General features: G+C 37.0%; 1 pseudogene; it reads left to right on the top strand.

The window, feature by feature from the left end:
• The first annotated feature begins 27,922 nt into the window (after positions 1-27,922).
• Positions 27,923-67,164, top strand: LOC134372722 (protein VAC14 homolog; annotated as a pseudogene).
• The last annotated feature ends 4,925 nt before the right edge of the window (positions 67,165-72,089 follow it).

Here is a 72,089-nt window from a genome sequence, read left to right as displayed (position 1 = left end):
GGGCTCACAATCTGTCCATGGAGATCAAAAAAGGAAAATGGCAGACTTTCTGTTCGTCTGAGTGGCCCACATTCGGCGTAGGTTGGCCGCCAGAGGGAACCTTTGACCTTTCTGTCATTTTTGCAGTTAAAAAGATTGTTTTCCAGGAGATCGGAGGACACCCGGACCAGGTTGCATATGTCGTGGTATGGCAAGACCTCGCCCAGAATCCCCCTCCCTGGGTGCCACCCTCCAGCAAAGTCGCTGTCGTTTCGGGACCAGAAAATACTCAAGGGCCACCTACAAGGAAGCCTTCTGCCCCTCCCCAACCCCCCGTCCTCCCGACACCAGATGACCTATTTTCCCTCTCTGAACCCCCACCTTACCCGGCGGCTCCGCTGCCCCCTCTGGCCCCTCAACCAAACAGATCGGCACCAGGACGAACACCCAGTGACCCCAACCCTGAAGGACCGGCTGCAGGGACTAGGAGCCGCCAACCTCGCAGTCCGAAAGGCGACTCGGGTCCTGACTCCACCGTAGCTTTGCCCCTCCGAGCCATAGGGCCCCCAGCCGAGCCAAGTGGCTTGGTCCCTTTGCAGTATTGGCCTTTTTCCTCAGCAGATCTTTACAATTGGAAGTCTAACCATCCTTCTTTTTCTGAAAAACCAGCAGGACTCACGGGACTTCTTGAGTCCCTTATGTTCTCTCACCAGCCCACTTGGGACGATTGCCAACAGCTACTCCAGATCCTCTTCACCACTGAAGAGCGAGAAAGGATTCTTCTGGAGGCCCGCAAGAACGTTCTCGGGGACAACGGGGCCCCTACACAACTCGAGAACCTCATTAATGAGGCTTTCCCCCTCAATCGACCTCAGTGGGATTACAACACAGCTGCAGGTAGGGAGCGTCTTCTGGTCTACCGCCGGACTCTAGTGGCAGGTCTCAAAGGGGCAGCCCGGCGCCCCACCAATTTGGCTAAGGTAAGAGAGGTCTTGCAGGGACCGGCAGAACCCCCTTCGGTTTTCTTAGAACGCCTGATGGAGGCATATAGGAGATACACTCCGTTTGACCCCTCTTCTGAGGGACAGCAGGCGGCAGTTGCCATGGCCTTTATCGGCCAGTCAGCCCCAGATATCAAGAAAAAGTTACAAAGACTAGAGGGGCTCCAAGACTTTTCCTTACAAGACTTAGTAAAGGAGGCAGAAAAGGTGTACCACAAGAGAGAAACAGAAGAAGAAAGACAGGAAAGAGAAAAAAAAGAGACAGAAGAGAGAGAGAGACGGCGTGATAAACGCCAAGAAAAAAACTTGACTAGGATTTTGGCCGCAGTGGTAGGTGAAAGAGGGTCTAGAGATAGGCAGACAGGGAACCTGAGCAACCGGGCAAAGAAAACACCTAGGGATGGAAGACCCCCTCTAGACAAAGACCAATGCGCGTACTGTAAAGAGAAGGGTCACTGGGCAAGAGAATGTCCCCGGAAAAAGAACATCAGAGAAGCCAAGGTTCTATCCCTAGATGACTAGGGGAGTCGGGGTTCGGACCCCCTCCCCGAACCTAGGGTAACACTGACAGTGGAGGGGACCCCCATCGAGTTTCTGGTCGATACCGGGGCTGAACATTCGGTACTGACCCAACCCATGGGGAAGGTAGGGTCCAGGCGGACAGTCGTAGTAGGAGCGACCGGCAGCAAAGTCTACCCCTGGACCACTCAGAGACTTTTAAGGGTCGGACATAGGCAAGTGACCCATTCCTTTTTGGTCATACCTGAGTGCCCTGCTCCTCTGTTGGGCCGGGACATCCTGACCAAACTAAAGGCTCAAATCCAGTTTTCCACAGAGGGCCCACAAGTAACATGGGGAGATCACTCTACCATGTGCCTGGTCCTAAACCTAGAAGAAGAATACCGGCTGTATGAAAAGCCGGCCTCTCCCTCCATCGACCCATCCTGGCTCCAACTTTTTCCCACCGTATGGGCAGAAAAGACAGGTATGGGACTGGCCAATAACGTCCCACCAGTAGTAGTAGAGCTGAAATCAGGTGCCTCACCGGTGGCCGTCCGACAGTATCCAATGACTAAAGAAGCCCGGGAAGGCATCAGACCCCACATCCAAAGGTTCTTAGACCTAGGGGTCTTAGTGCCCTGCCAATCGCCCTGGAACACCCCTCTGCTACCAGTAAAAAAGCCAGGGACCAATGACTATCGGCCAGTCCAAGACTTGAGAGAAATTAACAAAAGGGGGAAAAAGATGGCTGACCCCGGCCCGGAAAGCTACAGTTATGAAGATCCCTACTCCCACAACCCCCAGGCAGGTCCGCGAATTTCTGGGTACTGCCGGATTCTGCAGGCTCTGGATTCCTGGGTTTGCTTCCCTGGCTGCACCCTTGTACCCCCTGACAAGGGAAAACATTCCTTTTACCTGGACTGAGGAGCCAATCGAACCCGCCCAGACAAAGGCCAAGCTAGGAGAACTCACCCCTGACCAGGGAAAAGAATTCATTCAACGGCTACACCGGCTGACACACTTGGGACCAGCAAAACTTCTCCAATTGATAAACCGCACCAGCCTCCTCATCCCAAACCTCTCGTCTGCAGTTCGCGAAGTCGCCAGTCAGTGTCAGGCTTGTGCCATGACTAATGCGGTCGCAACCTACCGAGAGACCGGGAGGAGACAACGGGGAGATCGACCCGGCGTATACTGGGAAGTAGACTTTACAGAGGTAAAGCCTGGCCGGTATGGGAACAGGTATCTGCTAGTATTTGTAGATACTTTCTCTGGATGGGTAGAAGCTTTTCCTACCAAAACGGAAACGGCCCTGACTGTATGTAAAAAGATACTAGAAGAAATCCTGCCCCGTTTCGGGATCCCTAAGGTGATCGGGTCAGATAATGGCCCAGCCTTTGTTGCTCAGGTAAGCCAGGGACTGGCCACACAACTGGGGATAAATTGGAAGTTACATTGTGCGTATAGGCCCCAGAGCTCAGGTCAAGTAGAGAGAATGAATAGAACCATCAAAGAGACCTTAACTAAATTGGCCTTAGAGACCGGTGGAAAAGACTGGGTGGCCCTCCTTCCCTTAGCGCTGTTCAGAGCCAGGAATACCCCTGGCCAGTACGGTCTAACTCCCTATGAAATCCTCTACGGGGGACCCCCCCCCATACTTGAGTTGGGAGAAACACTGGGTCCCGATGATAATTTTCTCCCTGTCTTATTTACCCATTTAAAGGCTCTAGAAGTTGTGAAGACCCAGATTTGGGACCAGATCAAAGAGGCATATCAGCCCGGTACCATAGCTGTCCCCCACCCGTTCCAGGTCGGAGACCGAGTGCTGGTCAGACGCCATCGACCCAGCAACCTTGAGCCTCGGTGGAAAGGCCCGTATCTGGTATTGCTGACCACCCCGACCGCAGTAAAAGTTGATGGCATCGCTGCCTGGGTCCATGCTTCCCATCTCAAGCCTGCACCACCCCCGGCACCAAACGAGACCTGGGAGCTGGAAAGGACTGATCATCCTCTTAAGCTGCGTATTCGGCGGCGGAAAAATGAGTCCACCGGGTAAGAACCCCCACCGGCCTGTGATCCTCACCTGGAAGGTACTGTCCCAAACTGGAGAAGTTGTCTGGACCAAACAGGCTACCCAGCCGCCTTGGACTTGGTGGCCCGATCTTAAACCTGATGTATGTGCCCTGGCGGCGGGTATTGAGACCTGGGATATCCCGGGATACATAGCATCGGGCTCGGCCCAGATCAGACCCCCTGATTCAGACTATACAAAAGCTTATAATCAGATCACCTGGGGGGTCCCAGGGTGCAGCTATCCCCGAGCTAGAAACAGGCTTGCCGCTTCCCCCTTCTACGTGTGCCCCCGGGATGGCCGGACCCTTTCAGAAGCTAGAAGGTGCGGAGGGCTGGAATCCCTATATTGCAAAGAATGGGGTTGTGAAACCACGGGGACAGTCTACTGGGGACCTAGTTCCTCATGGGACCTCATAACTGTAGAACGTAACGGTAGCAGTAAAAGCTGTGACAACTCCGGCTGGTGTAACCCCCTTAAAATAAAATTCACAGAGAAAGGAAAAAATTCCAGAGATTGGGCACAAGGAAGAACCTGGGGACTAAGGTTCTATTTGACGGGAAACGATCCAGGTGTACTGTTCACCATTCGCCTAGATATCACCAATATGCCAACTGTGGCAGTGGGCCCCGACCCCGTCCTTGCAGAACAGGGACCTCCTAGCAACAAGCTGTTCCCAATGACTAGCAGGCAACCCCCCGCGGCACAAAGGAGCACTGCTACACAGAGCCTCCTATCACCAGGCACTCTACCCCCCACCACGGGTGACAGGCTCTTTGGTCTTGTACAGGGGGCCTTCCTAGCTCTAAATGCCACCAACCCGAACGCCACAGAGCATTGCTGGCTCTGTCTGGCCATAAGCCCCCCCTACTATGAAGGAATAGCCTTTTTGGGAGAGGCCAATTATACCAGCGCCGAGAGTTGCCGTTGGGGGACCCAGGGAAAGCTTACTCTCACAGAGGTCACAGGACAAGGGTTATGTATAGGAACAATACCTTCTACCCATCAACATCTTTGCAACCAGACCCTATCCATCAATTCCTCCGGGGACCATCAGTACCTTCTCCCCTCCAACCATAGCTGGTGGGCTTGCAGCACCGGTCTCACCCCTTGCGTTTCCCTCTCAGTTTTTAATCAGTCTAAGGATTTCTGTGTCCAGGTTCAGCTGATTCCTCGCATCTATTACCATCCTGAAGAAACTTTGTTGCAGGCCTATGACAACCCTCATCCCAGGTTTAAGAGAGAACCTCTCACACTTACCCTAGCTGTCCTACTGGGAATTGTGGCAGGTATAGGTACCGGCTCGGCTGCTCTGATTAAAGGACCTATAGACCTCCAGCGGGGCCTAACCGAGCTCCAGACTGCCATGGACACTGACCTCCGGGCCCTCCAGGATTCAGTCAGCAAGTTAGAGGACTCATTGACTTCTCTATCTGAGGTAGTACTCCAAAATAGGCGAGGCCTTGACTTACTGTTTTTAAGAGAGGGAGGCCTCTGCGCGGCCCTCAGAGAGGAGTGCTGTTTTTATGTAGACCATTCAGGTGTGATACGAGACACCATGGCCAAACTCAAACAAAGACTAGATAAAAGACAGTTAGAGCGCCAAAAAGATCAAAACTGGTTTGAAGGTTGGTTCAATAGCTCCCCTTGGTTCACTACCCTACTATCAACCATCGCCGGGCCCCTAGTACTCCTTCTTCTGTTGCTCATTCTGGGGCCCTGTGTCATCAACAGGTTAGTCCAATTCATCAATGATAGAATAAGTACAATTAAAGTCCTGGTTCTTAGACAAAAATATCAGACTATAGATAATGAAAATAACTTTTAACTCCGCTCTAAGATTAGAGCTATCCACAAAAGAAATGGGGGAATGAAGAAAGAACTTTTTAAGCTAGCTGTAGCAACGCCATTTTACAAGAGTATAGGGAAAGTACAGCCAAAAAGTCAAGTTAAGAAACAAGGGGAACAGAGCCAAACAGGATATCTGTGGTTATGCACCTGGGCCCCGGCCCGAGGCAAAGGGCGGATAGTTCCCAGAAATAGACAAGTCAGTTAAAGTTTCAAGAGTGCCCCTCAGCTGTTTCAAGGACTCCCACCAGTTTCCAGGGTGCCCCTCAGCTGTTTCAAGGACTCCCACCAGTTTCCAGGGTGCCCCTCAGCTGTTTCAAGGACTCCCACCAGTTTCCAGGGTGCCCCTCAGCTGTTTCAAGGACTCCCACTTGACCGAAGTTCACCCCTGGCTTGATTTAAACTAACCAATTACCTTGCTTCTCGCTTCTGTACCCGCGCTTTTTGCTATAAAAAGGACCCAGGAGCTCTACTCGGCGCGCCAGTCTTCCAAAAGACTGAGTCGCCCGGGTACCCGTGTGATCAATAAACCTCTTGCTGTTTGCATCCGTCCTCGTGGTCTCGCTGTTCCTTGGGAGGGTCTCCAAACCAATTGACCGCCTGCTCCAGGGGTCTTTCAACATAAAATAATTTAATAAACAACCAGCATGATATTTTGATGATGTAATCTTGGGAAAAGTAATTTTGGTAGGAAGAAGATACTCAAAACAAAGCTTAGGTCTTATAAACTTACTAAAAGCTTATATTCAAACTTTCATTTATGAAATTGGAATTCTACCATAACATTGAGCAAGTGAATATATAGATATGCAAGGAAGAAATTAAGCAGAAAACTTAAATTTAGCTCTTGAAATTAAATATTCATTTAATTCAAATATTTTCTTAGGGTCTGCTCTACATCAGACAGCATGCTGGCCTTGAAGCTAAAAAACTCAGTAAGTCATGAATTACTCAGCATTTAGTAAGAGAGAAAGACAAAGAAAAAATAAGTATAATTTAAGTTTCTGTTTAGATTCCTGTTTACTTTTGTTTCTTATGTTTATACTTACTTGTTCATGCAATATATACTATAGTACACTGTAAAAGTAAACTACTAGATATGTATGAAGTAACAGTGTAGAAATTACAAAGATAGGCTTCAACTGCTAACAGCCTGGACTTAACTCCCAGCTCCATTCATAATCACTTTTAAGTTGCTTTAGGTTTCTCATCTGTAAAATAGTATAATACCTACCTCACAGAGTTGTTGTAATGAAGAAAAATTTACTAATGCATTCAACCACATATTAAAGTACATCTGGCATTTAATAATCACTTGATAAATCTTGGTTAGATAATTGTCATTATTTGTAGTAGAGGTAACAGTTACAAATATGAGAAAACCATTAACACTTTGACTGAGGCAGAGAAAACCTTACAGAGGAGATAATGTTTAAACTATATTACAAAGGATGAGTAGGAACTTGCCAGATTATGGAATTGTTACTTGTGGAGAAAATAGGATAATTTAGTCAGGCTTCCTTGGCTCAGGTCTGGTTGGTGGGTGGAGGAACACATTTCTTGTAAACAAGTTGTGTGTGGGTGGAGTTAGTGTGCATGTACACCAATGTATCTTTTTAGTTAATTGCTATTGTGTGTTCTTCAGTTTGTGAAGCAGAGCTGGCCAGCAGAGATCTGGTCTAAAAATAGAGCATGATTACTCTGCTGGCAGCTGCTTAGTTTCAGTTTTTCTTTGGACTTTGCCAGTAGCTGTGGAGTTTAGGAGTTTCTCTTTGTACTGTCTAGCTCCTAGACTTGTGTGTGCTGAATAAAGACTATTCCTTCTTCAACCAAGGCTCCAAAGAACTTTCTGTTGGTTACCTAGCTCATAGACCTGCATGTGAAGGGTTTGTGAATGGGCTCCAGGGGTCTGTGAGCTCCAGACCCAGCCCTAGCTCTACATTACTTTAGAAGATATAGATGTAAAAAGAAAAAGTATTTTGACTGTAGTGATATTGTTGCTAGCCTTTAAAAACTGGAGTTCCTCGGGATCAAATTCTGGATCCTCTCATCTTTCTATATACTTTTTCGAGGATACCTCAATTATTCCCTCAGTCATAAATGCCATCTAAATGCTAATTATTATTAATTTCTATCTCTAATCAGATCCTCTCTTTTGTACTCCAGGATCAAATATATAAATTTCAATCATTCATTTCATTAGCTAGCATCGGTATTCACCCAGGAGCTCATGGAACCAGCCCAAATGTCCATCATCAGGTGAGTGGATATGGAAAATGTGGTATATCTACACAATGGAATACTATTCTGTTATAAAAAAGAATGAAATATTACTATTTGCAGCAATATGGATGGACATAGAAAAAGTTATACTAAATGAAATAAGTCAGGCACAGAAAGAGAAATGCCACATGTTCTCACTTATTTGTGGGAGCTAAAAATAAATAAATAAACAAACAAATGGGGGTGGGGAAGAAGACACAACAATCACAATTCCTTGAACTTGTTAAGACAAGTGAACAGATATGATGTTGATGGGCGGGAGGGGGCAGAGGAGGAGATTCGGTAAAGGGACACGAAAATCAACTACATTGTATATTGATAAAATTAAGTTAAATTAAAAAAAGGCGAGACTTGACAATTGTCTTTTCCGTATTCTCCATGGCCATATATCAGCAAGTCATCCTGAAACCTCATTTTATCTCCAAAATATACCACCACTGCTACTATCCTCTTTCCTGGCCTACTTCAATAACTTCCTTGTTTCCATGCTTTTTTCCTTCAAGTTCTTCCACAAAGAATCCAGTCCTTATGTTTTACAAACTTAAATTGGATTGTGTCATGCCCTGGCTATGGTCTTATTGTAGCCAGTGAAAAATCAGCAACAGTTACCATACTAAAGAACAGAAAAAGGTCTGTTCCCTGACTACTTCTCCAAACTTATTTCTCTCCCTTACAAAGCTTGAGGCACATTTGCCATGTTAAGTTTTGAAAACAAGCAAGACCTTTCCTATTCCAGAGATCCTCTGCCTGGAATTCTTCACACACAGTGTTCACCCCCATAGGTCTTTCTCAGCCTGCAAGCTCTGTTTAAGATATACCTATTCAAGACAGCCCAGAAATAAACCCATGCATTTACAACTAACTGATTTTTTGCCAAGGTGCCAAAAACATACAACGGGGAAAGGACAGATTCTTCAATAAATGGTGTTGTGAAAACTGGATATCCATATGTGTAAGAATAAAATTAGACCCCTATCTCACACCATGTACAAAAATCAACTCAAAATGGATTAAAGACTTAAATGTAAGAGCCAAAACTATGAAGTTACTATAAGAAAACATATGGAAAAGCTCCATGACATCGGTCTGGGCAAAGGTTTTTGGGCTATGTCTCCAAAAGAACAGACAACAAAAACAAAACTAAAGAAGTGGAATTACATCAAGCTAAAAAGCTTCTGGACAGAAAAGAAAGCAATCAACAGAGTGAAGAGATGATCTATGGAATGGGAGAAAATAATGTGCAAACTGTATCTGACAAGGAGTCAATATCCCAAATATAAAAGGAATACAAACAATATAATAGCAAGAAAAAAATAATCCAATAATCCAATTTAAAAATTCACAAAGGACATGAATAGACATTGCTAAATAGAAGACTTAAAATTGGCCAACAGGTTTATTTTAAAAAATGCTCAACATAAAGGAAATTCAATTTAAAACCACAATGAGATATCACCTCACACCTGTTAGAATGGATGTTATCAAAAAGATAAGAAATGTTGGAGAGGATGTGAAGAAAAGGGAACTCTTGCACACTGTTGATGTAAATGTAAATTAGCACAGCCATTATGGAAAACAGTATGAAAGTTCCTCAAAAAATTAAAAATAGAACTACCGTATGATCCAGCAATATGACTACTGGGAATATATCCAGTGTAAATAAAATGGGTATGTCAAAGAGATATTTTTCACTTCCATGTTTTTTGCAGCATTATTCACAACAACCAAGATATGTAATCAATTTAAGTGCCCATCAACAATATTATCCAGTCATAAAAATAAGGAAATTCTGTCATTTGCAACAACATAAATGAATCTGTAGAATGTTATGTGAAGAGAGATAAACCAGACACAGAAAGACCAATACCACATGATCTCACTCATATGTGTAATCTAAGAAAAGGTGATCTCACAGAAGTAGAGAGTAGAATGGTAGTTACCAGGCGCTAGTTTGGTGGTGGGATGGGGTGAGATGGGCAGATGTTGGTCAAAGGATACAAAATTTCAGTTAGGAGGAATAAATTCAAATGCTTTTTCCACATCTATTGAGATAATCTTATGGTTTTTGTCCTTTCTTGATGTGACTTATCACATTTATTCTCTTGCGTATCTTGAACCATCCTTGCATCTCTGGGATGAATCCCACTTGATCGTGGTGTATAATGTTTTGATGTGTTGCTGTATTCTAATCACTAATACTTTGTTGAGGATTTTTACATCTATGTTCATCAAAGATATTGCCTGTAGTTTTCCTTTTCTGTTATATCTTTGGTTTTGGTATGAGGGTGATGGTGGCCTCATAGAAGGAGTTTGGAAGAATGGCCTTTGTTTTAACTTTTCAGAATACTTTGAAAAGAATTGGCATTAATTCTTCTTTAAATGTTTGGTAGAATTCAGTAGTAAAGCCATGTGGTCTTGGGATTTTCTTTGTTGGGAGAATGCTGATTATTGCTTCAATCCCATTGCTTGTTATTGGCCTGTTCAGATTTTCCATGTCTTCTTGGTTCAGTATTGGTATTTTGCATATGTCCAGAAATTTAACCATTTCCTCCAGGTTTTCAAGTTTGTTGGCATATGGATGTTTATAACAGTCTCTAATGATTCTCTGTGTTTCTGTGGTATCAGTTGTGATGTCTCCTCTTTCATTTCTGATTTTTGTGTTATTTGGGTCTTCTATCTTCTTTTTTCAGTTAGCTTAGCTAATGGTCTGTCTATTTTGTTTATCTTCCCCCAAAACCAACTTTTTCTTTCGTTCATGTTTTACATTGTTTCTTGGGTTTCTATTTAATTTAGTTCTGCTATGATCTTATTTATTTCTTTCCATCTACTAATTTTGGCATTGGACTGTTCTTGTTTTTCTAGTTCTTTTAGGTATAGCATTAGGATGTTTATTTGAAATCTTTCTGTTCTTTTGATGTAAGTATTTAGTGCAATGAACTTCCCTCTTAGCATTGCTTTTGTTGTATCTCACAGGTTTTGGTATGATGGGTCTTTATTTTCACTAGTGTCAAGAAATTTTTTGATTTCCTGTTTAATTTCTTCTTGGACCCATGGGTCATTCAAGAACATGTTGTTTAATTTCCATGTGTTTGTATAGTTTCCAGAGTTTTGCTTGTTACTGATTTCTAGTTTTAATCTCTTGTGGTCTGAAAAGACAGTTGAAAAGAATGCAGTTTTAAAAATTTGTTGAGATTTGCTTTGTAACCTAAAGTGTGGTCTATTCTGGAGAATGTTCCATGTGATGCTGAGAAGACTGTATCTTCTGTAGTTGTTGGATGAACTGTTCTGTATCAAGGGGATACCTGCACTCCCAGGTTTATCACAGCTCTATCTATAGTAGCCCAGAGTAAGAAAGAAAGGAAGAAAATCACAATAGTACTCTAAATGTTCAAAGAAAGGGGAACAGAACTGTGGTTATTAGTGGTGAGAAACGGGGAGAGGGAGGGGTTTAGTGAGAAATTGGTTAAAGGTCACAAAGATTGATTATATTTTGTAAACATAGTATACTAATTATCTTGATTTGATCATCACATATTTTACACAGGTATTGTTATTTGAATCTGTACCCATAAATATATTTAATCAATTATGTTTCAATTAAAAAAAATCAGAAAGAAAGAAAGAAGGAAGTTCAAGAGGTCTATTGTACAACATGGTGACTCTAGTTAATAACAATGTATAGCATTGTTGAAAAATACTGAGAGTACATATTAAGTGCTCTCACAACAAAAATAAATTTGTGAAGTAATGCATACATTAATTAGCTACATTTAGTTATTCCACAATGCATTTACACTTCAAAACATCATGTTGCACATGATACATACATACAATTTTACCTGTCAATTTAAAAATAAATAAGATATACCTATTCAGGGTAGACATTTTTAGTAATCTTGCTTTAAGTATCTACCACTTCCTATTTAGTCTCTCATATTATTCTGTTCTTTTGATTCACAGTAAGCTCTTAAACTTAAGATGATATCTACTTTTTTAAAACCACTAAGATTTTATGACACCCAATTAATAACACATTAATTAATTAGTTAATTAAACATACATTTATTGATTGGCTACCATGTGCTCAGCGTGAAATTACATAATATAGTCCATGTTTCAGAATGACTATTACAGCTCACAGATAGAAAGATGAATTGAAAAATGACAAGAGTAAATGTAGAAGGAATTGTTAGTATATAATTCAAGGTAGAAAGTGATGGTCACTTTCACTGGGCTGCTAACAATAGAAATTTAGAGAAATTGATGGGCATTAGCTATTTGCTAGGGATAGAAAAGTAGCAATTGTTGATGGATTGAATGTGGAAGTAAGAAAAGATAAAGAAGGAAGAGTTATTCCAAAGTATTTTATTGGAGCAACTGAATCAATTCTGGTGTCAAAATAGGAAGGATAATTAGTTGGAAGGGAAGATATCAAGATTTCCATCTTGTACATGTAAAGTTTGTTATGACATTCAGAAATACAAGTGCAAATACCAAATTAATGGTTAAAATATTTGTTTGAAACCTATGTGCAATATTTAGATTGAATATAAATTTGGTTGTTATCAGCATAGACATACAGGTTGAGCATCTCTAATCCAAAAATCAAAAATCCCAAATATTTCAGAATCTGAAACTTTGTAAGTGCTGACATGAAGTCATGTGTGGAAAATTCCACACTTGACCTCATGTGACAGGTTGTAGTCAAAATTCAGGCACAAAACACATAGTTTATTCAGAATCCTCAAAGTAAAAAAAGACCCTCCCAGCCTCCATCAGTTGCAATATATCTTTTCCATGCATGCTCAGATTTCTCCATGCAAGCACACTCACATAGGGTAATAAAATGTCAAGTGTGCAGGCTGGACCCACCAACGATAAGTTCCCCATGTTGCCCCACATGAGGCCATGACCTTTGTGCATTATTTGCTGTGTTTTTTTCCTTATTCTCTGCTCTGTGTTGTAAAGATGTTATTGCAAATGTCAAGAAGACCTGCAGATAGTTCTATAGGTAACAGTGATAAGAAAAAGAGAAAGCATTTTATGTTTATATATAGGATAGAAAGTCAAGCTGTTGGAAAAACTGGACAGCAGTGTAAGTGTGAAATGTCTTAAAGGAGATTATGATATTGGAATGACCATTACATATGACCTTAAAAAACAGAAGGATAAACTATTGAAGTTTTATACTGAAACTGATCAACAGAAGCTAATGAAATAGAAAAACACTGCATAATGCTAAAAATGGAGATCTTGATCATGTATTGAGAGAGTGGATCCATCAACAGCTCAGTAAACACATGCCACCTAATGGTGTGTTGATCATTAAAGAAGCAAAGATCTATCATGATGAACTGAAAATTGAAGGAAATTGTGAATATTTAACAGGCCGGTTGCAGAAATTTGAGGACATGGCATTAAAGTTTTTAATATGTGTGGTGGTAAAGCATCTGCTGATCACAAAGATGTGGAGAAATTCATTGATTAGTTTGCCAAGTTTATCACAGATGAAAATCTCACACCAGAACAGGTCTATAATGCTGATGAAACATCACTGTTTAGGCATTATTGCCCGGGAAAGACACTGACAACAGCTGATAAGACAGCTCCAAAAGGAATTAAGGATGCCACAAACAGAGTAACTGTGCTGGGATGTCTTAATGTAGCAGGCACACGTAAGTATGAACATGCTGTGATAGGCAAACGCTTGGGTCCTCACTGTTTTCAAGGAGTGAATTTATTACCAGTCCATTATTATGCTAAGAAAAAGGCCTGGATCACTAGGGAAATCTTTTCTGATAAGTTTTTCTAATTTTTTCTGGTACAAACATTTTGTACCTGCGGCTCATATTCACTGCAAGAAAGATGGACTGGATGGCAACTGCAAGATCTTGTTATTCCTTGAGAACTGTTGTGCTCATTATCCAGCTGAAATTATCATTAAAAAAAAGTCTATGCCATGTACTTTTCTCCAAATGTAACTTTATTAATTCAGCCATGTGACCAGGGTATGCTTAGACCAATAAACAGTAAATATATAAACACTTTCTTGAATAGCGTGCCAGCAGCTGTGCACAGAGATGTGAATGTGAAAAGTTTTCAAGAGGAGTTTAGCAAGAAGGATGCCATATATGTTGTTGCCAATGTTTGGAATACAGTGACTAAAATACAGTTGTGCATGTCTGGCATAACCTCTGGCCTATGACTGTTCAGTTTTGATGACAATATAAGGTGGTAACTTTAAAGGATTTCATATGTCATGTGAGGAAAAAATGATGTCTGACCTCCTTACATATGCAAAAAAATATACCTTCAGAGTCCATCAGTGAGCTGGAAGAAGTTGCTATCAAAGAAGTTTTTAACATCGGTAATGAGGCTCCAGTTGTTCATCCATTGAGTGATGGTGAAAGAGCTAAAATGGTTCTGAATCAAGGTGATTGTTATAATAGCGACAATGAAGATGATGTTATTAACACTGTAGAAAAAGTGCCTGTAGACGACATGGTGAAAATGTGTGATGGGCTTACTGAAGGACTAAGGCTAGGTGCATTCATAACAGAACAAGAAATCATGTCAGTTTGTAAAATTAAAGAGAGACGTCCAAGACAAAAATCACTGTGAATGAGGCAGATGAATCTGGAAGAAACTTTTAAAAAAGCCATTCAGCACAATTCTTCCTCGTCTGGAGAGGACCCAATTCCTGGTCTCTAAACTGCTCCTGGTGTTTCTTCTCACCTAAAAATATAAAATACAGTGCACAGTAACCTTATAATCAAAATACATCAACACAGGTTGTATTAGTCCGTTTTGTATTGCTGTAATAGAATACTTGAGACTGGGTAATATAGCAAGAACAAAGGTTTATTTGGCTCACAATTCCAGGACAGCCGCGTCCGGCACAGGCCTCAGGCTGCTTCTACTCAAGGGGGAACGCGGCAGGCATCCAGCGAGTACAAGCAGATCTCATGGCGAGAGGAAGCAAAAGAGAGCAGAGCAGGGTGGGGGGGAGGTGCCAGGGTCTTTTTAACAACAAGCTATCAGGGGAACTAATAGAACGAGGACTCACTCATTAATTCCTCTCCCCCAGGGAGAACATTAATCCATTCATGAGGGATCTGCCCCCATGACTCAATTAGTTTCCAACACTGCCACATTGGAGATCAAATTTCCACATGAGTTTTGTTTTTTTTTTTTTTTTTTTTTGAGCCTTTTGTAAACATTTATTTATTTATTTATTTATTTTTTTTTTTTATTTTTATTTTTATTTTTTTTTTAAATTTTATTTTGTCGATATACATTGTAGCTGATTAATGCTCCCCATCACCAAAACCTCCCTCCCTTCTCCCTCCCCCCCTCCCCCCCAACAATGTCCTTTCTGTTTGCTTGTTGTATCAACTTCAAGTAATTGTGGTTGTTATATCTTCTTCCCTCCCCCCCCCGATTTGTGTGTGTGTGTGTGTATGTGTGTGTGTGAATTTATATATTAATGTTTAGCTCCCTCCAATAAGTGAGAACATGTGGTATTTCTCTTTCTGTGCCTGACTTGTTTCACTTAATATAATTCTCTCAAGGTCCATCCATGTTGTTGCAAATGGCAGTATTTCATTCGTTTTTATAGCTGAGTAGTATTCCATTGTGTAGATGTACCACATTTTCCGTATCCACTCATCTGATGATGGGCATTTGGGCTGGTTCCAACTCTTGGCTATTGTAAAGAGTGCTGCGATGAACATTGGGGAACAGGTATACCTTCGACTTGATGATTTCCATTCCTCTGGGTATATTCCCAACAGTGGGATGGCTGGGTCGTATGGTAGATCTATTTGCAATTGTTTAAGGAACCTCCATACCATTTTCCATAGAGGCTGCACCATTTTGCAGTCCCACCAACAATGTATGAGAGTTCCTTTTTCTCCGCAGCCTCGCCAGCATTTATCGTTCATAGTCTTTTGGATTTTAGCCATCCTAACTGGGGTTAGATGGTATCTCAATGTGGTTTTGATTTGCATTTCCCGGATGCTGAGTGATGTTGAGCATTTTTTCATATGTCTGTTGGCCATTTGGATATCTTCCTTAGAGAAATGCCTACTTAGCTCTTTTGCCCATTTTTTAATTGGGTTGCTTGTTTTCTTCTTGTAAAGTTGTTTGAGTTCCTTATATATTCTGGATATTAATCCTTTGTCAGATGTATATTTTGCAAATATTTTCTCCCACTCTGTTGGTTGTCTTTTAACTCTTTTAATTGTTTCTTTTGCTGTGCAGAAGCTTTTTAGTTTGATATAATCCCATTTGTTTATTTTTCCTTTGGTTGCCCGTGCTTTTGGGGTCGTATTCATGAAGTCTGTGCCCAGTCCTATTTCCTGAAGTGTTTCCCCTATGTTTTCTTTAAGAAGTTTTATTGTCTCAGGGTGTATATTTAAATCCTTAATCCATTTTGAGTTGATTTTAGTATACGGTGAGAGGTATGGATCTAGTTTCATTCTCCTGCATACCGATATCCAGTTATCCCAACACCACTTGCTGAAGAGGCAGTCCCTTCCCCAGTGAATAGGCTTGGTGCCTTTGTCAAAGATCAGATGGCAGTAAGTGTGTGGGTTGATTTCTGGATTCTCTATTCTATTCCATTGGTCAGTGTGTCTGTTTTTATGCCAGTACCATACTGTTTTGGTTATTATAGCTTTGTAGTATAGCTTAAAGTCAGGTAGTGTTATGCCTCCAGCTTTATTTTTTTTGCTGAGCATTGCTTTGGCTATTCGTGGTCTTTTATTGTTCCATATAAATGTCTGAATAGTTTTTTCCATTTCCGAGAAAAATGTCTTTGGAATTTTGATGGGGATTGCATTGAATTTGTATATCACTTTGGGTAGTATGGACATTTTCACTATGTTGATTCTTCCAATCCAAGAGCATGGAATATCTTTCCATCTTCTTGTATCCTCTCTAATTTCTCTCAGCAGTGGTTTGTAGTTCTCATTATAGAGATTTTTCACCTCCTTGGTTAACTCAATTCCTAAGTATTTTATTTTTTTGGTGGCTATTGTAAATGGGCAGGCTTTCTTGATTTCTCCTTCTGCATGTTCACTATTGGAGAAAAGAAATGCTACTGATTTTTGTGTGTTGATTTTGTATCCTGCTACTGTGCTGAAATCATTTATCAATTCCAACAGTTTTTTTGTAGAGGTTTTAGGCTGTTCGATATATAGGATCATGTCATCTGCAAACAGGGACAGTTTGACTTCATCTTTTCCAATCCGGATGCCCTTTATTTCCTTCTCTTCTCTGATTGCTCTGGCTAGTACTTCCAACACTATGTTGAATAGGAGTGGTGAGAGTGGGCATCCTTGTCTAGTGCCTGTTCTTAAAGGAAAAGCTTTCAGCTTTTCCCCATTCAGGATGATATTGGCTGTGGGTTTGGCATATATGGCTTTAATTATGTTGAGATACTTTCCCTCTATACCTAACTTATAGAGGGTCTTTGTCATGAATGAGTGCTGAACTTTATCAAATGCTTTTTCAGCATCTATAGAGATGATCATATGGTCCTGGTGTTTGAGTTTATTAATATGGTGTATCACATTTATTGATTTGCGTATGTTGAACCAACCTTGCATCCCTGGGATGAATCCCACTTGATCATGATGAATAATTTTTCGTATGTGTTGCTGTATTCTGTTTGCTAGTATTTTAGTGAGGATTTTTGCATCTATATTCATCAAGGATATCGGCCTGTAGTTTTCTTTTTTGGTTATATCTTTACCTGGTTTTGGTATCAGGATGATGTTTGCTTCATAGAATGAGTTTGGGAGATTTGCGTCCGTTTCAATCTTTTGGAATAGTTTGTAAAGAATCGGTGTCAATTCCTCTTTGAATGTTTGGTAAAATTCTGCTGTGAATCCATCTGGTCCTGGGCTTTTCTTTGTTGGGAGCCTTCTGATAACAGCTTCAATCTCCTTTATTGTTATTGGTCTGTTCAAATTTTCTACGTCTTCACGGTTCAGTTTTGGGAGCTTGTGTGTGTCCAGAAATTTATCCATTTCCTCCAGATTTTCAAATTTGTTGGCGTATAGTTGTTTATAGTAGTCTCGAATGATTCCTTGTATTTCAGATGAATCAGTTGTAATATCGCCTTTTTCATTTCTAATTTTTGTTATTTGAGTCTTCTCTCTTCTTTTTTTTGTTAGCCATGCTAATGGTTTGTCAATTTTATTTATCTTTTCAAAAAACCAACTTTTTGATTCGTTGATCTTTTGAATTGTTTTTTGGTTTTCAATTTCATTCAGTTCTGCTCTGATCTTAATGATTTCTTTCCGTCTGCTAACTTTAGGATTGGATTGTTCTTGTTTTTCTAGTTCTTTAAGGTGAAGTGTTAGGTTGTTCACTTGCCATCTTTCCATTCTTCTGAAGTGAGCATTTAATGCAATAAATTTTCCCCTCAATACTGCTTTTGCAGTATCCCACAGGTTTTGGTATGATGTATCATTGTTTTCATTAGTTTCAATAAACTTTTTGATTTCCTGCTTGATTTCTTCTTGGACCCATATGTCATTAAGTAGAATGCTGTTTAATTTCCATGTGTTTGCATAGTTTCCAGAGTTTTGTTTGTTATTAATTTCTAGTTTTAATCCATTGTGGTCTGAGAAGATACATGGGATAATTCCAATTTTTTTGAATTTATTGAGACTTAATTTGTGACCTAATATGTGATCTATCCTGGAGAATGATCCATGTGCTGATGAGAAGAATGAATATTCTGAGGTTGTTGGGTGGAATGTTCTGTAGATATCTGCCAATTCCAATTGGTCTAGAGTCTTGTTTAGATCTTGTGTTTCTCTACTGATTCTTTGCCTAGATGATCTGTCTAATATTGACAGTGGAGTGTTCAGGTCCCCTGCTATTATGGTATTAGTGTCTATTTCCTTCTTTAGGTCTAATAGAGTTTGTTTTATAAATCTGGCTGCTCCAACATTGGGTGCGTACATATTTATGATTGTTATGTCTTCTTGATGGATCAGTCCTTTTATCATTAAGTAGTGTCCCTCATTGTCTCTTTTTATGGTTTTTAGTTTAAAGTCTATTTTGTCAGATATAAGAATAGCCACTCCTGCTCGTTTTTCTTTTCTGTTTGCATGGTAAATCTTTTTCCATCCTTTCACTCTTAGTCTGTGTGAATCTTTATGGGTGAGGTGGGTCTCTTGTAGGCAGCATATAGTTGGGTCCTGCTTTTTGATCCAGTCAGCCAGTCTGTGTCTTTTAATTGGGGAATTTAAGCCTTTAACATTAAGAGTTGTTATTGAAAGGTGTTGATTTATTCCTAGCATTTTATTGGTTGTTTGGTTGTCTTAGGTGTCTTTTGTTCCTTGCTTTCTGATTTACTGTTTGGTTTCTTTGTTTGTTGGTTCCTTAGGTTGTAGATAGTGTTTTTGTTAGCTTGTTTTCTCTTCATGAATGCCATTTTTATTGTACTAGCGGGTTTAGATTTTTCTTAGGTTTTTATGGCAGTGGTAGTTATTTTTCGGGAACCAAACCCAGTACTCCCTTGAGGATTTCTTGTAAGGGTGGTCTTGTGGTAGTGAACTCCCGCAGTTTTTGTTTGTCTGAGAAATATACTATTTGCCCCTCATTTCGGAAGGATAGCCTTGCAGGGTAGAGTATTCTTGGCTGGCAATCTTTGTCTTTTAGTATTTTGAAAATATCATCCCATTCCTTTCTAGCTTTTAGGGTTTGTGATGAGAAGTCTGATGTTAACCTGATTGGGGCTCCCTTATAGGTGATTTGACGCTTCTCTCTTGCAGCTTTTAAGATTCTCTCTTTGTCTCTGAGTTTTGCCAATTTGACTATGACATGTCTTGGAGAAGGCCTTTTTGGGTTGAATACGTTTGGAGATCGTTGAGCTTCCTGGATCTGAAGATTTGTGATTTTTCCTATACCTGGGAAGTTTTCTGCCACTATTTTGTTGAATATGTTTTCAATGGAATCTCCATTTTCCTCCCCTTCTGGAATACCCATGACTCGGATATTTGAGCGCTTGAGGTTGTCTGATATCTCTCTCAGATTTTCTTCCATGTCCTTGATTCTTTTTTCTTTCTTTTTGTCTGCTTGTGTTATTTCAAACAGCCCATCTTCAAGTTCAGAGGTTCTCTCTTCAACTTCGACAAGCCTGCTGGTTAAACTCTCCGTTGTGTTTTTTATTTCGCTGAATAATTTCTTCAGTTCAGCAAGTTCTGCTACATTTTTTTTCAGGACATTGATTTCCTTGTATATTTCCTCTTTCAGATCCTGTATACTTTTCCTCATTTCATCATGATGTCTAGCTGAGTTTTCTTGTATCTCATTCAGTTTCCTTAGAATTATCACTCGAAATTCCTTGTCAGTTATTTCAAGGGCTTCTTGTTCTATAGGATCTAGAGTATGAGATTTATTAACTTTTGGTGGTGTACTTTCTTGATTTTTTGTATTTCTGGTGTCTTTTTTTTGGTGTTTATTCATTGTGGCAGGGGGTTTCACAGTCCACCGGTTTGAGACTAATGACTAACTAGGATGTTGCTGTGGTTGCTAATTTGGTATGGCTCCCGCCGTGACTGCTCAGTTGGCCTCTAGTGTCTTGTGTGTGTGGTTGTCTCGGGTCTTGGGCTTCTCCGGGGATCCACCTTTCTGGTCAGCTTGTACCCTGCTGGGCTGGTGGATCACGTACCACAGGGTGTGTGATCTCTGTTGAGCTTTCACTTTCTGTACAGGACTTCTCCCCGTTCCGTGTGCTCTGGCCCAGGCTGTTAGATCGTGCAGTGGCGACCCCACCGGGTGTGTGGTTTCTGTCGAGTCTCCCCCCTCTGTGCACACTGTGCTGGGCTGGGGCGTGTCTTCTGCACCCCTCGTCTATCAGCTGGGCCTTCAAGACCCTGTTCAGCACCGCCTCGCCCAGGAAGTCTATCAGGTTTCTGCTAGGCACAGACAACCGGTCTCTCTGGGTGCCTTTGTAGCACTGTGTAGATCTTTCTCGGGTCTTGTTCACCTTTGTGAACTCGGTATAAACCGAGTCTAGTGCCTGCCTGCAGCCTGCTCTCCAGCAGGTTCAAGCGGACCTGGGAACTCTCCTACCACACTATTCCCAACCAGAAATTCGTTAGGCTTTTTTCCAAACTGGTGGTCGCAGAGATGTTATCTGCCTCCCAGTAACAGGAAGTTTACCGGGGCCGGAGTCCAGGGCGTGGTGGAGTGACAGTCGGCCCGCCCGTACTTTCTAGCCCTCCCAACACTGGTCGGGACGCCCCACACCCCCAGCCCCGCCAGAGAACCGCGGAGGGAGTGGGAGAGGAGGCCGGCCCGCAGGGTCCGGAAAGCCCCGCGCCAGGCCAAGCAAATGGGCTCAGTGATGGCCGAGCAGGGCGGAGCTGCCCGCACCTGGGAAAATGGAGGCAGCACCGGGGCAGTGAGTGGCCTGGTGGTGCAGGCGGGAGCCGCGTGGGCCAGGGATCACTCACAGTGCTGTGCCAGGTCGGGCGCTCGCTCTGTCTCTGGTTTGTTGCCTTCCGTGTTCTCGGCGCTGCCGCCTCGGGCTGTTCAGTCGCGGCGCCGCTCGGGCGCTCCCAGGAATCTTCTTTAATGCCGGCCTGAAACCTCGAATCCTGAATAGGGCAGCTGGCCGCCTTCAGTGCGGCCCCAGCCTCCGGGATCCTGGCTGCATCCACAGCAGCCCTGGCGCCGTGTTCCCTGTTTCAAGACTCGCTTTTGCAGCTAAGAATCAGTTCTTTTCCTGCTCCACACTTCAAAGCTGTTGCCTGTAAATGAGGCAGCCTCTCCTGCCGGGGGCAAAGTGGCGTTGAGCCCCCACGACCGGCCAGCAGCAGCAGTCCTCCCTTAAGAGATGGCCAGAGGAAGGTCCACAAGTTTCCCGGCTGCCTGAGGCCCAGTGGCCACCTTTTCCACCTCAGCTACTCCGCGCCAGCCGCCGCAGCCGCCGCCATCTTGAAACCCTTTCCCACATGAGTTTTGGAGGGGACAACACATCCAAACTCCATCACTGGTAGAGAATGAAAGCCTGTCGTTTTCTGTTGTTGCTGTTATTTAACAGCTGATACAAGTGTTCTCGTGGTACTACTGTACTGCTTAGTTACCCCAAACACATTATTTTTTCTCTGCATTGATGGTATGTCATTTTTTTTATTGTTAAGGACTTATGTGTGAATAAGTGTAATAAAATGATTGTTCATTTATAGCACATAAATTCAGAGTCAGAAATGATTGTGATGTCAAATGACCACAGATTGTTCACATGGGTGGCTGAGATAGTGACACTTTAACTTTCTGATGGCCCAATGCGTGCAAACTTTGTTTCATGCACAAAATTATTAAAAATATTGTAGAATTTACCTTCAGGCCATGTGTGTAAGGTGTTTATGAAACATAAATGATTTTTGTGTATAGAATTGGGTTCCATCCCAAAGATATTTCATTATGTATGTACAAATATACCAAAATTAGAAATACACTGAAATGTGAAGCACTTCTGGTCCCAAGTAGATAAGGGATACTCAATCTGTACTATTAAAGCCCTGGCATTAGAGAAAATATTTTAGAAAGAAAATTTCATGATAAGCATAGCTAACACTTATAAAGCACCTAATAAGTGCCAGGCACTGTTCTAAGCATTTTGTTTATATTTTTAATTTAATACAATAATTCTATGAAGTAGATACTACTGGAAAATGGGAGTAATAGTAGTATCTACTTCATAGAATTATTGTATTAAATTAAAAATATAAACAAAATGCTTAGAACAGTGCCTGGCACTTATTAGGTGCTTTATAAGTGTTAGCTATGCTTATCATGAAATACTCCCATTTTCCAGATGATAAAACTGAAACACAAAAGTGTTAAGCTACTTGCCAATGTCTTATGGCTGAGATTTGAATGCAAATCTTACGTCTGTCTTCAAAGTGCGTGGATAGATAATAGGAGTCCCAAGATGAAGCTATTACAGTTGAGAAGTAGAAGTCACCAAATATTTCAAAAGAGGTGAAGGAACTAGCAGAAAGTGAGAAGAAATGGGCAAAAGAAAAATCAGGACACAGTAGTGTAACAGGAAGAACAATTTTTTTTTTTCAAAAGGTTGGGGTGAGGGTCATTCGCATTTAATTTTGCTGAGAGATAAAATAAAATACAGACTGAGAAGTGTACCCCTGAATCTGGTAACAAGGAGAAGATTGGACTGCAATTTCAGTGGTGAAGGGGAAGGAGAGAGCGCCTAAAAGATGAGTTTTTGAAGACATGGTTTCTTTGTGATGTTATGGCATGTGACAAATGTAGAAAGAATAAAAGAATAAATGAATGTAAGAATGTAGTTTGGTAATATGGAAGAACAGAGAGGAAGAGAGAGTAAAAATGAAGTTAGAGAAGTATGAAGTTCCACATTACAAAGTTTCTTATATTCCTGGATCTCTCCATGAGAATAATTGCAGTAATTGCTATTTTGTGAGCAAATGTCTCAATTTATTATTTCAGAATGACATGCCCTGCAAGGAAATCAGATCATCATTTCTAAAGTATTTGATGGGAATAAGTAATAAATAATATTTGTAAATTTAGTCCCTTACCTTTGCATATTAAAATTTTGGTAAAAACAGAGAATTGATAAATCTTCATGTGTAGGTTCTTTTAATTGAAGTTAAATTTACATATAATATTTTATCTATGCATTTTGCACAGATCTTAAGTGTATCATCTTTAGATTTTGATTTATTATTTATCTTATTGTATCAGAGATTTTAAATAATTCAGACTGTGATCCATGTAATGTCTATTCAAAATTATTTCTCAACTATGAATCTTACTCTTAGATCTCCCCAGAAAAAGAAAAAGAAAAAGAAACCATCAAATTTGGGAATAGAATGATTTGATTAGCACTTTGAAATCTTTAAGTGCTACACAAATGTAAAATATAAGATAACATGTACTTTAATCATTTTTATAACAAAACTTCCTCCTGAGGGATTATGAAAAACTACATTAATAAATTATATATATATATGTAAAACTTTTATATATGATAAATATCTCAGTAGAAAAAAATAGCTAGAATTTCCAAAGAAAAAAGAAAACGTATTGATTGACTCTAGAGAAAATGTATTATCTTCTTACTATTGAATCACTTTTAAAGGTCTTCTTGCCAGACCATTACTTTGCTATTACTTCTCTTTGAACTTAAATGGTGGACTATGAGAATGACATGTTTCCAATGACCTTACCCCTGTTGTGCAATGATTAATCATTCTGAATACAAGTTAAGATCAAGCCATGGGAAACTTGTCTTCTCCCATCTAATTTGATTAATGAGTTTTATGGCTGAGATGCATTGTGAAGAAAAAGTTAAAAGTACCTGAGGCAAAGTACAATTATGGCACATCTTACATAATTTTTTAGGGAAATAGAAACAGTCTTGGACACATAAATTCCATGCTTACGAATGACAAGATCATCTATCCAAGGTAGCTACATATGATGACAAAAGACTGCGATATCCTCTACATCCTGAAAATAAAAACCTAATTAATCCATACTATTTATTTTCTTGTTGATAGCTACCAACATACTCTAGTAGCCAGTGAGAGATTCATGCTTCTTTAAATTAGTTTCTTTAAAAGCCCAATAGCATCAATCTTTCAGAAGTAATTAGGGTTATTCAAATATTGATGTTGTCAGTCATAAGACAATGCAGTTCCTTACTTAAGTAACAGTAAAATTGCATTTATAACATTTAATTAGAGAATGGCCCATGGCAGCTTTTTGGACCTTAATGATTCAGTGAAAGATATAATAATCTCTTAAGACAGTCAATTGAAAGTAAAGAGCAGCTTTGGCAATTTAAAAAATGTCAATAAAGAGCTACGAATAGACAAATAAGGAAAATTATTTTTGTCACATTGTGGACAAAATTCTTATTTGCACTGGGACTTACATTACCTACTTTAAAAGATATGACAATTAACCCTTGTTTATAAGGATCAGATATTCTCTCATGACCTGAATTTGTAGACATTTTCTAATATATTCTTTATAGTTTGAATATTGAAGCTCTTTTGACACTTACTTCTGAAATAAATTTTCTTCTTCAAACTTCCTTACTTTTAAATTTCCTGTCTGACATTTGTGTACATCAAAATTCAAGTTTACTCTTATCATTTACAGACATCTTTTACAATCTCCCTTACAGAAACAAAATGGGGAAGATAAAATATTACTGGCCCTGCTACATTCACTCTTAGACATTAGAATGTAAGGTAATTCTGTCCAGAAATAATGACCACTGTATTAGTTTCCTAGGACTGCCATAACAAATTACTGCAAACTTGGATTGCTCAAAGCAACAGAAATTTATTGTTTCACAATTTTCGAGGCTAGGAGTCCAAATTGAAGGTGTTGGCAGGGCCCATGCCCTCTCCAATGGCTTCAGGTTAAAAAGGCTTTAGGGGAGGATCTTGCCTTGCCTCTTTTTAGCTCCTGGTGATTGGAATCCTTGGCATTTATTGGCTTGTGGAAGCAGCACTTTTAATTCTACCCTCTGTAGTCACATAGTGTTCTCCCTGTACCTGTGCCCAAATTTCCTCTTCTTATAAGGACCCCTGTCTTTGGAGTAAAGTCCATTCCAATCCAGTATGACTTTATCCCAACATGATTAAATCCACAAAGGCCCTGTTTCTAAATAAGGTTGCATTCACAAGTACTGAAGTCCAGGGCCTGAACATGTCATTTTGGGGAAAAAAATTCAATGCAGAACAACCATCTATAGTAACTAATCATAAAATCTAATTCTTTCATATCAACGCAAATCATTATTTTAAAATTATTTATTAAGTTATTTTTATACCTTTACACATAAAATATTAACTTATCTTTAAAATGATAACTGGTCTAATGTATTTTATAAAAAAAATAGCTCCATAACAAAATGATTTTTAGCTAATATTTCATAACTTCAATGAACATAAACCTTGGACATACTTTTTTATTCCCTTACTAACATGTTATTAAAGGGTAAGTTTTCTAAGTGTATGGAGAAGAAAATTATCACTTATTTTATAATATTTTCTGTTTAGTATTTAAAGGTATTTTCTTCCTTTATATCCTTTAAATCTGATAAAATTTAAACAGGAGCTCAAAGCTTTAAATCTTTGGCACAATAGAATATGAATTTCACTAGAACATCTGTTTAAAAGCAGATTGTATCTATTTATCTATATACAAATAATTTCCAAAAATTTTGCATAATTTATAATTGCATATACTTATAATTATATATAATTGCATATAGTATATAGTTTTAAAACAAGGAAGAAGATTAAGTCATAGGAAAAATAAGCATACAGAAATAATAAAGTATACAGAACTTTATGAAATATATTTGGAGTGTGGATGATTGCTTTGAACCTATCTTCTGATGGACTATAAATTTTTTGCTGAGCTTTCTGGCAGCCAGTGCAAAGAAAGAAACAAACTATATAGTGGATAGTAATTTTTAAAGAAGTTATTTCAAAAATATGTATCTATTTCTTGTAACAAGATTTGAGAAATAGTTCTCCTGTTGGTGATCATAAACTTAAAAATTGTTATAGAATAAACAGTCATTATTTTCATACAAGTGTTATTAATTATAACATCAAAACAATACCTTTTATAAGACTTTTTAAAAAATAATTGCCCTCAATTCAGATGTTGGTGGCCAAAAAATTGCAACCTGTGTAGAAATCTCTGAAAGACTGGCATAATACAGAAATAAAGTTTAAAGTGTCCAGAAATGATTGGACAAGCTAAATATTTAACACAAGTTTCCAAAAATATTTTATCAGAAACCAAGCTTTAGATAAGTTTTGAAATGCATAGAATTCAATTCTACCTTGCAAGTTAAAGACAGTCTATATGGTTGAACAGGACACCACATTTTATCAAAGTTGAAAAGAAATATAATCACATAATAAAGATATACAATTGAATAACAGGCCACCCTACAAATGGAAAGAAAAAAGATAATTAACATAGAAAAATATGCAAATGTTGTTAACAGGAAATTCACAAAAGAATAAGCATAAACTTAAAAGATAACCAAACTCATGGTAAACAGGGAAATATATGATAAAACCATAAAGAGAGAAGCTGTCCTAACTCATCATCAGGTTGGCAAGAATTAAAACATTGATGATATTCAGTCTGGCTAAAAGATGGGGAAATAAGTATTGAGTTACACTAAGTGTGAGAGCATAAACTGGAAGATTGGTTTGGCACAATCTACACAACCTAGCAAACTTTTTTATTCAAACTAAAGAAAAATCCACACACCTACACAAGAGGACATGTATGAGGTGTTCATTGGAGCATTTTAGCACAAGATGGCAAATAACCCTAATGGCCATCAATAGTGGGGTGGCAAATAAATGATCACCTATCTGCACTATGAAACACTGAGCACCAGTGAAAAAGAATGAAGTAAAACTATGTGCAATAATAAGAGAAGATTTTCAAGAAATATTTTTGAGTAAAAATAAAGGGTTGGCTATATATTAGTTAAATGTTGGAGGTTATTTTCCATTTTTGTTTGTGGCACTACATTTCTTAAAGCTTTTTTTAAAAAAGTAAATACAGAGCAGTTTCTAAGTCAAGAGTTCTTCACATTTGTAGCTCTGTAAATAATCAAAATTTCATGAACCACATATAAAAGAATGTTTATCTTTCTGTTGTCCATAACAAAGTCATTTATCCAACTCATACAAAAGTGGTATTAATTCATATGACAAATTAAAGAGAAGGGATGGCAGAGCATAAAACTGGTTTACCTTACTAGATATTGCCATTTAAGATAACTGGTTTATCTTACTAGAACATCTGCTATTAAGCTTCTTACCGGCATTTGCTCATAGGGTGGTAAAAGGTTTTACATAAGCATCAATAGCTAAAGGTTTATATCATGTTCTTATAGTTTATCCCAAAAGCATTTCCAGGCCATGGACTCAGGTAAAGAAAAGGTGTGAACAAATTCATGCTGTTCCAGTAGATTTGTCCACAAGATGATAGAATATAAAAAGTATCAATAATAGGAGAACTGTGCGAAAAGCCTGCCTATGGCTAGTTATAATATATAAATATCTAAGAAGACTGGCTTGTAAGTGGCAAGCTTTTGAGATAAAAAGTCTAAAAAGCTACTGAGAGGAATGTAATCTTTCTCTATTGGAAAAATTTTCTCAAATTGAGGAAGATGACTAGCAGAAAAGCACATTATTCCTCAGTGAATCCGTACCAGCGAGAGAGTAAAAATGGAATGAGGCCCTATCTCCAGGACCATAGTCAGGTATGTAACACTTTGATATTTCCCTACATATCACCTTTGATATTTCCTGAGGAGCTTCAGGCTTATGGTAATGAAATATATATGATCCCCATCTGATATGAAGATAGTCAGGAAAATTCATTTGTATTATTCTTTCTCCCAGAGGATTTGGAAGAGAACTTTTATAATGAACACAAGCAATATCATAATCACCAAGTGGCACAGCGCTAAATAAAAACTATGTGCATAAGCACAGACTTTCCCACCAAGAGTTAAAGGCACAGCAAAGTAAAATGTGAAAATGTATGAATAAAATAAAAGGTAAAGTTTTAAAGCCTGAATTGATGTATCTATTTAATAAGCTACATGTTTCAAAAAATCCATAAAATTAGAAATGTTCACAATTTGCCAGTAAGATTTTCAGCCAAAAGACAGACATTTGTTTCCATTCTTATCACAAAATCTTTCCAATTAAGGAGTCTCATCAGAGTTCTCCTCAAGTGGAAATAGACAGAGGTAAACATCTGTGGCCTAAAAGCATTTCTCTGCTATGTCCTTGTGACAAAATCTTCCAGGTAAGTAATGAATATACCTTTTGAGAAGGTAGGGAATTTCACTAATTAATCAATTAATTCATGCTGCATAAAATTGTCTGCTGACCATTGGAACCAAAGTTGTTCACATGACTTAGTACCTAATCTTTGAGAAAAATATCCAACAAATGGTACATTTCAAAATACAAATTGGAAGTTTTGCCTTGGTGTTATCCAAAAGACTGCCCAAACCAGTAGTTCTATTCATTTCTGCATTTCCTTTGAACATGTTAAATGAAATACGTATCAAAGAGTCAAGTATTGCTTGAACAAAATAAAAGTAAAAACATGTTTAAGTGTGAGGGTATGGTTTCCTCTCTGATTGTAATCATTTACCATTTATGAGTGGAGTGTGTGTAAGTGATTCTCGTGGAAAATGTCCAAATCAAGGAAGAACCTGAAGACATTTTTAAAAACTGAGATCACTCTATAGTGATACAGCAAACAAAATAATAATGTGGATAATGGTGTAGATGTGACAATACTAATATCACAAACAAAAGCTATAATTTACGAAGAGCTAAGTGCCAGACACTGTGCAAAAGCACTTTATATAGATTTACTCCTCTTGACAACCCTGAAAAACAGATGTTACTTTCTTCATTATGTATAACAGGAAACTGAAGCTTGGAAAAGTTAAAAGACTGGCCCAAGTTCACACAGCTAAGAAGTGTTTATATTGGGACTCAACTTATCCAACTTGGGTCTAAAACCCATGTTCTTTAACAAGTAGGGAGCTGCTAAGTCTTAAATCAGGTGTCTCTGAAAGACTATTGAATTCAAACTTGGTCTTTCTTGTAAATGCTTTCAGGAATTTATAATACAAATATTTATTGGTTACATACTCTCTGCCAGTCTTTTCTAGGTACTGGGGCTATATCGGTAATTACATTTTTTCAAAAAATTAAACATCCAATTTAGGTCACAGAATAATTTTTGTCTGGATAAAATCTAGTTCTATATGAACACTTTTCACGTAGGAAAAGATATTGTTGATTAAAAAAAAAAAGCCAAAATATGTTAACCATTCTAAGCAGGTATGCATAAGATTATGATAGGTTCATAACCTTGCACTGGCATCATGATTAATATGGTTTAAGGAAAATATATCCATTTAAAATGAGATTCACAGCATTCCAATCAAGTAGCAAAATTAAATTAAAAGAGGGAAAGCATAATAAATGTTGTCATTTCCTAAAGTTTAGTAGAACTTTCCCATTTCTTTTCAGTTTCACTTTTTAATCCTGAAGGCATTACCTCAGTGTGTATACATTTATGCTAATCATATACCGCAGCCATGGGTTCTTCTATCAATATGAAATGTTTTGTACTTGCTGTTTTTGTGCATCTTGTATTGTTATGTGCAATATACAAAATAATGTGTCTAACTATGCCATTTATGCTTTTGAAAGAAAAAGCAAATTACTTACTGAAGAGAATGGCATTTGCATGCATGTGTGTCAGCTTTCAAGCCATTTCCTTCTACAAAATATTGCTTTCTACACTTAGAAAATGCATCCATCCATCAGTTACAAACCATTTCAAAGCACTTTATGAATCTACAGAGCAAAATGTACTTATCTTACATTGGCAGTGTCCCAGCTGTTACAAAATTGCTATTGTCCTAATACTTACAAGGCAATTTTAGCATCAGTTAATAATTTTACAGGATAGATAACTTCTAAAGCATTATAAAATGACAGACATTAAACAATAGCAACTTTGCATTTTTTGAAACAGTTCATGACAGCTTAAAAACTAAAGTGATTTTAATGTATAGTCTATGCAGTTTTAGTTTCTCATTGACAATTCCTTTAGAAGATAAAAATGTGAAAATCCTTTTAAATAGTAGGTGAAAGAATAAAACAAATTTATCTTTAAAAGATACTCAGTAAAAATCTCAATTAGGAATAATGTCTCAAATCTTTCTGTACAGATAGTAGGTGAAAAGAATTTGAATTTATTTAGGCAGAAAAAAAAATGATGGTATCATTTAATGGTAGGGTACCACAAAATAAAAAGGCATATCTATTCATTAAAGCTTATACAAAAAGAAAAATACAGCGAACAGCATTTTATATAAATCAGTATGCATTATTTCTTTCTAAACACTGTTTTCTATCAATCTTAGTTTAAAAGCTTCAGTTAAAGGAAAAATCTGGGTAAATGTAACACATGTGTTCTCTCTTACTCCCTTTGTTTAAGTTGTTGGGATAGCCATACAACCCATTTTTGGCTGGATATTTTACCATTCACCTTTGATAGCTAATGCCTTGATGTACACAAAATAGAATAGCTCTAAACAAATTATATTAATTGGTAGTTTGATGCTTTACACGTGTAATCTAGGAGAAAAATTCTTTTAATAAGAACTAGTGTGCATCAGGGGCTATTTTCATAAATAGATTTATTAAATAAAACCAATTATTCCACAAATGTTCACAAAAACCCAAGAAATCAACCACATCATCTAAATACACACCAAATTCCCTTAGTGCACAATTATGATACTCTTCTCTATCACCAGGAACATTGATGCCTCACAGGCTCATTGCACACTATGCTACTTCAGAAAATCAAGTACAAGTGGACTTTTCAAATGATGTAAATTATCTTCACATATTAACCGTCTATGTCTCAAAAATATAAAACGTTCTGTAAGAAGTTTGCATAATTTCAGCCCTTCTAATGGCACCAGTATGCCTAAAGATGTGTAATCTGAAAGTCTCAGGTGCTTTTACAGTATACATTTACTAAACAGTTGTGTAGTATAAGACATACAAATCCTTTTTTTTTACTCTTTCTAGAAAGAATACATGTGGCAAAATAAATCAAATAGTCAGACATAGTGTCAATTGCACAAAGGCAAGGACCATGTCTTTCCCAGATTATTCTAATTCCTATCAGCGCACACAGAGCCTGGAACATAGTGTATGTATCACAGATGTTTGTTGACTGACTGATTGATTGAATTGCTCTGGTTCTAACAAAACCAACCATTTTTAATTCTATATTAGCTACTTTTTAATTTGTATTTTAAACATCAAGCTTTTTTTCCTTAGTGTGTATATATATATATATAGACAGTAGTTCTCAAAAAGAACCCACTTGACTCTTTGTGCCAGAAAGAAACATAATTGAGAAACAAAACTTCCTGTTAAAAAACTATTCCATAATGAATTTACATGTCACTTACAAACTTCAAGATGTCTTTCTCAAAATGGTTCATATAAATATTATGAAATTGACTCATATTTTCAATGAAAATATGGAAGATGAAGGTAATATTAGGTACTTCTTTCCTTTTGCCTTTGCTAACATGTTTATTAATTAGTATAAAATGTAACGGGTTATGTACAACATAACTGAATAAAAAATAAATAATTCTTGGTATTGAGAGACTAACATTTTAAAGAAAATTGTAATGTTAAAATGTTTTTTAATTTAATAATTTTTAATATCAATCTCAAAATATGAGAATATGTCTATCTCCCTAATTTTGACTAAGAATATATTTCATGGCAGTATTAATTAATTCCAACTAATTAAGAAACAAAGAAAAACTTATTTGGGAGGAGTGTGTATATTGGGAAGTCCCATTTTTCACAAATAAAGAAGCAGCCAAAGACTTTTCAATATCTTTTATCACTGGACTTTAACGTACTTTAGACTCTTCAGCATGCAATCCTTGAAGTGTGTTTATGAAATCTCCTCCTAGAGTAGGACTTAAGCAGGTTTCCACTTTCCACTTCTCACCATTAAATGTCCATTCTCCATTACTACCATTTAGGTTTAACCAAGTGAGATGACTCTTTCTAGTCCTGTTCTCAAAAGAGAAGACCAGACATTTGGCCTGAAATGCAATGAACCTGAATTTATATTCTCAATTAAACCAGGAGCCAATACCTAGAGATTAGACTGCATCACTGGGGAATTCTACTATATTTTTAAGTATATAACTAGAAACTTTCAATAGATATTTATCATGTTGTTGAGTCCCTAAACCTAAAAACTTGTTGCTAACTTACCTTTCTTTGTAGACTTTTCAGACACACTTGCAGTGCATGAATTATTAATGTAAACAAATTACATTTTGAAGTTGTTTGTATTATTCAGATTCATATCAACTGGTTTTAGGCAAGAAACACTGAAGAGCAAAATGTGACAATATGAGCAGAGAAATCACTTAAAGGAGGTACTAGCATGGTGTTATACATTTTGAATACAATTCAAGACACCACACTATTTCCAAGAAATTGGTCTAAAATTCATTTACCTGAAATGTCCATCAAGGATTTCCCAGTGCTTTGGTTGGTCTAGTCTAAAGCAGGCTGGCCCAAATCTGGGGAGGAATGCAGATTATTTTGACTTCTGGGATGTCCTATACACTAAAGTCAACCTGAATTCTGCACCTCTGGAGTTTGCTAAGAGTCACTCAGCCTAGTTTATCCCATGCCCATTTCACTGAAACTCTCATTTTGAACAGTTGCCCTAAAGCTATTTGTCTACTGATGGAAAAAGTGTCTCTATTTGGTGTGAATGCAACTTGTTAGAAATAAATTTTCAACCTTGTTAGTATCTACCCACAGCTTTATGTTGCTCTCCACATCACTGTAACACAAGCTGAGATTTTCTGTAGAAAACTTGATTAGTATATTTAATCTGAGCCCTAAAATGACATTAATCTTGCATATATTCAGTAAGGTGTTGATATTTCAGCATGCTCTCTAGAGCCAGGATACCTACATTTAAATCATGCTTAGCATTTGTGCTGTGTGGCCTTTGGAAAATTGCTTGACCTCTCAAAACACCTTCTCTTCTGAGATGGAGATGGTAATGATATTAACTACCACAGAAGGTTGAGTTTAACTGTAATAATCCATATTAAGTGCTTTGAACAGTGTCTGGCACGTATTAAGCACTCAATACAAACTAGTTATTTTTAACATGCTTTCCTTCATCATCTCCTACCTATTAAAATCTATCGTTTATCAAGGTAACTTAGAAATCTATTTAATTCAGTACATTTTTGTTAACAATTTCAAACTAACTAGGAAATAACATACTGAGTTGAGTAGATAGTGCAGGGAAATAATTTTATTTGAAAGGAGAATTTTGATATTTGTAATATCACACAACTATTTTCATATTATAAAGTGTACAATTGTAAATCTTACCTCACAAGAAAGCTTTAAAATTAAAACCAATCATTGTTGCTTATAATTGTATGTAAATTTACATAGTATATGATATAAAATATATAGTTTAATAACAATCAAATGGAAGCTTATATAAAAACCATAACTGAAGAAAGCATACAAATTCTTAATGTTTGAGACAGGATGACTAAACCTAGTGAAATTAAAGGGGTTTTAGGAATATAAAGCACATTTCTACTATTCTTGCCATTATTGCAAATGAAGGTATTGATGCTGTTATTTATAGTTTATTCATTAAACTTTCATTTGATTTTTTTATATGTTGAGTAAAGTTTATTTGGGGGACTTATATACCATGAACATAGACTTTCATGTACTTTTTTCCCTCCAAATTTTGACCCAATAGTAATATATTCTTTTATTTATTTCTTGTATATGAAAAGTATTTTAATCTATTAATTCTAAAAATAATTTTTAAGAGTACAAGGATGAATTCAATTTTGAGCAGATTCACTGAAGATCAGAACCTAATTCTCAAATGCAGAATGGATAACTTAAAACACTCATCATATAAAAGAATTACATTGAAAATATATATTTATGGTTTCTCATATTAGCAGTAAAAAAATCATGAAACAAACTCACTTGTTTCAGAGAACTCTTTGAAAGCAGCTTTTGTGTTATATTAGTACTATATAAAAATAGATAAGATAATGTATGAAAATAACATAGTGTCTGGCACATAGTAAGCTGTTAGTACATGTTAGCTATCATAATACATTATCATCATTACATTGTATAAATTACATTATTTTTCAATACTTGTTTCCATCTTGAGTATAAACTCCTTGATCAAGGGACACAAAGGTTTATTTGTGCATGGTAGTAATATACTGAAAAATTGATTGTTTTTCAGACTCTGCTCCCACCCAAACATGTCCCTATTCAGTTAAATCATAACTCCATTCTATATTGTCACCTCGAAACAGTAACAATCCATCTTTTCCTGTTTGTCTGTAAACATAATACTAGCAAAGTTTCTATTGTAACACTTAATAAGAAAATATTATTCAACGGATATTCAGTTGGTTACCAGCTGTAGGACAGATAAACTGTTCTGGGATTGACACTGCAGTTCTCATAGGTGGGGAATACCCAGTAATGCTAAGAAAAAGGTTTTTTTCTTAAGCATGACCACACACACATAAATGGGCAAAAGAATTTCACAAGAAATTAACAAGTTAATTGTATTTTCTTTTAAGATTTAATACGTATCCAAATTGCAACTATTTACCCTAAATTAAGTTTTTCAAAGTTATATTTATGGTAATCTGCAACTCCGAAAAATAAGAAAAATTGAAAAAAAACCCAAAACACTATTTCTCATCTATGACAAAATAGTGAATAAAAGACAGAAAAGTTTTTACAAAAACAGCAGTCTACTCAAGACTGTTGGTAAAAGCAGCTGACACTTTCAGGATGAGCTGTCCTCTTTTTTCTAATGAATTAAATCACTTTTTACCATTTTTGTTCACTATGAATATATGTTTTTGAATAATACCGAAAAATATAATTCTGTAAAAAAGATACAAGTCCAATCTTAGCATATCAACACACACACACACACACACACACAAAATCATAGTTTAAAAGGTATGACTAAACATACGTAAAAAATAGAAAATTAAATTATGATATTTTCAAGGTAAACAGCACCTTTTACTTTTTCTGTACCTGCCAAAATGCCTATGCCTTTGACTCTAAGGCTTTGATTTCTCAACAAACTCTAATATTGTACGAGTTACATTCCACTATTAAATCTTGACAGATATTACTCCAGTTGCCCACACTCATCTTTTGATTCCATCTTAGTCTTAAATAAGAAGGTCTTTAAATTGCTAACATTTCAAATAATGGAGATAGAATTCTTATGACAGAAAAAGTGTTTCCTTCAAGAATTTCTTGAAGCATTAAGTTACAGGTCACGAATAGCTTTTTCAATCAGATGCCCTCAAATTACAACATATATTTTATTTGTCATCTTTCATAGAAGATCTTGAAGTTATTTATATGTATGCTCCTTCGGTAGACGGTATGTATGATGATTTTCTATAGCTGGTACAGAAAGGCAAAGTGGCAAACTTAAGTTTCTCTATGGACAAACTTTATAGGACTGACAAAACTTTCAAAAACAAGCAGGAAGAAGAATCATGAACTTTGCTATTCATAGATCACTCCACCGCATTTCTTTAATACTGTTCTCAAAGTGATTCATGATTAGTGTACTTCAAACAATCACCATAATATGCATTGACTAGTTGGTGTTTCGTTCATGCTATTGTGATACAAATAATATATAAGATATCAACCTCACCCTCAGTGTAACCAGGAAGATAATGTCAAACTGCTGGGAACAAACCTGAGAGCATGGATAATCAGGCATTAAAATATACCCAGTGGTCTGTAAGTATGCTGGGGGTAACATTATTAAGACCCTCATGGGCATCTTGAGAGGTATTCATGTATGAGTTTCTTTCTCTGCAATACTTCTGATACTTTTACCTAAGTAAAGGTTAAAATAATGCCACTTAACAAAGGAGGAAGAACAATGTTAGTCCCTTCCTGATGGGAAAATAGAAATCCCTTCCATCCCTAGGGGAAGAAGCAAAGAAGGGAAGACAGCATGAAAGGAAAATCATGAGGTCATCATGAGTGTCCTTTCTTAACAATCCCCCATCCCCAAAGAGTGGGGGAGCTGGGAGTGGTACACCAGTGTGTGTGTGTGTGTGTGTGTGTGTGTGTGTGTGTGTGTGCGTGTGCGTGTGCGTGTGCGTGTGCGTGTGTGTGTGTGTGTGCGCGCGTTGTCACATACAGTATTTATTTCAATTTGGACAGACACTAGCTTGCCTAAAATAATTAATGACTTCAACTGACATGATATTGCTTTTCAGACCCCTGGAACTAACTAACCTTGATGCACATTGAACATGTTTTCTCAGAACACTTTTATAACATGTTTTATAACCATAATGCAATTATTAAAACCAGGAAAATGATAATAATACCGTATCATTAACTAATACACAGAACTTACTAGAATTTTACCAGTTTTCCACTAACACCCTTTTTTCTGGCCTACGATCCAATATATTGTCATTTGTCTTTAGGGTCCTTCAATCTGTGACATTTCCTTTGTGTTTCTTTGCTTTTCATGTTCTTGACCATTTTGAAGAATTCATGCTAGTTATTTTTTATAAAGTTCCTCAATTTGCGTACATCAGATGTTTTCTTATAATTATATTGAGGTTATGCTTTTTTGGCAAAAATAAAACTAAAGCGATGTTATGTCCTTCTCAGTACATCACATTATAAGGTATGTGATGGCTTAGTGGGCACTCAAAAGATGGAATTATCACTCCATAATACAGAATTATAATCATATTGATAAAATTTTAGGAATGAATTTCTGACCTTTATTTTGTTTAGAACTCAGAAAAGTGTTGTATGTGAATATAGACATCAAGGACATGCAATCAGATATGTCAGGAGTCAAACTCCATTAAGTGTAATATTGGTAAAAAATGGAAATAATAAAATCTAGCTATCAGTACATAGGATTTGAACTTTTCTTAAAGTACTAAGAGAAGATACTGAGAGTTAAGAGTTCTGATTCTGGAGTCAGAAAGCCTGGGTTAAAATGCTGTTTCAAACATATTGGATATGTGACATCAGGCAAATCAGTAACTTCTCTACACCTCAGTTTCATCATCCTTATAATGCAAATAATAGTACCTATCTCTTAGGATTGTTGGATGATTAATTGAGATAGTACATAAAAATGATTAAAGGAGAACCTGAACTATAGTAAATATTAAATAAATGTTAGCTATTTTCATTAACATGATTATTATTAATACTATTATTATTATTAACGTTTATTTTGCTTTTGTTCTTAAGAGGAAAAAATAGTTTTAAAAGTAAAAAAACAATACCATTATTAATTCCTGGTAATATTTTAAAATAATTCACCATGATTTTTTTGTGAGCTATTTTAGGAATAGGAAGGAAAATTTTTATTTTTATCTCCTAGTCCCTTGAAAGAGAGAGGAATCTCAGAAAGAAGCCTAATGTTGTACGTAGTTGAATTTCAGAGCTAGAAATGTCAAAGACTGCTTCAGTATTTCTAAATCTGGATGCAGATTTATAATTTAATCATTTTGAAGCCAATCTGAATAGAAAGGCTTGAAAGGAAAAAAGAGGCTTATAGCAACTTCTTTGGTCTTACCCCAGAGTGACCGTGCCTCTAGCCCAGTCGCCTCTCTCCCCAACTCTCCTACTGCCATCTCTTCCAAGATCACTCCAATTGTACTAAGCACTGTGCAGGCTCTCTCTCACAAGATCCATGACCCAATCACTTAGTTCCAGTGATATCTAAACCTTTCCATGTGGGTGGAGATTTCTGTGCTTGAGAGAACCTGCCAAGAGGCCAAGGGGCACTGAGTAACAAAGAAAGCTTACAGACACCCTAGGAGTAATCACTCTAAACTCAAGGAAAATAACAATAACTTTTCTCCACACAATGTTTTTCAGAAAGTTTGGTTCTACGAAGAATTTTGCACAAAAACAAAATCAGCTTAAAATATGCATTGTCGCTTATTTTTGAGAAAATATGAAACAATCAGAAATTTTGAAAGTCACAACTGTCCACAATATAGTGGTATCCTCACCTGGTAGATGGAGGTGTAGTAACTTAAGTGAAAATCACCCCAGTCCAACTATATCTTACGGGAAAATGGGAAAAATCAGTCAAAATTTAAACAGCATCATTTCACCTGCCTGCAGCTACACGAATGGTCACACTTTTGCAAATACACTGTCGCTAGGGCCTAGTGTATAAATTTTGTTGTACACTTAATCTTTTCCTCAAAGCCCCCCTCTGGCATTCTCAAGGAGGTGCTTCACTTGTTTCCAGGAACAGTTTTCCCTTCTATTTCTAATTTCTGCTCACCTCACGGAGCTAAGGTACCCATAAGTCACTTGAAGGAGATGGCAAGCTACCATTATTGATGCCTTTCTCTACCATACCCCCTGCTCCCTCAGGTTGTGAATTTTGCACAGAAATCTGTCGCTGAGTGGGGAGTCGGAGATAGTCCTTTGCCCAACTCCAAGTGGAACTTTGGTGATATTACCAAGATGATAATTCTTTCAACTAATTTGTACTAAAATATTAATGACTTTCATTGTAAATGAGGTTATTTGGGGCTTTAATGAAATTTAATAGAGGTTAGGATGAGATTTTTCACCAAAAAGCCATTGCAGGAGATTGTATTAATGGTGTAGCTTTATGGTGCCTTTTAAAATGGAGATTTGACCTTAATGTTGCCAAACAGATAAAGTAATAAAAGTCTTGGCAAAAAAAGAGAAGAAGAATTATAGAAAAGAAAGAAAAAAAGGTAAAGATTCATTTTTGCTTCTTTTAATAATTAGGCAACCTCTTGAGTAAACCCATAAACTCAAGTTTTGTTTTATTTTAAGCTTTAAAATGGGGTTATCGATATTTGCCTATTTTAGATAATAGGTAATAATTACAAATCATGGTTATAATGCACATTTTATAGATTTAAAATGTTTTGCAAAGGCACAGTGACCTCCCAACTTTGCTGAAACTTAGTAATTAGTTAAATGTCACCTTTTAAATTTTCTTTTACTTTCTAAACAAAAAGCAAATACTTTCACCTTCAACTCTAATTTCCTTATACTCTGGAAAATTTTCATTGAACTAATATAAAACACCCTGATTCTCACCTCTGCTCTGTGGCAACTGAAAGCGTTCCTTTGATTTCAGGCATTGCTCTTTAAACTCCAAAGTAGGTACTATAAATCACATTCTGAGTTTGAGTCTATTGAATAACAGGGGTTTTAATGAATTCAAAGATAAAATATATCATATATATGTTCTCCTAATCTGTAGGCAGCCTTGATATTCAAAAGAAAAATCAGAGTCCACATTCTCATTCTTATGATTTTCCTTAACTTTAGATGATATTAATTTAACATATGACTCCATTAAGCTCCCTATTGGGTAGGGAAGAAGTTATATTCTTCAGGGAAATAAAAGAAACAGAGAGGTCTCTCTGGTGCAACACTAGCTGACAACAGGAAAGTGACAGGCATAGAGGTGACTAATAAAAAATTTCTAATTTCAAAACTAAGACAGGAATAGAACAAAAGACCAGTAATTAAAAGCTATTTTTTATGAAAAATTATTCATGTTAATATAAAATAAAGCTTTTTTGGCAGTAATTCTTAGCTTATTAATTCTGGTACACTATAACTCTGCAATAAGATATTTACAACTTAATATAGAGAAGGTTCTTTATACAGCAAGCAAAATGTTTCCAATTTCATTTCTCACCCTTCCTGCATATGCCACTCATCATAGAAAAAGGTGTTCTCTCTTTGAAACCTTTTTGTTTGAGAGAAAAAAAAATAGGGCTCTCAAACTAGACATGGGCCCATTCTAGGAACTGCACTATCTAGATATGTCATTGTATATGACATTGAAGATTTTTGGAAGGTAACTTGGACTGAGATCCATTCTACTGAAATGAATAGGGGAAGGAACTCTACTTTTCTGGAGGTCTTGGTGTCTCAAATGAAGGGCATCAATTTGAAGTATTTTAAAATTTAAATAAGAAAACAGAAAAACAGCAGAACTCTGGTTAGTGAGATATGGCCAGGATGTGAGGATAATGAAATCATTTGTACCTATCTATGAAGTCCAAGCACTAGCTAAAATCTTCCTAACATCAACTTATACTTAACACACCTCAACTAGTTCAGAACCTTCTAAAAATATTCTTAAGTTTTTATAATCAAGACATACCACTGGGATTTTTTAAAGTAAGAAATGATCTATCTCACAACATTGTATAAAATAGTTGTCTTGCAAAATAGTTCATTTTATTTAAAATGTCTATCCATAAAACGGAAACTCAGATTTTGGTGTACAATAATTCACATTTCATTTGAAATGTTTGTTCTAAATATTTTAATTTTTAAAAAGATGTATTCTTACTAAGAAAAAAACTAAAGTTTGGTATAAAATGATCTTGAAAATAAAATGTCTTTGACTGTTTAAAGATTGCTAAATTTTATTAGTAGACTTTTAATAATTTAAAATAGTAAAAAGAGTATCTTTTATTCATTTTCAATAGGACAAGGCAATATTAGAACAAGACCATTCCATCAGAGAAGCTTGATTATTTTCTCAGTGTTTTAAATTATGCATATGATTGGTGACACAAATACATGTTTAAGTGGTTGCAAATTTAAAAAATCAATATTCCCAAAGAACTAAAATTATGCCCAATCATAAATAACAAATTAATTCACCTGCATATTTTGATCTACAACTTACGCTATGAACATGAACATTTTACAAAAGAGAAATATCTTTTTACATCAACTTGTGTTCATTATATTTCATACAAATATAGCTCCAATCAAACACAAGTCTTTTCAAAGAGAAAAAAATAGAGCTGTTCACCATTCTGTTCTTCCCCAGATAATCTGGTGTGAGATGTGGACTGCCATGTTGCACCAAACCCACAGCAACCAGGACCCATTGTTCCCAAGGGAAACGTAGCCTATGCGGGAATGCAAGGGTGTGCTCTGCAAGGAACGTGGAAAATAGCACATGTCACTACTGTACAGTACACAACAGACAATTATGATTCAACTGTCCAAATTATAATCAGTTTGACAAATGTCCACAAGCGTCTTCATTCTATTTTATATTTTCCCTAAGACAAGGCAATCACACAACCAGACAATTCCATCAGGGAAGCTTGTTAGCTGCTTAGTCTGTTAAACCCTGGTTGCCATAGCATCTAGAGTTGAAAAAGCTGCAGATTGGCATGAAAAAGCATGTCGACAATTGCCCTGTCACAGCATGCAAGCCAGGTCTGCTCAAAGGCAGCACACTACAAGTTTTCTTTCCCAGTTTGCACTACCCCATGCTGTTTAATAATATCCATTTACTGGTATTGGGATTGATCTAGCACAGTGTAAAATTCACATCTAGTGAGACTTTGCTTTTCACATGGAGTGAAATTCTTTAACAAATGGGAGTAGGGAAATTAATTTAGAAATGTAATACTGTATATACTATAAGAAGTATATTTAAATTTAATAGAGAAAGTGTCCAAAATTTTAATGCATAGTTCTTTAAAGAGCCAAATGGTCTCACCTGGCAATTTTTCAGTTGACTTTCTAGTAATTTCTGAAGCCTCGTTAGTCATACTTTGGAGATGACAGACAGCATTCAAAATTCAGTAGTATATTTTTAAACATGTTTTAATCGTGCCATAGTCATTTCTTCTTTATATGCATGGTATAATTTAATTAAGGATATACATTTCTTAAAATAACTATAATTTAATTAAAGATTAATATCATGAATACTGAAATTATAGTCTAGAGAGCAATATGAATCAATTTTTTTCCAGAGGGATCACATACTTAATGGTGATAAATTACCATGTGTTAATAAGAAAAAGTAAGTTTCTACCAAAGGGTATTAAAACCCTGCCAACTCTCAGATTTATGCAGTGTATGGATTTTAAGCAAAATAAAGCATATTTACAAACAGCCATTGTTAACTTTATAGAATTATAAAAATTTGAAAATATCTACATGAATTGTGAGACAAACAATATTTTTTGTTTAGAAGTCTTTCCTTCTTTCATTATCTCTTTCTATTCTAATATGTCACTTCAATTTAGTTTTTCTTTGATACCACAAAGAAAGAAAAATCTGAAATTACACTCAAGGGTACGATTAACCTAGGAAACCAATAGGATTTCAATTATAGGCATTTTTTCTCATATTTTCTAAAATACTTGTTCTTTCCACTGATATCCATTGGTTTACTCTCTTAGTGTCGCAAAAGCATATATCATTGAATATGAGTGATATCATATTTTGAAAACTTATATGTGAAAAAAGTTAATAAATAGTTTATCACAATACAAGAAAGTAATATTACTATTTATATTAAAATAGAAATATTGTAGTAATAATTAGTTTTCATGTTTCTAAACTGTTGGAGACGCCATGTAGTTTTTTTCCCTAAACATGATTATCAAATATTTTTTAAAATGAATAATCTAAGCATGACAGTTTGAGTTTTATACATACATACACATATATTCATGTATACATTATGTATGAAAATAGTGTAAATGAGCAGACCTCTTCAGACTATAAATTTAAATCCCTCATTTTCTAGGAATTTTCAAGAATCTCAGAATCTTGAGATGAGACCTGGTTCACATATGGTGTCCATGAATGTGTTTTCTTATACCACATCTTCCAGTTTGGAAAAAAAAAAAAGAGAGAGAGAAAAGCTGTTTACTTGTTAAAGGTCTTTTTATAAGCTTTGATGACTCAAAAACACCTTCATTTTAACACATGGAATTTGGCAAAGAACTTAACCATGTTACCATTTGAAAGACTTTGGTATTTTGAAAAAGAGAGAATTAAAAACAACAGAGATTGAGACTTAAATTGGCTCTTGTGTATAGAACATAATTTTTCCAAGTATATTTTTTAGTATAAGGATTTACTACTAAAATTTATCTGCCAGAATACCATAACATGTTAAATCTATAATTATCCTGAAAGAAGAATGGTAAGTAGAACCACAACTTTACCTTAGTGTATGAAGCTTAAAAAATAAAACAGAACACAAAACTCTTGGTAAAGAGTTAGATAATAGATAAATAGATAAACGTGTATGTCAAACAAAAAACTTAGCAAGAGGTTGAGATAACATTTTTTCTAATTCCATTTTTCAAAAAAAAAAATATTTAAACTTTTTGTTGTTGTTTCTCATTTCCTTAGTTCACACTCAGTACAGTGCAATACAATCCTCTGATTTGAATTAAAGGAGGTGCCATATGTTAACAAGTCTTAGGACATAAATATTTTCCTACAGTTCATAGAGTATTAGATTTGCAGAACCGAAGAACTGGGTAGCATGAAAAGAGGGTTTATGCTTCAAGAGTACCTTTGCTTTAATCTGGGAACCTCAAATCCTCCCTGAAACGCAAATGTTGCCTTTGTCTTTGATTTAAAAACAAATGTTGGTCTTTACAACCATGCTGTGTTCATATTATGCATTCTCAATACATTTTATAAATTAATTATGTATGAGCTGCATTTATTTATTTATTTCATGTTCATTCTTCAGCTCTAAAATGGGAAATAAAATGATACTTTCTGAATTGCTTAGAATGTTTTCACTGGATATCATGATTACTTTTAGCCATGCTGTACAAATAATCTACTTTTCAGTCATTTGATTATTGCCAAATTGCCAGCTTAAGATTATACAAGAAAATGTCTATAACCCTAAGATTTCATAAAAAGAAAAAAACCAAACTTGACTCATGGTAGCAAATAGCAAGTATCTTGCATTGTCATTAGTTCCTTTCATATTACTCAGAGTAAATGTCACAACAGAGATACAACATTATTTTATTTCTTAAAATAAAAGCATCCCATTAATTCCCCAAGTGAAATTCTACCTTACACAAAACGTAGGTTTCATAAAGCACGTGCATTCTTGTGTGAGGTAGTTCTTGTTTTTCTGAGTGATTTTGCCTTATTCTGAAATTTTCTTCACCTGACTGAAAGCACATTAACTGCTAGATAGGCATCACACTGATGTCTTCATGCTGTAGCATACAGCCGTGAATTTGCTACGATCTGTTTAATCAGCAGTGTATTGATTTTCCGCAGCTTTCCTTCATTTTAGCCCCATAGCAGGCTTCTGTAATTTCCTTTGGACAAAGTGTAACCAAACTGTGCTAAGTGATGTTGATTTGCAGGCAAAAGTAAAGGGGTAAATATAAATTAACAAGCTATAAACATTTTGCAAGTGGGGAGTCAATAAAAACAGTGTCTGCAGTTTCTTTTAAAAAAATGATTTGAAGCAGATTGTTAACAAAGGTGTCCAAAGAAACTGACATGAGTCTGAGAATAATTTTTGCGCTTTGTGATTAAGAATTGATCAGTCTAAAAGCCTCGGATGCAACTGAATCACCCATAAGCTGCTGGCCTGAAAAGGCTCAGCAGGGGCTGGTATTTGTTTGTTAAACTCCCATGATTCCAAGTAGATAATTGGTCTGTGAAGTTCATGGCAGAATCTGAATTTGCTTTCTTGCTTCCCAGCTGGCTGAGCACTGGTTTATAGACTTCTGTGTACAAATTTAGCCAGCAGCAAACCTCACATATTTAATATAAAAGGTGTTTTGTTGTGTTTTTCAGGTGCTGAGTGGAAAGCCCACACTCCAGAAGCTCATTAAAAGGGCCAAGTTACAGTACAGGTTTATTTCTGTCACAGCGTTTCTGAAAACAGTGACAAGGATTAATATGTTTCTTTAGTACTGGAAAAAGCCTGACACAATCCCTTGTGAATTTGATCATCTGTTTCATTGCCTATATAAGATTCAATTTCCTATTATATCCTAAAGTTACCACTGTAAACTAATGCTAGTAAGAATTCATAAGCTATTGCAGAAGCCTGGGGCAAAACTAATTGTTTTATTCAACAGTCACTTATCTATTTATTATTTATTTCATACTCCTCTCATATTTATTTCCCACTCTTCTTCTTCAAAGACAAGATTATCTGGGCTCTTTGTTTGAAAGAACAGAGCAAATATAGAGATATGCAGAGTTAATTTGTGTTCCAGGAGCTTTCAAAAAAGTTGCTACATATTGTGGAAATGTTGTCCACTCTGAATTTTTTATAAAACTATTCTTACTTTCCTTTCACTGAGATGGAAATTCCTTATTTAAAAAAAATATTTGGACAAACAGTATAACGTTTGTGTTCTGTGTAATCATGTGACATTAGGCTGTATTTGCTGGTGGTTGCTATATGTCTGGGACGTGATTTGCCAGGCAGTACATACACATCCTAAGAAAATCCAAAGCATATCAAAAAATTATTCTATTTTACGTCAAATTAGATAGGCAAATAGCTATTTGCTATTTTCAAAAATTAAAAGTCGTGGCAATATGCTATACAGATCCCATAAAACAGCCTTTGAAATTGAGGAGTGGCCACCTCCTCTTCCTCCTCCTCCTCCTCCTCTTTTTCTTCTCTCAAGTTAGCTGTACAGAAATATTTATTTCCTAACTACCAATTTTTATTAGTATGAGAAATTATATGCTGTTATTAGAACTTTAGATACAAAAAATATATATTCAAAATTTCAAACTTTATGCAAGTACAAAATAAGACACAAACAGAATGATCCCTAATAATCCATGTGTACACATTTTGCAAATATTGGGAGAAATTATTGCAACATTAAGCTGGAGAAGTAAATTCATGCTATGTTGGAAATCACTCATTTAGCTACCATTACTCAACAGAAGTTGTGTGCCTGGTTCTCTATGCACCACGGACATTTTAACCTATGATAACTGATTGTAAATACAATATGAAACTAGCTGGAGCCTTATTTGCACCTGCCAATTTTCTGCCCTCAGCACTAAAAACAAAAACAAAATGGCAGCAAAAGAATTGCCAAGCAAAACACACTCTGCCCCTCAAGTACACTCCATTCTATTTCTACAAACAGAACATTTTGCTTCATGTTTTTTATCAACATATTGAACTGTGGCATTTCAAATAAACTTAAGAAAAAAGACATGTATATGACAGGACAATACCAAAATAATTGTTAAAATGATCATCTCCTTCAAATGTGTCCCCTTAAAGTAAGTACTGTAAGTGCTTCACAGCACTTTTAATTGAGAAGTAACAAATGCACCAATGCAATGTGTATATTATAATGGCAGCCACTTATTTTTACTGAGTAATTACAAAATCTGCACTCATTTGTTCATAAAGTAAAAAGCCTATATTATTAATTAAAAAGAACATATCATAGATATTTTGGTTGGTAAAGTTGCATTCCCTGCTGTTTTTTTATCCCCTGAGATTTTCTATCACTTACATAAATAATGGCAACCCAATTATTTCTGTTTCTATTTTTTTAAGAAGCTTAAACAGTTTGTCAATATTTCAGTGAGGCTTTCTCTACTACCTTAATGTAATAAAAATAACTTCTGCCAAATGTTAGATGGTGTTTTACCTTCTATTGTGGATAGCAATCATTTGCATTATCATTGCATGTATTACTTGACTTGCATTATTAAAATAGTAAATAAGGCATATAAACATGACTTGCATATATAATGATATAAACAATTTGTGTATCAATAGCATCTTTTTCCAATGCGCTCAATACATGTTGTTTGATGTTAAACTCTATCCTTAAACATTTAATGAATTGAGTACCACAACTCTTAAATCCTGTTGAATGTTAAGATTGTTAAGAACAAATATTATTTTTATTACATAGAAGAAAATTGAGTATTACTGGACAAATAACTGATGGCTAAGTCAAAATTTGAACTTAATATTCTTTAGACTTTGGATCGCATCTCAATATTTCATGCCAAATGTTTGTGATTTCCAGACTGATAAACACTTTTGTGAAGATCTATATTTTATTGGCTAGATTGTAGGATCCTGAGAACAGGGTAAGTGTCTTGTTTAACTTTTAACCAACACTAAACAAATATTGGGTATTCAGTAATTTTTATTCATTAAATTGAATTAACTAAGACTTTCAAGAGATAAATTGCCAATATGTGGTATTTTAACAGGTTATACCAATTCTTGAAACTTAATTGCAATGAAGTTGGTCAGCTTTTCAGGTCTATATCATATTGCAATTACAAATTGTTGCACACACTACATTTATTGTACCTTCTAACAATAAATAAAAATAATAGCAGTAGAAAAAAAGAGTAAACCCTATCTGTCATGCTGTATTTGGATGTTGTATTACTCCTGTAAGTAAAAGGAGATTAGATATTTTAGGGGGAAAGATAAAATTCTGAGCATTGCCCTTTTTTGGTAAGTCTATAAAGTGTAAAATCCTATGAAACATTAGTAAACATGAATACATACATATATATAAAGAATGTTATAAAAGGCATAATCGCTATAGATATGAGTATTAATCAACTTATATATTCATTAGAAATTGCATGAAAAAATATAAAGTTGCAATTTTGCAGCAGTTTGATTTGAGTAAGTAAACAGCATGTCCTTATATTTATACCATGGAAATCTACGCCAAAATAGAAACCAAGACAAATATAATTTGTTAAAGCAAACTTTGAAGCCACCTCTGTGTGGCTTTAGGCAGTTAAAAATAGCCAAATATTTCAAATTGCTCGAACTTCTTAATGGACAAAAGAACAAAATTTTTCACATTCAAACTGGAACATTCCCAAAACATTCCCATGGTTACTTAAGACTCTTCTTAGGTTAGGAAAATTTTTTCTACCAGTTTATGCTCTCAGATATGAAATTCTAGAGGGGTAGACACTAAATTAAGTAATGTAGGTGTATGATACAAATCTGAGGCATATTTCTAAAAGAAGAACAAAATTTAGGTGTCAGTCAGACACAAAGTACTGTTTATTTAGGATGATTAATGACTATCTAACATCTTTGTTGACTTCTTTTTGCAGTTAAGTGGTGGTCTCAAGTTTATTTTGGTAATACAGCACTGTTCTGGGAAATGAATTCAAGTATTTAGTTCTCATCTATTTAACCTTTAGATTTTTGTTAAGTGGAAATTATGCTTTGTTCTCTCAATTTCCTTTCTTCTCTGTTCTGTACACCTTTTCACTCAAAAACATTCAAACTAGTGTATTAGATTCATACTGTAATGTACTGAAAACTACAGCTGCCCTTAGTTCAAGTAACTTCAGAAAGTTAAAATAAGCTAATGATCACGAGTCTGTGAATAAAGAGTATTGCAGATCATAGTGTATTTGTCCACACACTAAAAAAAATGAAGTATTTATGATTTTTCAGTTTGTTCTCATTCTTCCACTGTTTTTTCAAGGTTCTTTTATTCCTGAATACCAGACACATAACACTATTCAATTCTTTTAATATTCATGCCAAGATTATACATTCTAATTAATATAGGTGATGTATCCTTTGAAATTTTATAACTACAATAACAAGAGAATAATAAATATTTACAGAGGGCATACATATACATTTATCACATTATAAACACTAATAAAACCATAGATATGGTACTTAGAGCGAAACTTTCCCCTTATTCCCAAATTATACATTGACATTTTTCTTGAACTATTTGTTTGGAAATTAAAAATATGTTTATCTAACTAATTGATTTGTCTTACAGGAAGGTATTCCTTTGAGGTGAAAATTATAACATCAGAGAGGAGATTAGCCCAAGTGACTTTCCAAGTTTTATTTAGTCAACCATATTTATTAGGCTGCTACTTCATAGTAGAACACTATATCAGATATTATATGGGGATAGTTCAAAAATGGGAGAGGGTGCAGGATTCCTGCCCACGAAGTATTTCAGTATATACTGGAGAAGCAGGATATACATCAAGAAGACATAGACAAATACTTTTAGTAACCAGAGCTACATAAGTACTAAAAAAAAGAAAGAAAGAAAGAAAGTAGAGACATACTCAAAATCAGGTGGAATTAGTAATAGAAAACTTGCCAAAGAAAATAAGTTTTAAGCCAGATTTTGAAGTAATTAAGAACTATTTAATGGAAAAAAGAAGGACTAAATAAACTCACCAGAAGGTAGCTAAATGTCATTTAACAAATACTGAACGCCTTCTATGTGCAAGGCACTGTGCTCACAGCTTGGTTGGTATATGAAAGACTCAAACACTGTGCCTGCCCTCATGATTTTTCCATCCAGTGATAGAGATATACACACAAACAACAATGGCTAGTGCCAACGCTCATCAGCAGAAACATAAAACTTTCAGAGAATGGAAAGACTTTTGTTTGCTTGCACTAACGATTCCATACAGAAGAATAAAAATTAATTTGTTTGTGAGAAGAACCGGAATGGATCCTCAGTTCGAGTTGATCTTTAAAGCACATGCATCAGCTAAACAATTTCTGTCCTGAGAGCTATGAATCAGAGACTCCAAAATGTCATCTATGTCCCAGGTTCCTTCTTTCTTTCTGCTCCATGATTCATAGTGTGAAGCTTTAAAACTCATAATCCCAATATATCTTCAGCCCACAATACAGAATTGGGACTCTATTCCAGGCTAAAAGAAAGGGAAAGAGCAAGATGTGACCATGCCTCTTTCTCTGTACCTTCTGAGGAGCTTTTATGAGAGACTCATCCTATTACTTTCGGTTATACCTCTTTGAGCAGTACTGTGCCTCTCACTACGAGGGAGGCTGCTTTCGTAGTTTTTCACCGGTCATATTGCCACCCCTCAACAAAATCAGTTGTGTAGTGAGAAAGTGAGAATGAATATGGGATTATCTTTACCAGAGTAGGTTTGAGAAGTTCTTGTTCAGAAAGAGCTGAAAGTGAGCAAGAAAAGCAATAATTATAAGTGAGCATTATAAAAGCAATAATTGACAGAGATTATGTTAATTGTATGATCAGTTTGAAAAAAAAAAAGATGATTGGGTGTGAGATTTGTTTTAGACTACTGATTAAATAAACAGCTGAGATATCTTCAATTCACATGATTGTGTATAGACTCTGGAAATGGTAAACCTAAGAGATAGTGTGAGGAAATAATCCACAATGCTCCCGAGTGAAAAATATGATGGTCAAAAGTATGTGTGTACGTGTGTGTGTGTGTGTGTGTGAGAGAGAGAGAGACAGAAAGAGAGAGGGACAGACAGACACTTTCCAGATTTTCATTTAGTTAATCAGCCAGTTGTTCGAATCACAAAGATTATGGTGTAATAGTAGAAATGGAGAAATCAGAAATCCTTGAGATAAGAGGGCAAAGAGGCTTGAGAAGGAAAAGACACATGGATAGCAGTTTTTCCTCATTTACATTTAGTAATTTTAGTAACAGAGACTAGGATGGGTGCATCTCCTCTAAGACTACAGAGATGGATGCAGAAGTGGAAACCTACTGTAATGGGCCTGGACTCCCCTTTAGCATGTGCACACATGCGTGCACATACACAAACACATATACCGCCTTCCCCATCTTAGTTAGCAGACACACCGTTCATCCAAACTAAAAATGTAGAAGTCATCTTTCTTCCTTTCCTCACCACTCACATCCAATCAGCAGCAATTCCTGTTTAAGCATTACTTCCAAAATAGTTCTTGAATTTGACGGTTTCTTGCCCTCTCCACTGCTACCCTAATACAAGCCTCTAACATCTCTTGCCAGGGTTACTCTAAAGAGTATCTTACCTGAACACCCTGAACTCTTATCCCTCACAATGTAGTCTCCCTCTGACAACCAGAGTAACCTTGAAAAGAATATAAACCAGACTATGCCACTCACATGCTTTAAACTGCCAAATCGCTTTTCACTGCAATTAGAAGTTAAACCTTCAGATTCCGTACCATAGCCTACATAGCCATGCATGATGTGACCCCTCAGCACTCTTCCACTCATTTTCCCCACATTGGCACACTTCCTGTTTCTGCAGTACATTGAGATCAATTTACCTGAATGCCTTTGCACTTACTGTTTGCACTTCCTGCAGCACTCTTCCCCCCAACGATTAGTCCCCTTTATGCCCCCCTTTATCCACAGAGGATACCTTCCAAGACCCTCAGTGAATGCCTGAATTCAGATATTTCCAAACCCTATATATACAATGAACAAATTCTTTTTCCTTCCTCACAGTTTTACTGATAGAAAATTGTTCTTGCTTGCCATAGAACTTAGCAACTTCTTTCCTTATTAAGTCGAAAACCTTCATCTTTTTACTCAAAAGAAGTACTTTACAGCTTCTCTTTGGTGTATCTGAATTGCCAGCATCAGTACTCTTACAGTTTAGGATTGTTACTGAGTAAAAGAAAGGTTACTTGAACACAAGCACTGTGTGATATGGTGATATCGCTTGATAACTGAGATAGCTACTGATAACCAGGTGGGTAGCATCTGCAGAGTAGATCTGCTGGACAAAAGGATGACCCATGTCCCAGTTGGGACAGAGCAGTATGGCATGACATTTCATCATGATACTCAGAACAGCATGTAATTGTTTATTTCTGGAATTTTCCATTTAATATTTTTGGACTGCAGTTGACAGCAGGTAACTGAAATCACAGAAAGCAAAACTACAAATAAGTGGGTACTACTGCACATCCATATATCTGGCTTCTTATTTCTCAGGCCGTCAGAGACCAGAGCACCTCAAGTAGTCTCCTTTCATCCAGTAACCATCCCTGTTTTATTTTTTACATTGTAACTTTCACTATAAATCTATTCTATTATTATTTATTATATATTTTATCCGTCCACTAGAAGGTAAGCCCTTTAAGACAGGCACAGTATCAGTCACTTGCATTATTATTTCCCTGCATGTAGAACAGCTCTTGCTTCATAATAAGCACTCAGTAAATACTTGTAGAGTAAATAAATGATTAAAGTGGCTACTAGAAGCTGTGCATAGCATTATTTTTGAAATGAAATGAGGCAACTTTTTGGACTAGCTGAAGAGAACCAAGGAGAACTATTAATACTCTCTTGAAATAACAAAAGTAATGCTGTAGCAGGAAAGAAAAACTAGATATAGCCTGTTCTGGGAAATTCTTGTACAGTACACAGAAAGTAGAGGAATAGTGCTATTCAAGTTTAGAACTGAACTAAAAAGGAATAACAACCAGGGACTGTAGAGTCTAGTAGAGTGACTATACAGCCTGGTTTGTTCAGACAGTCTCAGTTAACACCTATTGTCTTATTAACCATGTCCCCTTTTTCACTCAGAAGTGTTCCTTGGATGAAAAAGTATATGGTAAACCTTAGCCTAGGATGCTGAAGAGTTATCCATGGAGTTCTTACAAGCCAGTGAAAATGAATGGTGATTCTCTGGTAGTTTTGTACCATGTTACCTACTCCTCTGAAATGCAGAAAAACTCAAAATGTTTTCCAAAGTCACTGGTCTCAAAGGGATTGAATTGGACTTTTCCACCATCTGCTTCAGTGACTTTGCAATAAGCAATCATCTAGGGAACTCAGCCCAAGCTCCTGCGAAAGTATTTGGCATAAAGGAATTAACACTGCTACTTCTGATGCAAGAACAGTATGTACTTCACTGAATCATCAAGTCAAACCAAAGATGGAAGGAGTCCCAGAATGCCAGCTGGGCTAGGCTCCTGCTTTTGGAAGCTAAATGCAAGAACTTGATCTGGCCTCTAAGGGCATTTCCTTAACATGAAGGTAAAACGGGCCATGTGAAGAGTACATCATATGAACAAACCACACAACTGTATGATGCTCTTTTACTGGATTTGTAGATGTCAGGCTAATAATTTTTCATTCAATTTTCTGTAAATTTCTTCCAGATCTTAGTTTGGATAGCAATTCTTTAAAAAATTATGTTTGACTGGTTTTCTCTGATAAACTCTATTATGATTTTTGTTATTAGCAGAATTAGTGTAATAGTTAACATGAACAGGTGCTTGCTTGGAGCTTTACATAAGTTATGTCAATTAATCTTTAAAAATAGTACAGGAAGTAGATTCTACTACTATTTCTGTTTTATACATAAGAAACGTGGGCCTCAGTGAGGTTAAACAACTTTTCCAAAATTATCTAAATAGTATAGTTGAAGTGGAATTCACATCTAGGCCTGCAAACTACAAAGCCTGTACTGAATCACTGTGCTGTGCTTTTTAAATAATGCTAGTATTTTGTACACAGTACTGGGGTTGAACAGAATGCCTGAAATAATGGAAATAAAGAAAAGATAAGCCCTATACTCACAGAGCTTATAATCTGAATTTCAGTTAAAGCAAACCAAACTTATCCATCAAAATATTAAAGAGATGTCTCACAATCTTTAATAGTATCACTTTAAAAATCCCTTTAGCTTGTTTTAGCATATTTTCATAATTAGTAATTCTTTCTTATATCCTTTGTATAACAGCAATAGGAATAATCATTGCAAACATGGAGATGAATATATGGCTTACTATGTGCTGGGCTGTGTTCTGGGTGCCTCACATAGATTCACTCAAACTCATTTAATCCTGTTAAGTTACCTCCATTTTTCAGATGAGAAAACTGTGGTAGAGACAGATCAAAAAACTTGTCTGAGGTTATACATCTTGTGAGTGGCAGAGCTCACAAGATGTATAACCTTAGATTCAACCCCAGATCTTCTTTGTCCATACATGCTTGCAATCACTATATCTGCTCCCTTATTCTATAGCAATTGATTAATAAATGACTTTCCCCCACTTTCAGAGTCTGTTGTTTTTTAAAAGACAAATCGATTAGAGAATGCATCTGATTTCCTTTGTTTTCTAGCACAAAGCATGGTGGGTCACAGTGAGATGATCTAAACCTACGCTAGGGAATATAAATCATTAGTTCACTACATAAATTATGTGGTGACATAGCCAAAGCTTCTTTTTCCTCAAACTCTAGCTATATAGACTGTCTGGGGGGGCTAATAACATCATGAAGCATAAATTTTAAAATTTTGTCTGCTTCAACTATAGTGAGTGATATTTTAAAAAAATATTTTAATGTGATCTTCTCTTTTGTACATCTCTGCAGATGATCTCTTTCCAGTAGAACCAAGGCAGCCATCTGCAGGAAGGAGGGAAGGAGGATGAACAGAAAAAAAGGAATAAGAAATAAAAACTTTAATGACAGAAACACAAAAAGAAAGAAAAAGTTTCACCTGATGATATCTAAAATAAAATTTTTAATTCCAAAATATGTTTGAAAACTATTGTATTAGTCTGCTTCTTTTTTTTTTTTTAAAGATGACAGGTAAGGGGATCTTAACCTTGACTTTGTGTTGTCAGCACCATGCTCTCCAAGTGAGCAAACCGGCCATCCCTATATGGGATCCAAACCCATGGCCTTGGTGTTATCAGCACCACACTCTCCCGAGTGAGCCACGGGCCGGCCCAGTCTGTTTCTGTTGCTTATAAAAAAAAATACCTGCAACTGGGTAATTTATAAGAAAATGAAATGTATTGCTTACAGTTTCAAAGGCTAGCAAGTAAGTCAAAAGTCCAGGGAACACATCTGGTGAGAGTTTTCTTTGGTGGCAGCTTCACAGCAATGCAGGGGTCTCACATGACAGAAAATGGTGGAGCAGAGACTCTCACATGTTTCATTTTTAAAGCTCTCTGAACCATGCCCCTAACCAACATTATTAATCCATTTAGTACAGCATAGTCCTACAATCTAATCATCTTTTCAAGGCCCCACCTTTCAATTACCATAATAGGACTTCCCATCTTCTTAACAGTCACAGTGGGCACCAAGCCTCCAATACATTAAACTTTTCAGGGACACAATTCAACCCATAACATTTTGCCCCTGACCCCCCAAAAGTCGTGCACTTTTCATGTACAAATACATTCATTTTTACCTCCAAAGTCTTAACTTGTTTCAACTAAAAGGTCCAAAGTCTAAAGTCCCACCTGTGAAATCAAAACAAGGTATCTTCTTCCAAGATAAAATGGTGGGACAAACATAGGGTACATATTCCCATTCAATAAGGAGAAATAGGCCAAAAGAAAGGGTTAACAGATCTTAAACAAATACAAAACCCAACAGGTAAGTATCAAATTTTAAACCTGGTGAATCATGTACCTTGACTCCATGTTCAGTGTCCTCTGCATGTTGATGTGGGGGTTGGGTCCCCACATTCTCAGGCAGCTCTGCTTCTATGACTTTCCTGGTCTGAGACTATGCTTCAGCTCTCACAGGCTGGTGTTGCATGCTGGTAGCTTCACAACCCTGGGGTCTCCATGATTGTTCTGCCCCCACAGCTCTGCTAGGCATGTCCTTGGTAGTGTTTTTGTGCTGCAACTCCAACCCCACATTTCCTCTTGGCATTGCTCTAGCAAAGCCTGTATTGTGGTGAATCCTCCCCTGCGACAGATCTCTTCCTTGGCCCCAGAGACTTCTGCAATGCCTTCAGGGCCTTTTCCCCCTTCTCTTGATAATCCTTTCCTTTTGTACTAATCCTTTTAGCACCATTTCATTTTTCTCCTGAAAATGCTCTCTGCTTCTCTACCACATGGCCAGACTGCAAATTTTCCAAATCTTTATGCTCTGCTTTCCTTTTGATTATAAATTCTGGCTCTGAATCATGCCTTTTCTGCCACAGCTCAGCATAGGCTTTGGCAAGTAGCCATGAAGATAGCTGAATGTTTGACGCCGAGAAATGTCTTCTGCCAAATACCCTGGGTCAGCACTTCTATGTTCCACATTCCAAGGGCTGGTCGGTTAGCTCAGTTGGTTAGAGTGCTGCCTTGCAACATCGAGATTAAGGGCTCAGATCTCTGCACAGGCCAGCCACCAAACAAACAAACAAAACAAACAAAAAATAAGAGATGAAGTTCCACATTCCATAACATTTGGGGGCATGAACAGAATACAACCAAGTTCCTCGACAGTTCATAGCAAGGGTGATCTTAGCCCCAGTTTCCAATAAGTCTCTTCTCGTTTACACCTGAGATCTCCTCAGTATGGCTTTTACTGTCCATATTTCTATCAGCATTCTGCTCACTACTATTTAGTCAGTCTTTAAGAAATTCCAAACTATCCTTGGTTTTCTTGTCTTCTAAACTTTCACCAGCATCTAGGCTTTTTCTAGCCTTATCCTCCCACTTCCTCCAGCTTCTCCATGACACCCAGTTCCAAAGCTGTTTCAACATTTTCAAGTATTTGTTATAAGCAATACCCAAATCCTCTGGTACCAATTTTTTGTATCAGTCTGTAGCTGTTGCTTATAACAAAACACCTGGAACTGGGTGATTTGTAAGAAAATGAAATTTATTGTGTACAGTTTCAGAGGCTGGGGAATCCAAAGTTCAGGGAACACATCCAGTTAGGGTGTTCTTTGGTGGTAGCTTCACAGCAATACAGGGGTCTCACAAGGCAGAAAATGATGGACCAGAGAGAGAGAGAGACTCAGTGCGCTCTTTTAAAGCCCTTTCAACCATACCCCTGACCACCATTATTAATCCATGGTCCTACAATCTAATCACCTCTTCAAAGCCCCACCTTTCAATTAACATAATAGGACTTCCCACCTTTTTAACACTGTTGCAGTGGAGACCAAGCCTCCAGCACATTAAACTTTTGGGTGGATACAGTTCAATCCATAATTATTTTCAAGTTTTAAAGTAGGTTTGAAACAAAGACTTTAAGAGAAAGAAAAGGTATTTCTTGATTTTTCTGTTTTCTGTCTTGACTTTTCAAGTGACAGAACTGCCAGTTTGGCCATAGAAATTTAATGTAAGGGAAATACCCATAGGATGACTATGAATAAATCTTTCCCTTCTGGCACAAGTCAATTGTGGGACAAAGAAGAAAGACAGAGCAAGAGGAAACATGTATTCAGACATGTGTCCTCTTCTTTCCTCTTTTGGCAAGAATCCAAGTATTCCATGAACAGAGCGAAGCATATTAAAACATTTAAAAAATATTACACTCTCTGTAGTATCACTATATGAAATACTGAAATGCAGGTTCTACGGATGTTATTAGCCACCTAAACTTTCTAGAGCTTCTACCCAGCATCCCATTTGGGGAAAAAAATGGAGCTATGCCAATAGGGAGATGGCCACAACAAAGAAAATCTGGAGACATTGCATGGAAATAGAGAAAAGTCCTGTGCTAATACCTCACAGTTATCCTCAGCTGCTGCATAACTTGAAAAGTACTCAGGATTTCTCAGAATTTTTGGATAGGAACAAAGAAGATATAGCTGAATTGATATTAGACACCTACCAGTGGGCCTATGTGGTTAGAGTCAAAATAATTCCACAATACAGACTATGGTGTGACTATCATAGGGCAGGAGCAGAATAGAGATATGACATAGAATTGGAGAGTTCCACAGCTATTGTGTACCTTGATTCAGCCAGGGAGAAACACTAAATCCTGATCAAGCCAAAGGGCCAGATTACAAGTTATACCAGTGGCAGGAGTCAGTAACATAGGCTAAAGGAATGCCAAAGAATGACACCACCTGGTTTCAGCAGACCCAAGTCCAGAGAAAAGATGAAATTAGCATTCCCAGCCAAGTCTGGAGAATATCCAGAGAATTCCAAATCAGAAAGGTCTGTCCTAATAATGCTAGACTCCATCATAAAAAGGAAAGTTTGTCCCCAATATCTCAGAAAAAAAAGAGCATTTCCCTGATTCAACCAACCAGAAAAAAGCAAAACAAAACAAACAAAAAAAACATGTACTTAAAGAAACTAATTAAATTGTTGGAGTGAATTAAGTTTATAGATTTGAATAAATATAAGGTTCTTTTTAATTCGACACCAAGCAAAGTAAGACCACATAGAAAAACCAGATCAGCTCTTGGAAAATGAATTTTTTAAGAAGACTCTACATTTTCTCAGCATATATGAATATAATACAATTAAATCAAAAATTAAAATTAAAATACAACTGTGACACTGTGAAATGTATATTTGGTCTTCATCCCCCCCCCCCTTCTTTCCTGGCATACAGAATCTCCAAAATCATTGTCTTTTTTGTATGCTAATGAGTTGGCTAATGGCTGGAAGTGCCTAGGTAGCTTTAGGACAAGGGTAGGTTGCCAGGGGGACCAACTCTGTGATTAGAGGGTTGAGACTTTCAGCCCACCCCCAACATCCAGGGAGGGAAGAGGGGCTGAAGGTTAAGTTGATCACAAATATCCAATGATTTAATCAACTTTGCCTATGCAATGAAGCTTCCATAAAAACTCAAGAGGACTGGGCTTGGAGAGCTTTCAACTCATGAGCACATGGCAGTTTTCATGTCTGTTGGGTAGGATGATGGCACACCTCACCTCCACGGGGACAGAAGCCCTTTTTCTCAAGACCTTTCTATACCTCACCTTATGTACCTCTTCATCTGTCTGGTTACATGTATCTTTTAAAATATCTTTTGTAACAAACTGGTAAATGTAAGTATGTGTTTCCCTGAGTTCTGTGAGCCCATCTAGCAAATCAATAGAACCTGAAGAGGGGGTTGTGGGAACCCAATTTATAACTTCTTGGTCAGAAGTTCCAGGGGCCTGGACTTATGATTAGCATCTGAAGTGAGGGGCAGTCTTGAAGACTGAGCCTTTAACTTTTGGGATCTGATGCCATCTCCAGGAAGACAGTGTCAGGATAGATTTGAATTAGAGGACACCTAGCTGGTATACACTGCAGAAGTGGTTGCTTGCTTCCTGGTGTGGAGAAATCCCCACACATCTTATCACAGAAGTCTTCTGTGTTGATTGTGGTGTGACAGCAGAGAAAAAAATGGGTTGGCTTTTTTTTTCCTTTTCATTTTGTGTTTTTCACACAACATATTAAAATATTGGAATGCAGCAAAAGCAGTGCTTAGAAGAAAATTTATAGCAGTGAATGCATGCATTATAAAAGAAGAAAGACCTAAAATCAATAATTTAAGCTTCTAGGTAAGGAAACTAGAGAAAGAAGGACAAATTAAATTCAAAGCAAGCAGAAGAAAATAATGAAAATTAGAATATAAATCAATAAAATTAAAAACAGGAAATTAATAAAGAAAATTAACAAAACAAAAGACTTTTTTATTTGAAAAGTGAATAAAATTAATAAACCTCTAAGCCAGGCTAACCAAGAAAAAAGAAGCAAAGACACAAATTACTAATATCAGAAATGAAACCTGGGCCATCATTACTGATTTCGTAGACACTGAAAGGACATAAAGAAATATTATGAGCAACTATTAGCCCACAAATTTGATAGCTTAGAAGAAGTGGACCAATTCTTTGAAAAACAAAATCTACCAGAACTCACAGGGAAACATAGACAGACTGAATAGGCCTATATCTATTGCATTAGTTCATTTGTGTTGCTATAACAGAAATATCTGAGATGGGGTAATTTATAAAGAACAGAGGTTTATTTGGCTTACGATTCTGGGACAGCTGCATCTGGTGCAGGCCTCAGGCTGCTTCTACTCATGGCGGAAAATGGCAGGCAGCCAGTGAGTACAAGCAGATCACATGGCAAGAGGAAGCGAGAGAGAGAGAGAGAGAGAGAGAGAGAGACAGAGAGGGAGGAGGTGCCAGGGTCTTTTAAACAACCAGCTCTCATGGGAACTAATAGAGAGAGAACTCACTCATTAATCCCCCCTCCCCCAGGGAGAGCATTAATCCATTCATGAGGGAACTTCCCCCATGACTCAAACAGCTTCCAACACTATCACATTGGGGATCAGATTTCCACATGAGTTTTGGGGGGACAACACATCCAAACTCTATCATCTATTAAATAAATTGAATCAACAATTAATAACCTTCCAAAACTGAATGCACCAGGCCCAGATGGCTTTGCTAGTGAATGCTACCAAACATTTCAGGAATAAATTATACCTATTCTCTAAAATTTCTTCCAAAACATATCAGCTGAGGGAACTTCCTAACTCATTCTATGAGGACAGCGTTCTCCTAACACCAAAATCAGATAAAGACATTGCCTGAAAGGAAAATTACAGACTGTTAATTCTTGTGAACATAGATACAAAAATCTTCAAATATCAGCAAATTAAATCCAATAATGTATAAAAATAATTTCAGACCACAACCAAGTGATTTATTTTGGGTATGCAAGGCTTGTTCAACATGTGAAAATTAATTAACATAATCTATCTTAACAGGCCCAAGAAGAAAAATTATATGATAATATCAATACATGCAGAAAAATCAGTTGAAAAAATCCAACACCCATTCAGGATAAAAACTCCTAGCAAAATATAAATAGAGGGGAAACTTCCACAGCTTGACAAAGAACATCTATGCACACAAAAATAATAAAAATAAGAAAACCTACAGATAATAGCAGATTTAATGGTGAAAAACTAGTTGCTTTCTTCCAAAGATCAAGAACAAGTGTGTCCCCTCTCCTCATGCTTACTCATCATGACACTGGAAGTGCTAGCTAATGCAATGAGAGAGAGAGAGAGAATCCAAAGTTCTCCTCAAGATAATCAAGTCTTGACAAATGAAGTGTTAAACGTAGGCCACCATAGGAGAACCTTGACAGTAGCATTAATGTATGACCTTGCAATCATCTTTAACTTTTCCTGCACCCCTCATTTGTCACATCTCATCTCAGTCCCGATGTCCTGCCAGTGTTTCCTCAGTCTGCCTCACCTCTTGATTCTCACTGCCACTTTCCTCATCAAATCTTATGTAGACTAAAGACTTTTGCTCAGTGGTTCACAACTTTTGTGGCACAATCATTGATTCAGTAGTGTGCCTGGAATCAATATTTCTTCAAGTTCCCAAGGTAATTGTAACATGAGCCAACGTTGAGAAACACTCTGTCCTAATTGAGCTCTGTGCCTCCAGTCTCTATCTTCTTCAAGTATTCATTCACAATTGATTTATCGTTCTAAAATACAGATTTTGAAATATCATTATTTTGCTTAAAATATTTCCATTATTTTCCATATTCAAAAACCCCAAATTCTTAGAATTTCATTTAAAATACTTAAGCCTCTGAATTCAATCAACAGTTTCCATGTAATAGGCTCTTACACAGGCTGGGGCTCCGACAGAACATTCATCATTCCTGGAACATGCCATTCACTTTCCTGCCTAGTCTATACCACTGATTCTCTTACTTTGGTATGCATAACTAGAGTATGCAAAAGAGCTTATTAATGATGCGCAATCCAATCTCATGTAATCTATTTTGGCCCAAAATAGCCCGAAGAACTTTTGTGCTACAAAGCAACCAGATACTTGATAAAACTTAGTGCTCTGTGCATTACTAAAATCTCAGGAAATAAAGGAAATTACCAAGGGCACTCCCTACAGGGGAAAAATCTGTTTGCTGAACTTGGAGTGGGTTCAAAGGAGAATTAAGGAGCTTTCCTGAAGGTGAATGTCAACCTTAGCTCTTACATCAGAAAGTCTTGAGCAAGCATAAAGAAATGACAGAAGACTCTGACTGAGGCTCTTGCATTAGCCAGAGACTCTAGAAAGAAGTTAAAGTAATTTTAGGTTGATATGCCATCAGTAAATAGTCTAGCACTAACTTCGAGGAAGGAGACATGAAACTTAGATTTTCAAATTAGAAAAGGACTCTAGAAAAAACAACTGAAGTGATCTCAGGTTGGTAATCACCTTCTTAATAATGAAATGCTTATTTAATGAAGGAAAGAAGACAGGGATGGTACTGTGAAGAAACTTAGGCTTCTACAATAGACAGATATAAATACAACCTGTTCTAATAAGAGAAGATGAATACCACAGCAAGTTATGGTTTTATTGAAGTATCCAAGATTCACAGAAATGAAGATCAAAGTAGCTCTTAATCAAAGATCCCCAAACATGCAAGAAAACAAGCCATCATAAATGAATCAGTAGAAACAGCAAACTACCAATTTATTCCCTAGACCTCAGATATTGACATTATAAGGATGAAAATATAAAATTTCTACAAGTGAAATGTTTAAGAAAATAGAAGATGTAATCACAAAAATGCAGGAGAGTAATAAAAACATGAGCAAAGATTTGAAAGAAGGCCAAATTGAAATTTTAGAAATAGGAAATATAATTTTGAAGTCAAAAACCCAAAGAGCATGTTTAATAGTAGATTAAATAAAGCTGAAATGAGAATTAATAAGTGGAAAGATAGATCTAAAGAAATTATCCAGAACGCAGTATGAAGGAGATGAAAAAAAAGCTTTAAATATATGAACAAAAGGTTTAAATATAAATAGAATGAGACTACATTATATGTCTAATTGAAATCGTAGAAAGGGAATGGCTGAGAGGCAATCTTGCAGAGAAAACAATTGAGACATGTTCAGAACTGATGAAGAGTGTGAATCCACCAGATGTGCCTCTAGAAGAGTATGGATGAATAAATGGTGTTAAGTTCATGCCATGGAATATCACACAGCAGTGAAAATGAATGAACAACTACACAAATCAACATAAATAATTCCAAGCAACAGTGTTGAATTTAAAAAACAAGTAGCAGAAGATGATATACATACAAGCACATGATTATTCCATTTTTGTAAAGCTCAAGGCGGGAAAAACCAAACAATAGGGATACACACATTTTGATAAAATGTTTTTTGGGTTTTTTAAATTATAAATTGACTTTATTCATTTTTTCAGTTTTTTTTATTGTAACATAGTTGGTTGTACATATCTGGGGGATACAGAGTTGAATACCATTACCTGTGTGCAATATGTGATGCTCAAATCAGAGTAATTAGTATATTCAACATTATACAGTATAATCGATTTTTGTGGGCCGTTTGTCAATTCCTTCCTTACCCCCCCACCCCCTTCCCTTTTCCCACTTCTTGTAACCTCAGTTCTGTTCTCTCCTTTTGAAAGTTCTGTGTATTCTTCCTTCTTTCCTTCCCTCCCTCCCTCCCTCCCTCCCTCCCTCCTTCCTTCCTTCCTTCCTTCCTTCCTTCCTTTCCTCCCACTTATGAGTGAGGACATGCAGTATTTCTCTTTCTGTGCCTGGCTTATTTCACTTAACATGATTTTCTCTGAGTTCATCCACGTTGCTGCAAATGACAGATTTTCATTCTTTTTTATGGCAGAGTAGTATTCCATTGAGTATGTATACCACATTTTCCTTATCCAGTCATCGGACCATGAACATTTAGGGTGGTTCCAACTCTTGGATATTGTAAACAGAGCTGTGATAAACATGGAGGTGCAGCTATCCCTTCCACATGCTGATTTCCATTCCTTTGGGTATATGCCTAGCAGTGGGATTTCTGGATCTGATGGCAGTTCTATCTGTAGTTGCTCTTTTTAAAAAGAGGAAGTGGGTCCTCACCTAGGAAAGTGGAGTCGTGTGATCTGAGAAGCCTGGCAGTGGTGGCAAGAACGCCCTAGCTGCGGTGTGGAGCTGGTGGGCAAGCTGAGCAGACAGGGACACCTGCGCACTCCCGGAGCTTACGCCAAGAGCTTGGAGAAAGACTTCACACCACTCATGCCCAACATCGTGTGTGCCCTCAATGACCTGCTGTAGGAAACGCATAAGGGCAGTGCGGGAGATCTTAAAGGTTGTCTGGGACTTCATGGCCCAGAACACACCATGAGATCGAGCATGTAATCCAGACTCTGTCCCAGGCGTTTGCCCTGTCTCAGTGTCCGCAAGGCAGGAAGGGACCTCATTGGGCCTGACCACCTGCTCCATCACACGGAGAAAGTACTTGGGGTCTACATAAAGGAGTTGATTGCTTCGATGCTGACCTACTTCAGTGATGCAGATACCAACCCACCTAGCAAGCCAGAGCTTAGTACAGCTACAACTTCTTCAAAGTGGCTCCAGGCTGCTGCACCTTAGTGTTCTCTTTGATGGGCTGAAATGGCTGCTGATCAGATCCCAATGTGAAAAGAAGATTTGAGCTCCAACAGTGTCTTTCAAAGGACACTGTGGCAAAGAGCAACAAGTTTAAGGTAGTGGGCTTCATCCCCTTGTTGCAGGAGAGGATTTACTTCAACAACCAGTATGCCTGGCAATTCATCTTCTCTTGGATCCTGGCTCTGGAATCTGTGCCAGACGTTAACAGGCTGGATTATCTAGCAAAGATCCTAGACAGACACTTCCAGATTCCAGATTCTGTTTCTGTTAAGAAACAAAGGCAACGAGATCCTTAAAATGTGGGAGGTAGTTTTTGGGGAATTCTTGAAAGAAATGAAGAACCTTTTTGTTAAGTTTACTGAAATCATCAACATCTTTAAGATGCACCACCAGGCAAAAGATGACTTGACCCAGCTGACAGCTGTGTGCTGACTGAGAGAGTTCATTCCCTGGCCCACAGTGGGACTCTTCTAGGATCCTGACTGCAGTCTTGTCCTGCTTGATCTACAATGAGTGCAATAAAAGCATCAAGACAGGCCAATGTGTGCCACCAGAGTGTGATGAAGATGGACAAGCCAAATCCAGTGGTACAGAAGCAGGCAGAACCCAACCCTGATGACTCCCTAGACAAGCAGGAGGGGACAGACAGTGGAGGTCCATGTGGTTTTTGTGACTTCAGCTTCAGCAAGCCATCAGTGTCTTCACTCCAGCCAGCACTGAAAAGGTCCCAGTGACCCTTCACCTTGATGGGATTATGTAAGTCCTGAATATCACCTCCATGACGTGGCCACTGGACTGATGATTAAGATTACCAATCTGAAATAGCTTCATCACCTCTACATCAAGACTTCTAGGAAAATGTTCCAGCACGCAGACAGCTTCTTCCCCATTCTGAGGTACTGGGGGTTAGATTTCAACATATGAATTTTGGGGGAAATTCATATTTTGAAAGTACACAACTCAGCTCATAACAAATGACTATGAACGTTTTTAAAAGTGTGAGTACATGTAATCAAATAGCTCCCCATACATTGTAAGTTATATTCCAACCCAGACTCAGGACAGGAATACAATTCCTCTACTTGGAGAAGACTCAAATAAAGCAAAGTTACTCCTATGATATTTTCTTTTAAATTAATATCCGAAGTAATTCCAAGAAATTTCACTGCTTTGAAAGTGGAGAAAAGGTCTGTATTGGGCACCTGCTCAATGTATAGAGTGTGTTTGAGGGCAGAATTTATTTATTATGCATGTAATTTAGAGGAAATCTTGCAGAACCACTGCCTGGGTTAATCCTCTATTCTGAGGGACATGGATTATAATCACCATTATCCCAATGTTTAGTATTAATTTATCTTTAAAAACGTGTGTATGTGTGTGTGTATATATATATATATGCATATGTATATACATGTATATACACACACACATATATATACATGTATATACATACATACATATATATATACATGTATATAAATACATGTGTGTATACACACACACACACACACACACACACACACTTTATCAGTATGTTATGGCTTTTGGCAGATGAGACATTTTAGATCAACTTCTCAAATGTTTCTTCTGCCATATTTTGAAATGCTACTTGCAATCAGGCAATAAACTGAAAGGCAACTAAAGAAGCCCAACACAGCTGCTCAAATAATCTTCCATAAATGTTGTTTGGATTAACATCATTCCCTCTCTTAGAAAGCTATAGTGACTTTCAACTTTCTTTTGTTCTGAATATGAACTTCTAAATATCTGCCAAGAGGTTTGGAAAAATCCAAACCCACATACAAAGACTATCGTTTTCTTTGCCTGATAATTCACAATCAAATTCCAGTTGTTGACTTTTGGCTTAGCTGTTGCCACCAACCGAAACTTCTTGTCCATAAGCTAAAATCATTTATTTCCTCCTCAATTCTTTCTTAAAATTGCCCACACCACAATGTCTTTTTTCTAAACAAACAAACAAAATTTGTTTTCTCAAAACACTGCAAGAAATCCTAGCGCTTAGGTACGTTTTAAGGCCTGCAAGTGGAAACACTCACTGCCTTTTCAAAAATGTAATCAATATTATTAAAGAGAAGTGCTGGCTGGCTTGTTTTTGTAAATCTTTGAAACATTTTCTACTATTCAAAATATTTTATTTTAATTGAAATTATTATGGGGTACCCACCATATGTAGTTCAATATTTTTATTTTTTGGGATGATAAACTACTGCATATTATTCACAAACACTGTTGTTAGAGTATAAATTTGTACAATGTTTTTGAGAGAAATTCTGTGATACTTATCAAAAAATTTAATAACATGTCTACTTCAATGTACTGTAGTGTGTATTACATTCAGTAGATACACACATAAAGATATACAAGGATACTTCAAAAAGTTCATGGAAAAATAGAATTAAAAGATAATAGGAATCTTTCCATAAACTTTTTGAAGTACTCTCATGTTTTTAATTGTATTAGTAGCAGCTTTGTTTAATGCAAAACTTTATTTGACAGACAATTGATGGAACATTGTGCAGCTATTTAAAAATCATGAACAAGATGCTGTATGTACACTGATAAGGAAAAGTGTACTAGATATAGTGAGGCAAGAAAAGCTCATTGAGAATGACACAATTTGTTCAAAATAGTGTTAGGAGGTCTTACTTCTGGGAAGAACGGTACTTTCAAATTTCCCAGTTTCAGATATGTTTGAGCATCTATTACTCTTATAGTATAAAATACAAAAGCATGTTTGGCTTGCTGCTCTGGAAAGAATCAGGCCGAAGGTGTGTGTAGAAGCAGATGGTAAGCAGGCAATAGCCCAGGATGGGAGATGGGGAGAGGAGAAGATGGGGAAGGAAAACGTAAAGGAGGAAGAAGATGAAAGAAGAAGAAGAGGAAGAGAAAGTGGAAGTAAAAGGGGAGATGGTAAAGAAGAACAACAAAAATAAGAACAAGTACAAGAGAGCAAGAAAGAAGAAAGGACAAAAGGGGAGACAAGGAGTCCAAGATTAAAGCATAGGAAGCTGCCTTTGGCAGAATGAGTTCCGCTTGAATCTAGCTTCCTCCATCAGAAGTGCACCATTTTGTTCTATTAAGATTCTCTTGGATGATGTGAACTTGCATTGGAAATTATGAAAGTTGATTATTCGGTTTCTAAAAAGTTAAAGATCAAAAAAATATAGATTTAAAAATAACACAATTAATTATAAGAATACCAGAGTACCTCGAATACTTTCCTGAGGTCACTGATTAAATGTGTGATGCATATGTACTGGTATAAACCCAATCTATTGGAAAAAGGTCAAAATAATTTGCCAACATCAATAAAGACCCACAACAAAAATGATCCAGTGCTAGGAAAGAGAGCATATTTACCAGTGCTGTTTAGGAGCAACCACTACCACAGAGCTGAATTCAGTTGCTGGGCTGAAGAGATAACTAATCCTTAAAGGTCTGCAAAGTCAAAATGGGTCATAAGCACATAAATCTGAAACTGATAGCTCATAAATAAATGAGGCACCTCAGGCCTATGAAAAATTGTCTAAATATTCCTTTCTCTCTGCAGTCTTCCTAAGAGGTAAATTTTCCTGGATTTTGTCTTCTTGGGTCAAATGTGTTCCCAAAAGTTCATGTATTGGAAACTGAATCTTCATTGTAATAGTGTTAAGAGGGTAGGAAATCCAATTATGATATTTGAAAGGTGGGGCCTGTTAAGAGGTGATTAGATGATTAGATTGTGAGTGCCCTAGTGAATGGATTGATCCATTCATGGCGTAATGGGTTGATGGTTTAATGGGTACTGATGGGCATGGTTCTGACGGATTTATAAGGAGAGCTAGTGAGCAGGTTAGCCCTCTTGCTCAGCCCATTCTCACCATGTGATACGTGGGATTGCTGTGGAGATTCACCACTAAGAAGGATCTCACCAGATGTGCTCCCTGAACTTTGGCCTTCCCAGCCTCCAAAACTGTAAGAAATAAACTTTATTACTTTATAAACTAAAAAAATATAATAATAACACAAGGAAACTTTTAGCAATGTTTCCTCCATCACTTGGTGATTGATATGTTCATTAGTTTGAGTGTGGTGATGATTTCATGGGTGAATACCTATGTTAAAACTTATTAAATCAACCACATTAAATATGTGGAGTTTACTGTATATCAATTATACTTGACAAAACTGTGTTTTAGATCTTCAAAAACAAATGTCTTTTTACCTGCATGGGGGGATGTTGCATAGACTCTCGACTCAGGAGAGAATAAACAATGTGAATAAAATGTATATCAATATGAAACCACCATTGCTATAACTACATATGCAACAGATACAGAGGCAAAAATATCCCCTGAGAAGCAAAGTTTTTTTATCAGTTTGAGAACTACTCTTTCAAGATTTCCTGCATCTTGGGTAAAATAGAGAGCTCCTTTCAACTCTGAAGACCACAGTCTAAGCAAGAGCATGCCCCTGGGTGATTATTCCAAACAAATTTATTTTATTTACAGATTGTGAACCTCACAGAGTGAGTGGTGAAATCATTAGAAAGCAGGACTTGATGAAAAAGAATAATACTAAACAAACTCTGTCATGGGTTAGTGTATAAGTCAGGGTTCTCCAGAGAGAGTATCAATAGGATATATTATAAATATGAGAGGGAATTTATTAGGGGAATTAGCTCAAGCAGTTGTGAAGAAAAGTGCCACGATAGTCCATCTGCAAACTGGATGCTGGTAGCATGGCTCAGTCCAAGTCTGAAGGCCTCAAAACCAGGAAGCTGATGGTATCCTTGGTGTAAGTTGCTGTTGTGATGAAAAGACCCATGATAGGCCATCTGTAAACTGGATGTTGGTAGTGTGGCTTGGTCCAAGTGCAAAGGTCTCAAAATCCAGGAAGCCAATGGTGTGCTTGGTGTAAGTCCTGGACACAAAAGCTGAAAAGTCTGAAACTCTGATGTCCACAGACAGGAGAGAAGAGTGTACCCCCACTCCAGCGGAGAGGGTTAGAGAGCAACTTGCCCTTTTTTCTGTCTTTTCTTCTCCCCAGCCCCCCAGCAGATTGGATGGTTCCTACCCACATTGAGCGTGGGTCTTTCTCCCCAGTCCACTCAGGCTCTCATACTAATCTCTGCTGGAAACACCCTCATGGACACACCTAAAAAGATAGCTTTACCAGGATTCTCTGCATTCCTTAATCTAATCAAATTGACACCTAGAATTAACCTTACCTTCACAGTTAGCATTCATAGAAAGGAAACCTATGGTAATGGTTTTTCCATTATCCATCATTCCAGATGGAACCTCTGAAGCATTCCTTACAATTCTTGAAATCATGCAGAAAGGGGCTGATGAAACCAAACTAACTAAAGAAATTCCTCTGAAAATATTACCTTACAGTTTTTTGGGCAGAAGACTTACCAAAAAAAAAAAAAAAAGAGAGAGAGAGAGAAAAAGAAACTTGAAGAAAATCGAACATGATGCAGGGATCAAGACAACAACCTCAGTGCTTCAGTGAACATTTAAAACCCTTAAAAAAATCACCTTGAAGAACACAGTTGAAGTCCACACCAGTGATGAAGCAGACATTATTAAGAAGCTGCGAAAAATATTTGGAAATATTTGCTAATATTGGGAAATAATATGCTACCTGTTATCAACAGGCCAGTCTGATCCCAGGGTTGAACTTCTTGCCTTTGGTATCTTCTCAAGGGGACATCCATGCTGCATTAAAAATCTGTGGGTGCGGGAGCCCCATCCATACCCTTGCCTCTCTGCGATCCACTCCCAAACTACTCCGACTCATTCTTCCTCACCAGATCAGCCCATTTCCTCATTGTCCAGAGAAGGATATTTAAATCTATTTATCTCACCTGGGCTGTAGGAAGCATCATGGGGAAAACAGGTCAACACCTTAGGAAACTTACAAAACTTCCTGGGGCTTCCATCAAATTGTCCCAGCAGAAGTTCTGAATGTCAGAGATGATGCTCATTATCACGGGTCCACTCGTTTAAGGGTCTGAGGCATATCTTTAAAAACCTGAAGGAAGAAAATGCGTTTAACCCAAGAAAAGTTAAATTCCAAAATGCATGCCAGAGTGGCCCTCTGATCCAGCAAGGGCAGTAAAACTGCAATTGAATTGCAAAGATTAAACAGTGCAAAATTTATCATGCCCTGGGACCAAATCCCAAATGAGGAGAAGTGGTGGGTTGAATTATTGAGCATTTCTTTACCAGCCTAACTGCATAAAACAAGATCCGGAAGATTATTTCTGCTGAAGCGGAAGAAGCGGAAATATTCTCAGGAACTCACCTCACATTGCAGCTACTGAGGCTTCTAGAAACACCAGCAAATCAACAGATGAATATAGTCTTTCTAACACTGATGGAATAAGATCAAGCACTAGAACAGGGAACATATCTGAGCAATAAGCAGCTGGCCATAGGCATGAAGAAACTTTAAAGAGGCCCCAAGAATTTTAAGGATTGGGAAGGGAACTAGAGGAGTCAGACCAGTTTCACCAGATCAACACAGCACAAAGCAGAGGTCTGCCCAGCCGCGTGCCTCCCACCAGAGATTCCAGATGGCTTCCATCCATATGCGCTGCCACCCGCAGAGTATACCGAATAACTCTCGCAACGCCATCCCATTTAGTTGGACTAATATAGAGGACCATGTACAAAAAAAGAAAAATTCACACGCTTTTCTTTTTTTATGTAAAACATTCTCTGCATATATGTGTATGAAAGGGAGAAATGTATTCAGATATGTGGTCTGAAGTATACACAAAATATCTAAAGCACTAATATGTTTGTAAAATAATATATCCCATAATCTGGGTATCTTCAATTTTTAATAACTTTTTTCTTCTAACATTTTAAATGGTAAACACTTTTAATATCAAGTTATTTGGGGACAATTTAATGGTGTAGAAAGAAACTTCAAAAAATTATGTATCATTTAATTGGACTAAATAAAAATTTTAATCATTTTTATTATTTTTTCTTCCAGCACTTTGAAGAATCAACACTTTAATGGATAAAGTCATTTCTGGGCAGTCCAATAGTTTAGAAAGAAAATTTAAAGGCATCTGTGAAAACTTCATGATGAGGGCGAGGGGATCTGGAATGGGGCTTTATTCAAGTGGATACTCATAGCAGTTCTGGATAACCTGTGTATGTCAACAAAAGGGATACCATCTTTTAGAAAGATACGTTGTCTCTCTTTGTCTCTAATTCACATAGCCATTAATTTTTCGCTTCAGATTTTAAAATAGTTTTTACACATAATTATCTATCTTTTCCCTACCTCTTCTCTCTTCCCTTCTTCTCCAGCCCCATTCTTTGTATTCCCTCAGACCGTGACTACGTGCACTCCATGCAAAGCAGTATTTCATAGTACAAATGGAAACATAAAAATTGGTTTCTATCTATACTTGGTTATTGAAAAGGATGAAAGAGTCCATGGTCCTTGTCCTAATATTTTGAAGAAAACAAAGAATTCATGAGACAGGCAGGAAAGAAAGAAGGGATATACTTATATTTTGTCTTCACACATTTTTATGTATAAGCTGTTAACATCCACTAAAATGAAATCATTCTTTTAAAAAATTGGGGGTAATCAAGAATGAATAGACCTTATTGTTCCAGAGTGATAAATAAAAACATACCAGAACAAAAGGAAGAAAGAGATATTTCCTCAGTTTTGTTTTGTTTTTTTAACCTCAGCACCTTGCTGTTGTGTTGGCCATAGAGATTTTGGAAAGTTCTCCAGTTAAGATGGCTAATATCCAAAAGACTGAGAACAATAAATGCTAGAGAGTTTGCAGAGAAAAAGGAACTCTCATACACTGTTGGTAGGACTGCAAAATGGTGCAGCC

Source organism: Cynocephalus volans, chromosome 3 (assembly GCF_027409185.1).
Source record: "Cynocephalus volans isolate mCynVol1 chromosome 3, mCynVol1.pri, whole genome shotgun sequence".
Classification (NCBI taxonomy): domain Eukaryota; kingdom Metazoa; phylum Chordata; class Mammalia; order Dermoptera; family Cynocephalidae; genus Cynocephalus; species Cynocephalus volans.
Note: the sequence above shows the minus strand (reverse complement) of the source record. Positions and strands in the feature narration are given on the sequence as shown.